The following is a 72,089-nucleotide window of genomic DNA, read 5'->3' as shown; positions in this document are numbered from 1 at the left end:
CCATCGCACGATGGGCGGGATGGGGGTTTGCCGATAGTCGGTTTGCTCAACTGTGGTCCCACTTGTAAGTGAAAATGCAACACCGCACGCATTCCCGCTTGAGCGGCGTGCCGGACCAACCGTGTGGGGGTGTGACGCGAACACGGCAGACTTTTCCTTTTGAACTCGTAACTTGTAAAATTTGGTTTTGCTCCATGGTGCGACCGATAGATAGAAAATAAGGATTTTTCCTAGAGTAATGAGAAGTTTGGTTCTGGCGCCGCTCATGCATGGAGTACATATGAAAATTATGAAGTTGATGCAAAAGGTAATATAATTACTATAGTATCATATACTACTACATGGATTTGACGGAAAGATAAAAATACATACGGATCCATCAACGACATCCTCACGCCCTAGTGCGCGGGGTCACCAACCGACGTGTGAGGAGCAGCGGCGTTGGTGGCGAGCTCAACGTGCTTCTGAACAGTGCCGTCCAAGGTTGCCTTGCGGTGCAAGAAGGCCAGCGTCGTATCGTCCTCCTCTTGCATGTAGTAGTCCTTGTGGACGATTTGCGCGTAGACGTGGGTGATTAGGTCGATGGTGTCTTGCTGTGCTAGGCGCTGCGCGGCGAGCGTGACCTCGAGGTGGACATTCTCCGGCGCGACGGCGGGCAGTCGTAGGGCCACCAGTGCGTCGAAGAGGTTGTCACCATAGTGGCCATTGAGGGTGGCGGGCATTGCAGAGCCTGGGCGCGTCGGCTGGAGGCTTACGTCAAAGTCGTCTGCAAGCTTCTTGACGACGGTGAACTTGTTGAGGAAACCGACGAGGACCTCGTTGAACAAGGAGATGAAGCTGTCGTCCAAGCGGCCCCTCGCCCTGGCGGCCTCAAGCAATACTACCTGGAGACATTCCTCGGTGCCGGGCCATAGGCGACCATCTGGCACAGCCGGCTGATGCTCGTGCTCATCGCCTCCATGGGTCTAGCTTAGCTTCTAGTCAACTGATCTTGCGATTCGAGTGATCACTCTTGCCCTTGGTTAGCATGTGTAGGTGTGTAGGATTTCGTACTACTCATCCGCCCTCTACTACACCTGCCTTTGGTTGTATGATAGGTGGGCCATCCACCCCCTAGGCCCACGTGTCATTCACCCAAAGGCAGTTGCCGTAAGTCAATGAAGTTGCGTCCCCCTCCGTGCCGGTGTAGTATAGTCATCTCACCGGACCTCTAGTTGGGGCCAAACGAGAGAAGTTTCATGTTTACTGGTTTATTGGTCCCCTTTGCATTTTGCGCCAAGTTTTGACCTTTGATTTAACTAATAAAATGTTAATGCATGTAAACAAAAATGTTGTGTAAGTCACCTTACGAAAACCAAATAATCCCAAAATACTTAGGCACGGTGCATTAACTCCCTCCTTGTTTCTTATTTCGTGACATATCAACCAATGAGAGATGTGGGCCGTGCATGCTTTCAATGACTTGAGACTACCAAACATGACATGCAGTGTTTAGTTCATTGCATGTAATCCTATTAGTACTCTAGTTAGCAAAAAACATTAACTTCTCTCGCCGATAGGAATAAAACACCATGTATTTATTTACAGAGGGAGTAGTACATTTTTTGTGACATGCATTACTAGATATTGCTAGTCAAATACTAAAATCCAGATGGACGTGGTAGTACTCCTAAATCCATACGGTGGTGCTACTAGTACTAGTAGTAGTACTACCAATGTAGTAGTAGGAGTACTAGCACTGTACTACCCGTTGGTCAAATTATTACGTGCTGCTCCTCACAGTGAAGTGACAAGACCCTGCGCCGGAGATGACACCTGAGTATAGGCGCCGTGTTCGGCATACCATAGTCAGCCTCACCGTCTGCAGTCACTATCATCATGGCTGTAGAGCTAGCCTGCTTACAACTATCCATGTTCGACATAATTTCCCGTGCGTAGATGCCCGTGCATTGCATGGAACACCAAGATTGGGGGTGGACGGCTCCGGCAGCGGCCATCGCGCCAGATTTTTCCACGGCCTTCTAGATGTGGTGGGGAGGAGATAAGGCTGATTGTGAGAGACAAGGAGTTGTTTGTAAATAGGGAATCAGTGTGGGCATCTTTTTGCAAAAATGGAGAAGCTTGGTTTGTATGCGTCAGATCTAGATCCAACAGCTATTGGTGAAAGATGGGAGGCACAACATCATCACCAACTCAGGACCTATTTGATTCACATGATTTTGAAAACGCAGGAATAGGACACGGCAATATTACAAATTTCAAACTGATATTACAGATGTTAGGAGTAATGATGCACCTACGAAGAGGGAATTACTAGGAAGTTTACGTAAGAACTTTCGTTACTTTAGTTGGATGCAGCATTATCGTACAAACTAAAATCCATCGCCCTGACAAGTCACTAATGGGCAAATAAGTTTTCGAGTCTCTGGCCACTTGATGTTTCAAAAACAAATTCATCTTCTGCGGAGACTTTGTCATTTAGGCTTAGACGCTTGCGGTGATCAGCACGCCATTCATTGTTGCGCCAGGGAACGCCAAACCTCATTACCTTGAGCACACTTGCCTCCAGAACAAAGAACCTGGCCAATTTAATCTCAGATGTGCTGCCTCGGTAGTCGATCAAATCAATTTACGTAAGATGGAGATCAAGGCATTCGATGAGATTGTTATAGTGCAGCACATTTTTCACTTTCGGGTCTTTTTTATCTGCAAAAGAAGAGAACATATTAGAGCAGCTGACTGCATAAGATTGCCGTGTCATCAAGAGGTACCAATATCATTCGCTCATACGATAGGGTTGGCTGGCTAGTGATATTTTTTCACTCTCTCTCTTTCTGTTTCCTCTCATTTAACTAGGAGCACGTGAAGAGCTTGGGCATTTGTTGCCTTCCACTATGTGGCCGATGCCATATTTCGCAAAAGTATGCCACATAATACGCATCGATGTCAAATCAAAAGATTTTGGCACCGCTCTCGTGATGTGAGAGAGTTGGCACCGCCGTGCACACAGACCCACATGTATAAACAAATCAATCAAACCAACTACACCAGCCTCTCACTCTCCCAAACAAGTGTTTTTATTGCCTCAGTCCTCTCTCTCTCCCACGCAGTGTTTTTTCATTGCGTGAGTTAATTTGACACCGGAGCAAAGTAGGTGATCCAGATTGGGGCACCAGGTGAGCAATGGAGGGGCATCGACGCCAAATGCATCACAAGTGAATTTAGCACATGTTTTGGCCTACATAGCCCACTTTTGTACTCCCTCCGTCCCAAAATTCTTGTCTTAAATTTGTCTAAATACGGATGTATCTAGTTACATTTTAGTGTTAGATACATCTATATCTAAACAAATGTAAAACAAGAATTTTGGGACGGAGGGAATACTACCTTGTATTTAGTATAAAATTTTGACCATAGATTTACCTAAGAAAATGCCAATGCGTGTCACTAAAAATTACACCATTTGAAATTATGTTCAAATACGAATCCAATGATATAGTTCTTAGTGACATGCATTAACATTTTTTCAGTTAAATCTATGGTCAAATTTTGATACTACAAAATTGGAAGAGTAAACCAGGACGGAGGTAGTACTTGCTCTTAGGGTAACCATAGAGTTACTGGAGTAGTCTAAGTTAATTTCCACTATGACTAGCCTAGGATACTATAGTAGTACAACATAAAAACGATGCAGGTGATCACGTGAGAAAAAATACTAAAAACATTTCTTTCAGTGCAATGTGTAGATGCAGTTTTGAACACTACACTTGTCATCGTAATTTGGGAAAATTACGAAAAAAATTGAGCTACGTTGTGATTACCGTTTACTTATAGGAAAGAAGTTTCACCTCGATGAGTAGCTTCTCCGTGCACTATGCTTATGGACGTGACAGAGTCCCTAACTAGAGAGAGAGTGAAAAAGTGTGTGTGCGTGTGTGAAAGAGACATGGACAACACACGATAAAAGTAGAGAAAAAGCGTGCATGTCTTATGCAAACATATTACACATGCATCTTCGACAACGGAGGCAAGGTGAGGAGATAGTGTGTGGTTGTTTGGAACCGAGAGAGCAAGACCCCTAGCATGTGGCCAAGAGGGGTCTGACAAACAAGGGAGAGAGGTCGAGAGAGACGTACGGAGAAAATGCAGACATGGGGAGGAGAGAGTGTATGTTTGTCATAGAGAGATCCCCTGGTGATCGTGATGGGACTACATGGGTGGGAGATCGAGTGACAAGGTGTGTGCGTGATAGAAGATGCCCCGAGAGATATCGAGATAGACGCATGGATGGAAGGAGACAATACGTGTGTTCCTGATGGCTAGTAAGAGATAATCATACTTAGGAGGGGGAGTGCTTGCGCCTATGATGGAGTGAGGGATTATGGTACTTAGGGGGGTGCGTGTCACATGGAGAGAGAACAAGGGCGGAGAATGTTGGATGGGTCTATATGTATAGCACGAGCGAGACATGTGTATGTGTGAACCAGGGAGATATAAGGCCAGTTTGGCTTGCGTCCTGAGCATTTTTGCCTGGCCTGGGGTTGTGGCTGGATTTCATGCACACTTGTTTGGTTGCTACCCTGTGAAAAAGAAAGCCCGCCTGGCCTGGGTTGCCTTGCACTTTAATTAGCCTGGCTGAACTCCAAACACTGCAAGTAGCCTGGCCCAAGCGAGCTATTTTGAACGCCTGGCCGTGCCTGGTCGTGTGGCCACGAGGCTAATAGCAACATGGATGGATATTAGCATTAAATAATTGATGCATGGATTGATTGATGGGACGTTGATGCTTTGCCTGGCCCAGGCATGAACCAAACGCTTCAGCACCACACAAGCCTGGCCAGGCAGAAATATTTTATATCTCACGTCCACACCAGGCAGTACCGGCCATCAAGGAATGAGGGTCAGGTCACGAACCAAACTGACCAATAAATTTTGAGAGAGATTGAGGAGCCCCGATAAGGCTGAGTGGTGCGTCAGATAGCTGAGAGGGGGAAAGAGATATTCCATCCGCTCGATAATGCAGTGCATGTAAATTTTTTAGAAGTCAAACTTTGGAAACTTTGATCAGGTTTACGCAAATGTTATTTATATCTACAATATCAAAGATACATCATACAAAACTACATCTCATGGTGAATCTAATGGTATATGTTTGCCGTACTAGATGTAATTCTTTTTCTCCACGTACATGGTCAAACTTTGTGATGTTTGACTTTTTCAATAAATCTATATGCTATGGACTGAGGAGAGTGCCTCAGTTGAGACAGATCAAGTGCGTGTGAAGGAGAATGAGTAAGTGTGCAAAAAGAGTATGTGTGTGAAAGAGAAAGTGACAACAAACGATAAATTAGAGAGAGTGTGTTTTTTTTGTTTCTTATGCGAACATATCACGCATGCATCCCCGAGATGGAAAAGCGAGGCGAGGAGATACACGAAGATAACTAGTGTGTGATCGTTTGCAACAGAGAGAGACACCCCTGTAGCACATGTCCAATAGAGGTCTGGCCAACAAGGAACAAAGGTCGAGAGGGACACGTGGATGGTATGGATGCATGGGGAGGGAGAGAGGGTGTGTTTGTGATAGAGACATCCTGTCGAGATCGTGAGGGGACTATATGGGTGAGAGATCGAGGGAGTGCGTGCGCGATAGAAAGATGCCCCGAGAGAAATCGAGATAGACCATGCACATGTTTGTGATGGAGACTAATATTAGCTAGTCATATACATATAGGGGGACTGCGTGTGCCTACAATTGAGTGAGAGACCATCATACTTGGCTAGCTGGGCATGAGATTGTGTGTGCGCGCGTGTGAGATGGAGAGAGAACGAGGGGGAGAGATAGAGTTTTAGATGGGCCTATCGAGTGCGAGTGAGATATGCATGTGTATGTGTGACCCAGGTGGATGGAGAGTTTGAGAGAGGGGGGAAGAGCTCCGAGACGACATAGTGGTGCGTGAGAGAGTTACGGGCAAAGAGCCAAGGAATTTGTGTGCGTACGATGAGTGCACCCAAGATATCTAGCTTGGACTAGCTAGAGTATCATACATAGTGTGCGAGAGAGACCTATAGATGGTGTATATATGCATGCGAACTAGAAAGACCCCCCCCACACACACACACACAGAGAGAGAGAGAGAGATGGAGAGAAAGGTAGAGGGACCAACAAGGTTTTTGTGTCGTATGCGTGCGACAGAATTGAAGATTGTCGGTGAGAGAGAGAAGAGGAGTCCGGGAGAGGGGGAGGTCGCGTTTTATGCATCAAAGACTGATATAAACCATGTTTTGATATAAACTTGCATTCAAATATTTAAATTGGAGAACATGTTGTCTGCAATTCACACATGAACGGATATATGCGTATATCAAACAAGTTCATTAATTTGACTTTCAACATGTTCATGGAGTACTATAATACTATACAACATGCTACTCGATTGAGGTGTTCAATTTTGGATTTAGTTCACTATTTTGACCTACTGAACGAGCTATTTCATTGAATCGAGATATTTCATTTTGGGTTTGATTCGCGTTTTTGAGTGGGTCAACTATTTGTCATATAGTAAATCGCTAGCAACGAGCATGTAAAAACACATTACTCCCAAGCATCATCTCTCCATCTAAAAAAGAAGTGGCAAACTAATATTTCAAAATTTGATCCGAATCGACTTGGTAAGGTAGACGTGGATGCTCGTTCTCCCAAAATTTGAACGAACCGTTAAACATCCTCTCTGCTCGGTGGAATTCGCCCGAGCAAATAAATGGGAGACGTGAAATTACCGTCCTATGTGGGACACGCATCAATTGGCCTGTTGTACATCAAGGGTATGTTCGTAACTTCATCCAAGCGCGCCTTCTCCTCGGCCAAAATGACATGTGCCGAATAATTCATAAACCATGGTCGGCAAAACACGCTCTCCTCGCCCGAAATAGCTCGCGCCCACTATTTCAAAACACGCTCTCCTCGCCCGAAATCGCTCGCGCCCACTATAGTTCAAAACACGCCCTCCTCGCCCGAAATCGCTCCCGCCCACTATTTGGGGAGAAGAAAAGTTACTCTACTATCCCCAACCCTTGGTACACAGACCCAAGCCGAGAAGCCTATAGGCAAGGGTAGAACTGTAACTCCCCCTCACATTTCAGACAAATGCGTCCGTAAGACATGGTTCCACTCCCCTCCCAATTTCCCCGGCCCACCCCCATTCATACCTCGTGGGCGCCAAATCACCTTCTCCCCGGGAAGCTCCCTTCTCCCGAGCCACGAAACCTCAGCCCCACCTCCATGGCGCCCCCCACCGCACCAATTTCGCAGTCTCCCTCCTCCCTAATGCCGAAGACGCTGTCCATTTGCCGTCGTGCACTGGGCCGTGTGCCTCTTACTCCGTGCTGCTGGTGCTGCCTCGACGACGGCAGTGTGAACCGTACCAGAGCCGATTCACCCCCGCTGTTGTTCATGGCGCCGGAGCGGCTCCAACTTCGGATTCGTCCAGAGTCCTGGCGCTGCTTCCGCGTAGCCGTCGACCGTCGCGACATCGCTCTTTCCCTGCCGCCGGTCGCCACCACAACCGCGCCGGCCTCACCGACTCGGCAGCTGGACCTGCCTACTTCACCATGCCGCCAGATAGGTCGCACCCTCATCTCAAATCACTTTATTTAGGCGTCAGTTGTCTGAATTTTTATTCTGGGCCAATCGATTTCCAATGGGAAGCAACACCCCTCGAGGCGGCGGAGCTCCTAGACTGTCGGTTGGCTAGTGTCTAATGTAAGGGTGCGGGGCCGCAAGTTCGCCGCGGAAGCAGTGCTTAGATGGCTATCTTTTAGAGTTGCATGGGTTGAAGGTACTGCCGCCGCCGGATCTAGATGACGGGGAGTCTTTGTGGATTGGCCCGGGGGCGGCGCAACCACGGCAGTGCGGTGGGGCGGGGAGCGGGGTTTTGGCTGGGGCCACAGACGGCGGAGGTAGGCTGCTCTGCCATTGGTCGCTGGCTCTTCGGGGAAGACTCCGAACAGTGTCAGCCGGGAGGCACAAGACGGCCAGCCATCCGGCGTAGATCGGACAGTACCAAAATAAAATAAAATCGTATGACCCCAATTTAGTCTTCAGTCAACAGACGTGTGACCACTCTCGTACCTTGTTGTTGATCTCTTAGTGTATTTCTTCAGATCAAAGAGATATGTCATTCTTAACATTATGCGTTATCTGCATCTTTAGACACACCGTCTTCCAACTCACCGCAGCTGCTCCAACAAGGGAAGCATACACCAGAAGGGAGCTATAGTCCCCACTCAACAGTTTCCTGCATCGAATGCGCGTGCCCGACATGGACAGCCACAACAACTGTAGGGCCATCGACAAGTTAGCACATGATGCTCACTCCTATGGATGGCAACCAGATAGGTTGTACCCTCATCTTACTTGTGTGCAACATTTATGGCTTTGTTATTCATCTAAGCATGGAAAATAGATCATCACATTTCACTGTATATTCATGCTGATCTCTTACGGGTCTTGTTCAAGAGTTAACATTGTTCCATAGTTCAGCTAAGATACTTGTTCTTTAGGTAACGATGTTCCATAGTTATCATCCATCAACCAATGCTATCCCACAGGCTGGTGATTATAGTATTATACCACTTCTAGTATTACCTATGTTGTTCTTTAATACTTTTGTGTGCCATCTAGTTAATCTCGAGTACAAATGATACATATTATGTAGCTTTCATCTGTGTTCTCCCTTTAGTTTATGAGACCTGTTGCTGCTAGTTAACCTCCTACTATTTATGTCGTCTCCTACAGGCACTCATTACATAAATCTAACAACTAGTTGTCTTCCGTGCATGTCAGATATAATTGCACACATTGATATATCCACAAGAACCTCACAGAACAATGTAAAGGCCAATAAACTTGATGTCAGTGATACCCAATATGATGGAACATGTAAAGGCAGTTCTTCAGAAGACTTGCAGAAAGATGATGAATCCTCTTCACCGCACAAGGTCCTTGATCTAACTTGGCCTGTGATATGGGTACAACATGCATATAATGTCCTGGGGTGTATCTACTCTGTTGCAATGCCATGTGCTTAGCATGTTGATCATGCATGTAAATATGTCATGCCTTCCTGTTTTTCAGTACCTATTCCATTCATGATAACATGTTTTCAAATTCAAGTACTGTCATTCTACTCTATCGCAATGTCATCTGCTTAATTTGGACATCATGCTTCTTAATATCTTATGCATTGTTATTCATCAGTATGTACTTCATCTGTCTACCATACCATGTTTTTTTACATTGAAGTGTTGTTCTAGTGCTCTGTTGCAATGCCATCTTATTTTCCCAATCATACACGTGTATGTTGCCTTAGTTATTTCTGTACGTATTTCGCTAGCATACAGTTTTACATTCAACTAGTGTTTTTTTTGCTGTGTTGTCCTGTCGTATCCCTAGCTCTTACACCATACTCCCTCCGTCTGGATCACATGTTGCCGAAATGGATAAAAAGGATGTATCTAGAACTGAAATACGCCTAGACCCATCCATTTTTTTCCGGATGGAGGGAATACATGTCAATATGTCATGCCTTTCTATTCTTTAGTACCTATTCCATCTCTCTGTTGTCACATGTTTTATAATTAAAGCACCATTCTTCTATACAAGGCCTGCAAGGGGAAGATGACTATGTTAGAATCTGAAGGGTTACAAACAAGGCCTTTGCAAAAGATCCAAACGCTAGGAGATAATAAACCAACTTTAGTTTTTATAGATACTGCTCCAGCACAGAGAAACCCAACTCCTACTGATAATAAGCAGATTCCAGTGGCCAAAGAACTAGTCCACTCCAGTCCAGCAAATATATGTCAACTCAATTCTAAGAAGCGTGTGCGTATCCTTGCATCATGAAATTTTATAGCATTCTGATCATATTTTCTACATGTTTCTTACCCATCTCTCTTTTAGAAAATAAGCTTAATAGATAGAAGAATTTCTACAATGGTATCGTTTATGAGGAATGATTCTTGCAGCAATTCTCTGTGCTCCAGTGTAGATGTAAGTACCTGTTGTATATCACTATATTTTTACATCAGCATGTATTTTGTTAATCGGCGTGAATCCAATCTTTATCTGATCTAAATTTAGTTGTAGCAAAATGTATGATTAAAGGCCACAATGTTGATTTTTGCAAGGAAAACTGCCTGGTAGTTTTGCATCCTGAGCTGCATGAGTGTACTATCTCATATGAGTGGGTTTGAATACTTTGGTTCTGCAGTGGGTTTTTCAGTGTTTTTTTACTATGTTGTCCTGTCGTATCCCTAGCTCTTACATCATACTCCCTCCGTCCGGATTAAATGTCGCAGAAATGGATAAAACTGGATGTATCTAGAACTGAAATACGCCTAGACCCATCCATTTATTTCCGGATGGAGGGAATACATGTCAATATGTCATGCCTTTCTATTCTTCAGTACCTATTCCATCTCTACTGTAGCATGTTTTATAACTGAATCACCATTCTTCTATATAAGGCATGCAAGGGGAAGACGGCTATGTTAGAATCTGAAGGGTTACAAACCAGGTCTTCGCAAAAGATCCAAACGCCAGGAGATAATAAACCAACTCCATTTTTCGTAGATACTGCTCCAGCACAGAGAAACCCAACTCCCACTGATAATAAGCAGATTCCAGTGGCCAAAGAACTAGTCCGCTCCAGTCCAGCAAAAGAATGTCAACTCCATTCTAAGAAGCGTGTGCGTATTCTCGCATCATGAAATTTTATAGCATTCTGATCATATTTTCTACATGTTTCTTACCCATCTCTCTTTTAGAAAATAAGGTTAAACGATACAAGACTTCCTCCATTGGGATCGTATTCGAGGAAAATATCTTGCGGGAATTCTCTATGCTCCAATGCTGATGTAAGTACTGAAGGAAATATGCCCTAGAGGCAATAATAAAGTTATTATTTATTTCCTTATAATCATGATAAATGTTTATTATTCATGCTAGAATTGTATTAACCGGAAACATAATACATGTGTGAATACATAGACAAACAAAGTGTCACTAGTATGCCTCTACTTGACTAGCTCGTTAATCAAAGATGGTTATGTTTCCTAACCATGAACAATGAGTTGTTATTTGATTAACGAGGTCACATCATTAGTTGAATGATCTGATTGACATGACCCATTCCATTAGCTTAGCACACGATCGTTTAGTATGTTGCTATTGCTTTCTTCATGACTTATACATGTTCCTATGACTATGAGATTATGCAACTCCCGTTTACTGGAGGAACACTTTGGGTGCTACCAAACGTCACAACGTAACTGGGTGATTATAAAGGAGCATTACAGGTGTCTCCAATGGTAGATGTTGGGTTGGCGTATTTTGAGATTAGGATTTGTCACTCCGATTGTCGGAGAGGTATCTCTGGGCCCTCTCGGTAATACACATCACATAAGCCTTGCAAGCATTGCAACTAATATGTTAGTTGTGAGATGATGTATTACGGAACGAGTAAAAGAGACTTGCCGGTAACGAGATTGAACTAGGTATTGGATACCGACGATCGAATCTCGGGCAAGTAACATACCGATGACAAAGGGAACAACGTATGTTGTTATGCGGTCTGACCGATAAAGATCTTCGTAGAATATGTAGGAGCCAATATGGGCATCCAGGTCCCACTATTGGTTATTGACCGGAGACGTGTCTCGGTCATGTCTACATTGTTCTCGAACCTGTAGGGTCCGCACGCTTAAGGTTACGATGACAGTTACATTATGAGTTTATGCATTTTGATGTACCGAAGGTTGTTCGGAGTCCCGGATGTGATCACGGACATGACGAGGAGTCTCGAAATGGTCGAGACGTAAAGATTGATATACTGGAAGCCTATGTTTGGACATCGGAAGTGTTCCGGGTGAAATCGGGATTTTACCGGAGTACCGGGAGGGTTACCGGAACCCCCCGGGAGCCATATGGGCCTTCATGGGCCTTAGTGGAAAGGAGAAAGGGGCAGCCCAAGGTGGCTGCGCCACTTCCCCCTCCCCTAGTCCTATTAGGACTAGGAGGAGGTGGCCGGCCCCCCTCTCTCCCTTCCCCTCCGAGGAATCCTAGTTGGACTAGGATTGGGGGGAGGAATCCTACTCCCAGAGGGAGTAGGACTCTCCTGCGCCTCCCTCCTTGGCCGGCCAGCCTCCCCTCCTCTCCTCCTTTATATACGGAGGCAGGGGACACCTCTAGACACACAAGTTGATCCACGTGATCTATTCCTTAGCCGTGTGCGGTGCCCCCTGCCACCATATACCTCGATAATACTGTAGCGGAGTTTAGGCGAAGCCCTGCTGCTGTAGTACATCAAGATCGTCACCACGCCATCGTGCTGACGGAACTCTTCCCCGACACTTTGCTGGATCGGAGTCCGGGGATCGTCATCGAGCTGAACGTGTGCTCGAACTCGGAGGTGCCGTAGTTTCGGTGCTTGATCGGTTAGATCGTGAAGACGTACGACTACTTCCTCTACGTCGTGTCATCGCTTCCGCAGTCGGTCTGCGTTGGGTACGTAGACAACACTCTCCCCCTCGTTGCTATGCATCACATGATCTTGCGTGAGCGTAGGAAATTTTTTGAAATTACTACGAAACCCAACAGTGGCATCCGAGCCTAGGTTATTTATGTTGATGTTATATGCACGAGTAGAACACAAGTGAGTTGTGGACGATACAAGTCATACTGCCTACCAGCATGTCATACTTTGGTTCGGCGGTATTGTTGGACGAGACGACCTGGACCAACCTTACGCGTACGCTTACGCGAGACCGGTTCCCTCGACGTGCTTTGCACATAGATGGCTTGCGGGCGACTGTCTCTCCAACTTTAGTTGAACCGAGTGTGGCTACGCCCGGTCCTTGCGAAGGTTAAAACGGAGTCTATTTGACAAACTATCGTTGTGGTTTTGATGCGTAGGTGAGATTGGTTCTTACTTAAGCCCGTAGCAGCCACGTAAAACATGCAACAACAAAGTAGAGGACGTCTAACTTGTTTTTGCAGGGCATGTTGTGATGTGATATGGTCAAGGCATGATGCTGAATTTTATTGTATGAGATGATCATGTTTTGTAACCGAGTTATCGGCAACTGGCAGGAGCCATATGGTTGTCGCTTTATTGTATGCAATGCAATCGCGATGTAATGCTTTACTTTATTACTAAACGGTAGTGATAGTCGTGGAAGCATAAGATTGGCGAGACGACAACGATGCTACGATGGAGATCAAGGTGTCGCGCCGGTGACGATGGTGATCATGACGGTGCTTCGTAGATGGAGATCACAAGTACAAGATGATGATGGCCATATCATATCACTTATATTGATTGCATGAGATGTTTATCTTTTTATGCATCTTATCTTGCTTTGATTGACGGTAGCATTATAAGATGATCTCTCACTAAATTATCAAGAAGTGTTCTCCCTGAGTATGCACCGTTGCGAAAGTTCTTCGTGCTGAGACACCACGTGATGATCGGGTGTGATAGGCTCTACGTTCAAATACAACGGGTGCAAAACAGTTGCGCACGCAGAATACTCAGGTTATACTTGACGAGCCAAGCATATACAGATATGGCCTCGGAACACAGAGACCGAAAGGTCGAGCGTGAATCATATAGTAGATATGATCAACATAAAGATGTTCACCGATGAAACTACTCCATCTCACGTGATGATCGGACATGGTTTAGTTGATTTGGATCACGTGATCACTTAGAGGATTAGAGGGATGTCTATCTAAGTGGGAGTTCTTAAGTAATATGATTAATTGAACTTAAATTTATCATGAACTTAGTACCTGAAAGTATCTTGCTTGATTATGTTGATTGTAGATAGATGGCTCATGCTGTTGTTCCGTTGAATTTTAATGCGTTCCTTGAGAAAGCAAAGTTGAAAGATGATGGTAGCAATTACACGGACTGGGTCCGTAACTTGAGGATTATCCTCATTGCTGCACAGAAGAATTACGTCCTGGAAGCACCGCTGGGTGCCAGGCCTGCTGCTGGAGCAACGCCAGATGTTATGAACGTCTGGCAGAGCAAAGCTGATGACTACTCGATAGTTCAGTGTGCCATGCTTTACGGCTTAGAATCGGGACTTCAACGACGTTTTGAACGTCATGGAGCATATGAGATGTTCCAGGAGTTGAAGTTAATATTTCAAGCAAATGCCCGGATTGAGAGATATGAAGTCTCCAATAAATTCTATAGCTGCAAGATGGAGGAGAACAGTTCTGTCAGTGAGCATATACTCAAAATGTCTGGGTATAATAATCACTTGATTCAATTGGGAGTTAATCTTCCAGATGATTGCGTCATTGACAGAATTCTCCAATCACTGCCACCAAGCTACAAGAGCTTCGTGATGAACTATAATATGCAAGGGATGAACAAGACAATTCCCGAGCTCTTCGCGATGCTGAAAGCCGCGGAGGTAGAAATCAAGAAAGAGCATCAAGTGTTGATGGTCAACAAGACCACTAGTTTCAAGAAAAAGGGCAAAGGAAAGAAGAAGGGGAACTTCAAGAAGAACAGCAAGCCAGTTGCTGCTCAAGAGAAGAAACCCAAGTCTGGACCTAAGCCTGAAACTGAGTGCTTCTACTGCAAGCAGACTGGTCACTGGAAGCGGAACTGCCCCAAGTATTTGGCGGATAAGAAGGATGGCAAAGTGAACAAAGGTATATGTGATATACATGTTATTGATGTGTACCTTACTAATGCTCGCAGTAGCACCTGGGTATTTGATACTGGTTCTGTTGCTAATATTTGCAACTCGAAACAGGGGCTACGGATTAAGCGAAGATTGGCTAAGGACGAGGTGACGATGCGCGTGGGAAACGGTTCCAAAGTCGATGTGATCGCGGTCGGCACGCTACCTCTACATCTACCTTCGGGATTAATATTAGACCTAAATAATTGTTATTTGGTGCCAGCGTTGAGCATGAACATTATATCTGGATCTTGTTTAATGCGAGACGGTTATTCATTTAAATCAGAATATAATGGTTGTTCTATTTATATGAGTAATATCTTTTATGGTCATGCACCCTTGAAGAGTGGTCTATTCTTATTGAATCTCGATAGTAGTAATACACATATTCATAATGTTGAAGCCAAAAGATGCAGAGTTGATAACGAAAGTGCAACTTATTTGTGGCACTGTCGTTTAGGTCATATCGGTATAAAGCGCATGAAGAAACTCCATACTGATGGACTTTTGGAACCACTTGATTATGAATCACTTGGTACTTGCGAACCGTGCCTCATGGGCAAGATGACTAAAACACCGTTCTCCGGTACTATGGAGAGAGCAACAGATTTGTTGGAAATCATACATACCGATGTATGTGGTCCGATGAATATTGAGGCTCGTGGCGGATATCGTTATTTTCTCACCTTCACAGATGATTTAAGCAGATATGGGTATATCTACTTAATGAAACATAAGTCTGAAACATTTGAAAAGTTCAAAGAATTTCAGAGTGAAGTTGAAAATCATCGTAACAAGAAAATAAAGTTTCTACGATCTGATCGTGGAGGAGAATATTTGAGTTACGAGTTTGGTGTACATATGAAAAACTGTGGAATAGTTTTGCAACTCACGCCACCCGGAACACCACAACGTAATGGTGTGTCTGAACGTCGTAATTGTACTTTACTAGATATGGTACGATCTATGATGTCTCTTACTGATTTACCGCTATCATTTTGGGGTTATGCTCTAGAGACGGCCGCATTCACGTTAAATAGGGCACCATCAAAATCCGTTGAGACGACGCCTTATGAACTGTGGTTTGGCAAGAAACCAAAAGTTGTCGTTTCTTAAAGTTTGGGGCTGCGATGCTTATGTAAAAAAGCTTCAACCTGATAAGCTCGAACCCAAATCGGAGAAATGTGTCTTCATAGGATATCCAAAGGAAACTATTGGATACACCTTCTATCACAGATCCGAAGGCAAGACTTTTGTTGCTAAATTCGGAAACTTTCTTGAGAAGGAGTTTCTCTCGAAAGAAGTGAGTGGGAGGAAAGTAGAACTTGACGAGGTAACTGTACCTACTCCCTTATTGGAAAGTAGTACATCACAGAAAATTGTTTCTGCGACACCTACACCAATAAGTGAGGAAGTTAATGATAATGATCATGAAACTTCAAAACAAGATACTACTGAACCTCGTAGATCAACCAGAGTAAGATCCGCACCAGAGTGGTACGGTAATCCAGTTCTGGAAGTCATGCTACTAGATCATGATGAACCTACGAACTATGAAGAAGCGATGGTGAGCCCAGATTCCACAAAGTGGCTTGAAGCCATGAAATCTAAGATGGGATCCATGTATGAGAACAAAGTATGGACTTTGGTTGACTTGCCCGATGATCGGCAAGCAATTGAGAATAAATGGATCTTCAAGAAGAAGACTGACGCTGATGGTAATGTTACTGTCTACAAAGCTCGACTTGTCGCGAAAGGTTTTCGACAAGTTCAAGGGATTGACTACGATGAGACCTTCTCACCCGTAGCGATGCTTAAGTCCGTCCGAATCATGTTAGCGATTGCCGCATTTTATGATTATGAAATTTGGCAGATGGATGTCAAAACTGCATTCCTGAATGGATTTCTGGAAGAAGAGTTGTATATGATGCAACCTGAAGGTTTTGTCGATCCAAAGGGAGCTAACAAAGTGTGCAAGCTCCAGCGATCCATTTATGGATTGGTGCAAGCCTCTCGGAGTTGGAATAAACGTTTTGATAGTGTGATCAAAGCATTTGGTTTTATACAGACTTTCGGAGAAGCCTGTATTTACAAGAAAGTGAGTGGGAGCTCTGTAGCATTTCTGATATTATATGTGGATGACATATTGCTAATTGGAAATGATATAGAATTTCTGGATAGCATAAAGGGATACTTGAATAAAAGTTTTTCAATGAAAGACCTCGGTGAAGCTGCTTACATATTAGGCATTAAGATCTATAGAGATAGATCAAGACGCTTAATTGGACTTTCACAAAGCACATACCTTGACAAAATTTTGAAGAAGTTAAAAATGGATCAAGCAAAGAAAGGGTTCTTGCCTGTGTTACAAGGTGTGAAATTGAGTAAGACTCAATGCCCGACCACTGCAGAAGGTAGAGAGAATATGAAAGATGTTCCCTATGCATCAGCCATAGGATCTATCATGTATGCAATGCTGTGTACCAGACCTGATGTGTGCCTTGCTATAAGTTTAGCAGGGAGGTACCAAAGTAATCCAGGAATGGATCACTGGACAGCGGTCAAGAACATCCTGAAATACCTGAAAAGGACTAAGGATATGTTTCTCGTATATGGAGGTGACAAAGAGCTCACCGTAAAAGGTTACGTTGATGCAAGCTTTGACACTGATCCGGACGATTCTAAATCGCAAACCGGATACGTGTTTACATTAAACGGTGGAGCTGTCAGTTGGTGCAGTTCTAAACAAAGCGTCGTAGCGGGATCTACATGTGAAGCGGAGTACATAGCTGCTTCGGAAGCAGCAAACGAAGGAGTCTGGATGAAGGAGTTCATATCCGATCTAGGTGTCATACCTAATGCATCGGGTCCAATGAAAATCTTTTGTGACAATACTGGTGCAATTGCCTTGGCAAAGGAATCCAGATTTCACAAAAGGACCAAACACATCAAGAGACGCTTCAACTCCATCCGGGATTTAGTCCAGGTGGGAGATATAGAGATTTGCAAGATACATACGGATCTGAATGTTGCAGACCCGTTGACTAAGCCTCTTCCACGAGCAAAACATGATCAGCACCAAAGCTCCATGGGTGTTAGAATCATTACAGTGTAATCTAGATTATTGACTCTAGTGCAAGTGGGAGACTGAAGGAAATATGCCCTAGAGGCAATAATAAAGTTATTATTTATTTCCTTATAATCATGATAAATGTTTATTATTCATGCTAGAATTGTATTAACCGGAAACATAATACATGTGTGAATACATAGACAAACAAAGTGTCACTAGTATGCCTCTACTTGACTAGCTCGTTAATCAAAGATGGTTATGTTTCCTAACCATGAACAATGAGTTGTTATTTGATTAACGAGGTCACATCATTAGTTGAATGATCTGATTGACATGACCCATTCCATTAGCTTAGCACACAATCGTTTAGTATGTTGCTATTGCTTTCTTCATGACTTATACATGTTCCTATGACTATGAGATTATGCAACTCCCGTTTACCGGAGGAACACTTTGGGTGCTACCAAACGTCACAACGTAACTGGGTGATTATAAAGGAGCATTACAGGTGTCTCCAATGGTAGATGTTGGGTTGGCGTATTTTGAGATTAGGATTTGTCACTCCGATTGTCGGAGAGGTATCTCTGGGCCCTCTCGGTAATACACATCACATAAGCCTTGCAAGCATTGCAACTAATATGTTAGTTGTGAGATGATGTATTACGGAACGAGTAAAAGAGACTTGCCGGTAACGAGATTGAACTAGGTATTGGATACCGACGATCGAATCTCGGGCAAGTAACATACCGATGACAAAGGGAACAACGTATGTTGTTATGCGGTCTGACCGATAAAGATCTTCGTAGAATATGTAGGAGCCAATATGGGCATCCAGGTCCCGCTATTGGTTATTGACCGGAGACGTGTCTCGGTCATGTCTACATTGTTCTCGAACCCGTAGGGTCCGCACGCTTAAGGTTACGATGACAGTTACATTATGAGTTTATGCATTTTGATGTACCGAAGGTTGTTCGGAGTCCCGGATGTGATCACGGACATGACGAGGAGTCTCGAAATGGTCGAGACGTAAAGATTGATATACTGGAAGCCTATGTTTGGACATCGGAAGTGTTCCGGGTGAAATCGGGATTTTACCGGAGTACCGGGAGGGTTACCGGAACCCCCCGGGAGCCATATGGGCCTTCATGGGCCTTAGTGGAAAGGAGAAAGGGGCAGCCCAAGGTGGCTGCGCCACTTCCCCCTCCCCTAGTCCTATTAGGACTAGGAGGAGGTGGCCGGCCCCCCTCTCTCCCTTCCCCTCCGAGGAATCCTAGTTGGACTAGGATTGGGGGGAGGAATCCTACTCCCAGAGGGAGTAGGACTCTCCTGCGCCTCCCTCCTTGGCCGGCCAGCCTCCCCTCCTCTCCTCCTTTATATACGGAGGCAGGGGACACCTCTAGACACACAAGTTGATCCACGTGATCTATTCCTTAGCCGTGTGCGGTGCCCCCTGCCACCATATACCTCGATAATACTGTAGCGGAGTTTAGGCGAAGCCCTGCTGCTGTAGTACATCAAGATCGTCACCACGCCGTCGTGCTGACGGAACTCTTCCCCGACACTTTGCTGGATCGGAGTCCGGGGATCGTCATCGAGCTGAACGTGTGCTCGAACTCGGAGGTGCCGTAGTTTCGGTGCTTGATCGGTTAGATCATGAAGACGTACGACTACTTCCTCTACGTCGTGTCATCGCTTCCGCAGTCGGTCTGCGTTGGGTACGTAGACAACACTCTCCCCCTCGTTGCTATGCATCACATGATCTTGCGTGAGCGTAGGAAATTTTTTGAAATTACTACGAAACCCAACAAGTACATGTTGTATATCACTATATTTTTACATCAGCATGTATTTTCTTAATCGGCGTGAATCTAACCTTTATCTGATCTAAAATTAGTTGTAGAAAAATGTTAAAGGCCCCAATGTTGATTTTTGTAAGGAAAACCGGCTGGTAGTTTTGCATACAGAGCTGCATGAATGTACTATCTCATATCACGCACATTACTGAATTGTAGTGCTTCTTTGGTTGCCCATTCATTCATTGTGTCAATGTTGCTTTCGTATTACCTTACCTGGCTGATGATAGCTGTGCCATATTGTGTTAATTTGGTGTAGGCTAGTTGCCCAAACGTTCGTTGTGTCAATGTTGCTTTCCTATTATCTGACTTGGCCAATGATAGCAATGCTAGTGTGTTAATTTTGTGTAGGCTGCTGAAGATAAGAAGACAAACTCTGAAAACAGCAAGGCAACCCCATTATTTCTTTCCAGTAAATCTAGGCCAGGTAATATGGCAATAACTCATGATTAATCTGTTTGGTTCCCGTCCTAATTTATGTTATGATGCAGTGGTCGAGACACTCTCCACTATCAATAATACAAGCCTGCCAAAATCATCATCTGAATCTGTTCAGTATCCTCTATCTCGGATGCAACGGAATAAATGTATGTTTGTGAACCAATTAATGACTGAAGCAATGATGGAAATGGTGGATGAATCAGAGGTGCAGAGTCGTGCGGCACAACAACTGATCAATGTTTTCAGAGACAGTGTAGCAAAGCAGCAAGAACTTGCCCACATGCTTATGGGCGTCATCTGTGCTGAGGTTGCAGATTGTGACGTTGTAGATGGTTAGGTCCTGCTCATTTATTTGCACTGGCATCAATCTTTGATTGCCCAGTGGATGTAATTTCCTGTAATATATGCTGGATGTGCAACGTTATTCCCTGTATGCCGTACCTTTGCTTGATCGGTTTTGGTCCTATGCATGATTTGTTGGAAATATGCCCTAGAGGCAATAATAAATTAGTTATTATTATATTTCCTTGTTCATGATAATCGTTTATTATCCATGCTAGAATTGTATTGATAGGAAACTCACATACATGTGTGGATGCATAGACAACACCATGTCCCTAGTAAGCCTCTAGTTGACTAGCTCGTTGATCAATAGATGGTTACGGTTTCCTGACCATGGACATTGGATGTCGTTGATAACGGGATCACATCATTAGGAGAATGATGTGATGGACAAGACCCAATCCTAAGCCTAGCACAAAGATCGTGTAGTTCGTATGCTAAAGCTTTTCTAAATGTCAAGTTTCATTTCCTTAGACCATGACATTGTGCAACTCCCGGATACCGTAGGAGTGCTTTGGGTGTGCCAAACGTCACAACGTAACTGGGTGGCTATAAAGGTACACTACAGGTATCTCCGAAAGTGTCTGTTGGGTTGGCACGAATCGATACTGGGATTTGTCTCTCCGTGTAAACGGAGAGGTATCTCTGGGCCCACTCGGTAGGACATCATCACAATGTGCACAATTTGATCAAGGAGTTGATCACGGGATGATGTGTTACGGAACGAGTAAAGAGACTTGCCGGTAACGAGATTGAACAAGGTATCGGGATACCCACGATCGAATCTTGGGCAAGTATCGTACCGATGGACAAAGGGAATTGAATACGGGATTGATTGAATCCTCGACATCGTGGTTCATCCGATGAGATCATCGTGGAACATGTGGGAGCCAACATGGGTATCCAGATCCCGCTGTTGGTTATTGACCGGAGAGTTGTCTCGGTCATGTCTGCATGGTTCCCGAACCCGTAGGGTCTACACACTTAAGGTTCGATGACGCTAGGGTTATAGGGAATAGATATACGTGGTTACCGAATGTTGTTCGGAGTCCCGGATGAGATCCCGGACATCACGAGGAGTTCCGAAATGGTCCGGAGGTAAAGATTTATATATGGGAAGTCCTGTTTTGGTCACCGGCGGGTGCTATCGGTAACGTACCGGGACCACCGGGAGGGTCCCGGTGGTCCACCAAGTGGGGCCACCAGCCCCGGAGGGCTGCATGGGCCAAGTGTGGGAGGGGACCAGCCCCAGGTGGGCTGGTGCGCCCCCCCCCCCCCCCCCACCAGGGCCCAAGGCGAAGAGAGAAGGGAAAAAGGGGAAACCCTAGGCTCAGATGGGCCTAAGGCCCACCTTGTGGTGCGCCCCCCTCTTTCCCCCCTTGGCCGCCCCCTAGATGGGATCTAGGGCTAGCCGCCACCCCTAGGGGTGGAAACCTAGGTGGGGGCGCAGCCCCTCCGCCCCCCCCCCCTATATATACTTGAGGTTTTGGGCTGCCATAGACATGAGAACATCTCCTTCTTGGCGCAGCCCTACCCCTCTCCCTCCTCGTCTCTTGCGGTGCTTGGCGAAGCCCTGCTGGAGTACCGCGCTCCTCCACCACCACCACGCCGTCGTGCTGCTGCTGGATGGAGTCTTCCCCAACCTCTCCTTCTCCCCTTGCTGGATCAAGGCGTAGGAGACGTCACCGGGCTATATGTGTGTTGAACACGGAGGTGCCGTCCGTTCGGCACTAGGATCATCGGTGATTTGGATCACGACGAGTACGACTCCATCAACCCCATTCACTTGAACGCTTCCTCTTAGCGATCTACAAGGGTATGTAGATGCACTCTCCTTCCCCTCGTTGCTAGATTACTCCATAGATTGATCTTGGTGATGCATAGAAAATTTTGAATTTCTGCTACGTTCCCCAACAGTGGTATCAGAGCTAGGTCTATGCGTAGTTTCTATGCACAAGTAGAACACAAAGTAGTTGTGGGCGTCGATATTGTCAATTTACTTGCCGTTACTAGTCTTATCTTGATTCGGCGGCATCGTGGGATGAAGCGGCCGGGACCGACCTTACACGTATGCTTACGTGAGACTGGTTCCACCGACTGACATGCACTAGTTGCATAAGGTGGCTAGCGGGTGTCTGTCTCTGCCACTTTAGTCGGATCGGATTCGATGAAAAGGGTCCTTATGAAGGGTAAATAGAAATTGGCATATCACGTTGTGGTTTTCGTGTAGGTAAGAAACGTTCTTGCTAGAAACCTATAGCAGCTACGTAAAAACTTGCAACAACAATTAGAGGACGTCTAACTTGTTTTTGCAGCATATGCCTTGTGATGTGATATGGCCAAAAGGATGTGATGAATGATATATATGATGTATGAGATTGATCATGTTCTTGTAATAGGAATCACGACTTGCATGTCGATGAGTATGACAACCGGCAGGAGCCATAGGAGTTGTCTTAATTTATTTATGACCTGCGTGTCAACATAAACGTCATGTAATTACTTTACTTTATTGCTAAAGCGTTAGCCATAGTAGTAGAAGTAATAGATGACGAGACAACTTCAAGAAGACACGATGATGGAGATCATGATGATGGAGATCATGGTGTCATGCTGGTGACAATGATGATCATGGAGCCCCGAAGATGGAGATCAAAAGGAGCAAATGATATTGGGCATATCATGTCACTATCTGATTGCATGTGATGTTTATCATGTTTTACATCTTATTTTCTTAGAACGACGGTAGCTTAAATAAGATGATCCCTCGCAATAATTTCAAGAAAGTGTTCCCCCTAACTGTGCACCGTTGCGAAGGTTCGTTGTTTCGAAGCACCACGTGATGATCGGGTGTGATAGATTCTAACGTTCGAATACAATGGGTGTAAGGCAGATTTACACACGCGATACACTTAGGTTGACTTGACGAGCCTAGCATGTACAGACATGGCCTCGGAACACGGAAGACCGAAAGGTCGAGCATGAGTCGTATAGAAGATATGATCAACATGAAGATGTTCACCGATGTTGACTAGTCCGTCTCATGTGATGATCGGACACGGCCTAGTTGACTCGGATCATGTTTCACTTAGATGACTAGAGGGATGTCTATGTGAGTGGGAGTTCATTAGATGAACTCAATTATCATGAACATAGTCTGAATTGTCTTCGCAAATATGTTGTAGATAAATAGCTCACGTTGTAGCTCCCTGTTTCAGTACGTTCCTAGAGAAAGATTAAGTTGAAAGATATTGTAAGCAATGATGCGGACTAGGTCCGTAGTCCGAGGAGTGTCCTCACTGCTACACAGAAGGCGTACGTCTTTGATGCACCGCTCGATGTGCAAACCCCTACAACGTCGTCTGTGGATGTTGTGAACACCTGACAGACACATCCTGATGACTACTTGATAGTTTAGTGCACCATACTTTACGGCTTAGAATCGGGATTCCAATGACGTTTTGAACGTCATAGAACATATGAGATGTTCCAAGAGCTGAAATTGGGATTTCAGGCTCATGCCCGTGTTGAGAGGTGTGAGACCTCTGACAAGTTCTTTTGCCAACAAGATGGAGGAGAATAGCTCAGCTAGTGAGCATGTGCTCAGAATGTCTGGGTGCTACAATCACTTAAATCAAGTGGGAGTTGAACTTCCAAATAAGATAGTGATTGATAGAGTTCTCTAGACACTATCACTAAGCTACTAGATCTTCGTGATGAACTATGACATGCAAGGGATGGAGTTGATCCCGGAGCTGTTCGTGGTGCTTAAGACCGCAAAAAGTAGAAATCAAGCAGGAGCATCAAGTGTTCATGGTTTAACAAGACCACTGGTTTCAATAAGGGCAAGGGCTAGAAGGGAAACTTCATATGGATGGCAAACCAGTTGTTGAACCCAAACCCGAGACTAAGTGCTTCTATTGTAAGGGGAACGGTCACTGGTAGCGGAATTACCCCAAATGCATGGTAGATAAGAAGGCTGGAAACTTCAACAAAGTATATACGTGTTATTAATGTGTACCTCACTGGTACTCCTGGTAGCACCTGGGTATTGGATACCGGTTCAGTTACTATTATTGGTGACTTGAAGCAAAAGCTACGACTAAATGGAGACTGGCTGAGGGCGAGGTGACGATGTGTGTTGGAAGTGTTTCCAAAGTTGATGAGATCACCTGTAACATCCCAAAATTCTAAATTTTGGAATGTTATAATAAATAGATAGATTTGATTGATTGTTTGATTGATTGACTGAAAGTGAGTGAATTCGAAAGTTAAATGAGAGGGAATAAAAGGACTTTCCCAAACTTTCATATTTGTTTTATGATCTTTGTGAATTCAAATTCTTTTCAAATACAAAACCCTAGAGAGAAGATGACATGACTTCTTCCATTTAAATTAAATGAAAGGGGTATTTGAAAATACTTGAATTTCATGGAAATATTTCAATTTTGAAACTTTATGCAACTCAATGAGAGAAGATAAAATGACGTCTTCAAATTATATGAAATATGAATTGGGAGTTTCAAAGAAATTAAATTCAAAGTTCTTTTGAATTTATTTTCAATTTGGAGTTAGTTGAGTTTATTCAAATTATTTTTCTCCAAAAACAAAATACATGGAAAATAGGGTAACATGATTCCCTACAATAGAAAATTGGAGAAAAATTAATTTGAAATCATTTTGGTATTTTTAAAAAAAATGTTTTTGTTGGATTTTAATAGACCAGTAGCACTCTTTGATTTATCTGATTTTGTGAGGATTTTATTTGGCATATTAAAAATGTCCATGTTGTAGAAAATCTTTTTCTGCAAATTTTGGTATATTACATGCCTATATAATATTTTTAGTTATTTTGTTTTTATTATTTTATTTGTCAGGAAAATGTTTTTTAAAAAAAAATCTTTTCCGCCGACTGGGCCGGCCCAGCACCCAACTGGGCCAGGCCAAGCCAGCCCAGCCGAGCCGTCCCTGAGCTCCCGCAGGACTCCCGCCGCCGCACGACTCGCCGGTCACCGCCGTGGCCGAGTCGGCCTCTTCGCGCTGCCTTTGCCCCTGCCGCACGCCTCCCGAGGCCCCTCCTCCTATAAATCTGCCCCAGCTCTCTCCCTCTCCTCGTTCCGTTGCCGCCGCCGCCGCACATCTAGCCCGGCGTCACTGCCGGAGCTCGCCGCTGCCGCCTCGACCCGCCGCTTGCAGCGCCGCTCCTCGCCGCGTGGAGCCGCCGCCCACCGCTGCCCGCATCGCCGCTAGCCCGCACCACGCTGCGCGCCGCCTCCGCCGGTCCTCTGCTGCGCCGCCGCGCTGCCAGCTGCCGCGCCACCGCTCGCTGCCGCTCGATCCGGCGTCGCCGCCGATCTGCTAACCGCCGCCGGTTGTCTTTTCGACGAAAACCGCCCGAACCGGTAATTAACCGCCCGGTCCGGTTTATTTTATTTTGGTTTTCTCTGGGTTTTTCTAAAGCCAGTTTTATTTAATAGTTAGGTTAATTAGTGGACGTTCGCTAGTTTAGGATTTGTAGAGAACAGTTTTCGTCTTATAGGCTTCTGCAGCGAACGTTCGCTATTTAGTCTTTTTCTTTTTCTGTTTTAATTCCGGCCAGGGACTTACCTGTGATGATTTTCTTTACAGTTTAGTCCCTGAAATTCAAACAATCATTACTTTTTACCCGTTTGTCCAAATCCAACGAAACTAACGCCCACTTCTTCGTTATGATTCCCTCTATCCATTAATCCAACTCAAACATGTTTTTGAAAAGTTTAAAATTTGAATTAGATCAGAATTGAATTCAAACTTCGTTTGATCATAACTTGAGTTTCGTAGCTCCGATTTAGTTGATTCTTTTTGCAAATCGAAGCTCTTGACCTAAATTTTCTGATAAGGCCAAATTCATATAATTTTGGTACTGTTAGAAATTGTTTTATGTTGCAAGAGTTATTTGCTTGGTTTTGATGTTTTCTGAATCGTCTTCTTCGTTCTTTCTGATCTTTTGAGTGATTGCTTATGTGTGGTTACTATTGCTTGCTTACGATAGATTGACCGGAGTGTGACGAGTAGAACGATCAAGAGTTTTGAGTGCGAATCATCTTCATCAACATTGCAGGCAAGTTCACACTTTGATCATATCCCCTTCATACCCATTTTTCATTGCATTAGATCAATCCTCAAACATTGCATGATTAGGATCTAATTAAATATTGGGATGGGAAGTAGTTGAGGTAGTACCTATTACCTGTTTATTATCAAACCCTTGGGAGTTACTTCTACGTTTGCTTATTATGCCATGCTATGCTAGTAGACGTGGATTGGGTTTGAGAGTATCCATGACAGATGTGAGATTGTTAATTAATGGTTTACTTAAGGTGGCAACTTAAATACACATCTGGGTGGATTGAGGCACCTGGGTATTCCAGGACTTGCCTGTTTTTCTTTTGGACCGCCACCCAGGCTCAAAGGGATCATGAGATTATTCATACTAGAAACTTCCGTGTGCAGCCACAAGCCATTATGGGCTCTTGCATAGTTGATTAAGCCGTGCAAACTCTTACAGGGTAGACTAGCAGATGTAGGGGAAAGTAGGTGTACCGGTCTATCCAACGTAAGGTGCTAGCGCTTCTGAAAGACTATGTCTCGGTCATCCGTTTCTCAAACATCCTGTAGTGCGAGAAATCCAACGGAGGCGATCGAGTCTTGTGGGGAAAAGTGCGCAAACCTCTACAGAGTGTAGAAACTAATCATGATTAGCCGTGTCCCCGGTTATGGACGTCTTGAGTATCTAGTTCTTGGATTATCCTGTTGATCTCATCATGTTACTTTAAATTACTTTTGTTGGGTTTAATGATGTTACTTAATTGGGATTGAGAATGCTGTCAACCATTCTCAATGTTCAACAACCACCATGATAGTTAAATAATTTATTCCTTTGCAGTAGGGAAAAATTGGCTTTTCGCAAAAACCATGTAACCATAGAGCTTTTCCACCAGCCAAATATGCATGTAGTGATAGCCTTTATTCAACATTCTCTATGGTGTGAATTTGCCAGTACATTCAATGTACTGACCCGTTTTCGGGCTGCAACGTCTCATGTTGCAGGTTTCTTACGACGAGTAAGGGATACATTAGGGTTACGATTTCTACACTCAACTTTGCCGTTGGTGTTGATGGGAATCCACAACCTTGTTGCTTCCGCTATATGGATTGAGGTAATAGTATTTACGTTACTTTATACATGTGATTTACCTCTGTTATAAATCCTTCGAGTACTGTGTGTGTCAGCATACCGATCCAGGGATGACACTTAAGCACAGAGACTTGATCCATTCGGGTCAGGTCGCTACAAGATGGTATCAGAGCACATGTTGACTGTAGGACGTGACCTTAGAAACTGGCAAGCTCATAGCAAAGATTTTTCTCTACAACTTTCCCTTTCAAAAAGACCTTTTACCTCTCTTCTCTTCTGAGCTTATTCAAAAATTCCCTTTAGTGAGACCATACCCCTTTCCCCTTTTGACCACACAAAGAATTCGACTGATGAGACCACTCCAAGAAGTACGAGATATTAGACAACTAAGGCCACTTCGGAATGAAGAGTATTTTCCGTGCATCTGAATAATGGAAACTACAACGGTTGAAGATCGAAGACAAGTAGAATTTGAAGGCTCTGAAGAATTCCCAGATTTGTATGACCTAGGAAGGCTACCCTTATGGAACTTGGCAGACTATGGAAGTTGTCAATACCCGAGATCAAGGTGTATCGGAGAAAGACCAGGAGCATTTCGTGGAGAACTCAGGATCTAGAAGCTGAAAGTAGCCAAGCTGGAGGAGCAAAACTTTGAGATATAGCAGATCTGTCAGGAACTGAAGGATAGTAGGACCGTGGTTCATGCCAAGGATGTTGAAACCCAGAAGTTTGGAATGCAACTCCATAAATATTAAAGGACGTCACGAGAGACTTTGCTACAGCAAAGATGAGCTGGCAAAAGGACTTGAGAAAGACAAGTATGACCGGAAGAAGCCATTGGAGACATGAACAAGACTCGTAGAGTTAGACGACCTTGAAGATTTATTCACCTTTAGAAGACCAAACCCCTGTCCTATACCTACGTTAGATGCGACGATTGTGAGCTGTCATTTGTTTGATGTTTTTTCGGCAACCACAACAAAAATCTGTTTTTTCAAAACTTTTGTTTGTATTGTGTGTATCCCTCTCCCTCTCTCTTATCTTACCCCAAACCCACATGGACCCAATAGAGGATGAATGAAGATGAGCTTATATTTTCTGGACCGATGAGTCAATTGGAGACGGACCAATGGATTCAGAACATGGAGGATCACATGGAGAATAACCCTATAGTTGGACATGATATGACCCAGCATGCTCTTCAGTGCTTTGAAAGAGGTGCTGCTACTTGGTGGAGGATGTACCAAACCATGAATGGATGGCAAGGAGTAACCACTTGGAAAGAATTTAAGTTGACTCTGCCAAAGTCTCGGCTTGTGTCCCAGAAGTTAAAGCCTTATGGAAAGGATATGAAGAAACCTTGTGCATGCAAGATTTGTGGAGAAATAGGACACACCCATAAAGAACACAAAGATGAATGCCCAAATTGTGAAGGAAGTCACCTAGTTGAAGAATGCCCAACTAGGCAGATTACTTGTTTCTTGTGTGAAGGGACTACCCACTATCCTGCTCAGTGTCACATTTACCCCATGGTACAACGAACCATCCAACAGAAGAAAGAAGTAATGAAAGGAGCCCTCATGAAAATTTTAGAAGAAGGTGTGATGAAAGAAGAGATGGGGGACACATCTAAAGAAGACCCGAGTAAACCCTATACTAAGTCATGCTATTCATGTGGAGAAGAAGGACACATCTCCCAGAATTGTATGAATGGGGATCTAGTAGAATTCCCGACAGAGGAAGTAGAATATGACCCACAGGAAATAGAAGGCATGATTGGCATGGAAAGGTCCAGGAAGAGAAGCAGATTGGATTCGAGGAAGGATCTAAGTCATATCACATGTTATAGGTGCAAGGAGTCAGGGCACTACCTCAACAGTTGCCCAAAAAGGAAACCTCGATACTTGTCAGAAGTGATACGTTTTCGTTGTAATGGAGCAGGGCACTTTGCCAGAGAATGCCCCAAGGAGAAGGAAACTTGTGCTAGATAGTTGAGTTTGCAACAAAAGAAATGGAGTAGTAGAAGTGAGAACATTTTATTTTCTATTGAGGTGTTGAGTGGAGACATGTAATGGAAAAGCGAGAGATTGCAATCATTGGAGAATGAATAAAGATAGCATCGTTGGTGCTGATATGGATTTTATAAGTTGTTACCCTATGAAGAAGAATTTTGGCCATTCTGAGGATATGAGAAATATGGTCTATGGAAGATTTGTACATTTTAAGGGTGGTAGTACCCTGTAAGAACCGTTGACCCTGGAAAAGATAAGGATACTCCCCTGAGTGGATTTCGGACAAAATGAATACGATTTTTGTCTCGATATGTGTGATACCCCAAGAGCATGTGGGATGAAGTTGGAGACCGTCAGTTGTTTGGACCAAATGTGATCAAAGAGTCAGAAGAGAAGGTTAAGATGATTCGAGATAGACTGAAGGTAGCTCGGTCCAGGCAGAAGAGTTATGCAGACTCAAAAATGCAAGGAGATAGTCTATGAAAGTGGAGACAGAGCATGTCTTCGTGTGTCCCCTATGCGAGGAGTTAAATGGATTGGAGTTAAGGGAAAGTTAGCCCCGAGATTTGTAGGACCATACCGAGTTTTGGAGCGTATGGGAGAAGTGGCCAACAAGTTGGAGTTACCCGAAGGACTGTCAGGAGTTCATGATGTGTTTCACGTTTCCCAGTTGAAGAAGTGCCATGCAGATATGGCCAATATTCCCGTGTAAGGACGCTTGACCCTGGAAAGGATAATGATGTTCCACGAAGTGAATATGGACTTCATAAGTATAAGTTTTTATCTCGATATGAGGGATATCCCACGTGGATGAAGAGATAAATTACTATTGGATATAAAGGAGGTATGATGTTGGAAATATGGATCAATGGAAATTCCATGATGAATCTGAGTAATCATGTCCTAGTTTGGTGCCAATAGAAGGAATGAAGACAATACAATTGGATGGATTTAAGAATACTAGGAAGTTGGAAGTTAGAATAATGATAAGTTGCCCGATGATAAGTTCAAGGACTACAAGTGATGAGATGGGCCATAACCCACAGGCTCCAGGACCTGCCAAGAAGCAAGCACATTCTTGCTGAAGGAAAAACCCTGGAAGAAGTTATGATTTTATCGACATACGATCTTATAGGAGTTACGCAAAACCTGAGAGTTGTGAAGGAACGATAGATGTTTGTTTGGCTTGCAGAATCAATGGATTTTCTGAACCCAGTTCGTTGACAAGAGAAATTCTGCAATGCTTGTGAGGATGACTGAGTGTTAGAATGCGAGATTCGCTAAACCATATATCAGGTAATGATTTGGGTGCGGGATGGATTGATCACCATACCGACTTACTCTTATTATTCGCCTTGCTATATGGGATGGTAAATCTGAGTGACTTACCTATAGTAGAGAGACGACGATCAAAACCCTGTTTAAACCTTAGAATGGTATAAGTATTTTTTCCCTTGTACACGGCAGTTGTTGCCAACCGTAGGTTATACGGTGAGGATCAACCTAGACCCATTTCCTGCAGGAGAAACCATAAATGGTTGACCACCATGAGTTATCGATTAGTTGTTTAGTACTGGCGCCAGACCCGTCAGCTAAGAAGACCCAAATCTCGGAATAACCTTACCAAGAGGAAAGGGCAGAAATTTTTTGAGGAAAAGGTTATGCCGCTGCCGATAGAGCTAGAGAAGGAATTATTCTTATGATCTGAAAAGACGGACACTGTCAAGAATAAGGATGGAGTATATGAGTTTTGATGGAACAATAACCATGCTTCTAAGGGTGGTAGCACCCCAGACCCCTGTGATGATCGATGGATTTTGAGAAGACCCCAAACCTAACCTATTTATTTCTAGCCTCTCCGAATCTCGAGGACGAGATTCATTTTAAGGGTGGTAGGTTTGTAACATTCCAAAATTCTAAATTTTGAAATGTTATAATAAATAGATAGATTTGATTGATTGTTTGATTGATTGACTGAAAGTGAGTGAATTCGAAAGTTAAATGAGAGGGAATAAAAGGACTTTCCCAAACTTTCATATTTGTTTTCTGATCTTCGTGAATTCAAATTCTTTTCAAATACAAAACCCTAGAGAGAAGATGACATGACTTCTTCCATTTAAATTAAATGAAAGGGGTATTTGAAAATATTTGAATTTCATGGAAATATTTCAATTCTGAAACTTTATGCAACTCAATGAGAGAAGATAAAATGACTTCTTCAAATTATATGAAATATGAGTTGGGAGTTTCAAAGAAATTAAATTCAAAGTTCTTTTGAATTTATTTTCAATTTGGAGTTAGTTGAGTTTATTCAAATTATTTTTCTCCAAAAACAAAATACATGGAAAATAGGGTAACATGATTCCCTACAATAGAAAATTGGAGAAAAATTAATTTGAAATCATTTTGGTATTTTAAAAAAATGATTTTTGTTGGATTTTAATAGACCAGTAGCACTCTTTGATTTATCTGATTTTGTGAGGATTTTATTTGGCATATTAAAAATGTCCATGTTGTAGAAAATCTTTTTCTGCAAATTTTGGTATATTACATGCCTATATAATATTTTTAGTTATTTCATTTTTATTATTTTATTTGTCTGGAAAATGTTCTTTTTAAATCTTTTCCGCCGACTGGGCCGGCCCAGCACCCAACTGGGCCAGGCCAAGCCAGCCCAACCGAGCCGTCCCTGAGCTCCCGCAGGACTCCCGCCGCCGCACGACTCGCCGGTCACCGCCGTGGCCGAGTCGGCCTCTTCGCGCCGCCTTTGCCCCTGCCGCACGCCTCCCGAGGCCCCTCCTCCTATAAATCCGCCCCGGCTCTCTCCCTCTCCTCGTTCCGTTGCCGCCGCCGCACATCTAGCCTGGGGTCACCGCCGGAGCTCGCCGCTGCCGACTCGACCCGCCGCCTACAGCGCCGCTCCTCGCCGCGTGAAGCCGCCGCCCACCGCTGCCCGCATCGCCGCTAGCCCGCACCGCGCTGCGCGCCGCCTCCGCCGGTCCTCTGCTGCGCAGCCGCACTGCCAGCTGCCGCGCCACCACTCGCTGCCGCTCGATCCGGCGTCGCCGCCAATCTGCTAACCGCCGCCGGTTGTCTTTTTGACGAAAACCGCCCGAACCGGTAATTAACCGCCCGGTCCGGTTTATTTTATTTTGGTTTTCTCTGGGTTTTTCTAAAGCCAGTTTTATTTAATAGTTAGGTTAATTAGTGGACATTCGCTAGTTTAGGATTTGTAGCGAACGGTTTTCGTCTTATAGGCTTCTGCAGCGAACGTTCGCTATTTAGTCTTTTTCTTTTTCTGTTTTAATTCCGGCCAGGGACTTATCTGTGATGATTTTCTTTACAGTTTAGTCGCTAAACTTCAAACAATCATTATGTTTTACCCGTTTGTCCAAATCCAACGAAACCAACGCCCACTTCTTCGTTATGATTCCCTCTATCCATTAATCCAACTCAAACATGTTTTTGAAAAGTTTAAAATTTGAATTAGATCAGAATTGAATTCAAACTTCGTTTGATCATAACTTGAGTTTCGTAGCTCCGATTTAGTTGATTCTTTTTCCAAATTGAAGCTCTTTACCTAAATTTTCTGATAAGGCCAAATTCATATAATTTTGGTACTGTTAGAAATTGTTTTATGTTGCAAGAGTTATTTGCTTGGTTTTGATGTTTTCTGAATCGTCTTCTTCGTTCTTTCTGATCTTTTGAGTGATTGCTTATGTGTGGTTACTATTGCTTGCTTACGATAGATTGACCGGAGTGTGACGAGTAGAACGATCAAGAGTTTTGAGTGAGAATCATCTTCATCAACATTGCAGGCAAGTTCACACTTTGATCATATCCCCTTCATACCCAGTTTTCATTGCATTAGATCAATCCTCAAACATTGCATGATTAGGATCTAATTAAATTGTGGGATGGGAAGTAGTTGAGGTAGTACCTATTACCTGTTTATTATCAAACCCTTGGGAGTTACTTCTACATTTGCTTATTATGTCATGCTATGCTAGTAGACGTGGATTGGGTTTGAGAGTATCCATGACAGATGTGAGATTGTTAATTAATGGTTTACTTAAGGTGGCAACTTAAATACACATCTGGGTGGATTGAGGCACCTGGGTATTCCAGGACTTGCCTGTTTTTCTTTTGGACCGCCACCCAGGCTCAAAGGGATCATGAGATTATTCATACTAGAAACTTCCATGTGCAGCCACAAGCCATTATGGGCTCTTGCATAGTTGATTAAGTCGTGCAAACTCTTATAGGGTGGACTAGCAGATGTAGGGGAAAGTAGGTGTACCGGTCTATCCAACGTAAGGTGCTAGCGCTTCTGAAAGACTATGTCTCGGTCATCCGTTTCTCAAACATCCTGTAGTGCAGAAATCCAACGGAGGCGATCGAGTCTTGTGGGGAAAAGTGCGCAAACCTCTACAGAGTGTACAAACTAATCATGATTAGCCGTGTCCCCGGTTATGGACGTCTTGAGTATCTAGTTCTTGGATTATCCTGTTGATCTCATCATGTTACTTTAAATTAATTTTGTTGGGTTTAATGATGTTACTTAATTGGGATTGAGAATGCTGTCAACCATTCTCAATGTTCAACAACCACCATGATAGTTAAATAATTTATTCCTTTGCAGTAGGGAAAAATTGGCTTTTCGCAAAAACCTTGTAACCATAGAGCTTTTCCACCAGCCAAATATGCATGTAGTGATAGCCTTTATTCAACATTCTCTATGGTGTGAATTTGCCAGTACATTCAATGTACTGACCCGTTTTCGGGCTGCAACGTCTCATGTTGCAGGTTTCTTACGACGAGTAAGGGATACATTAGGGTTACGATTTCTACACTCAACTTTGCCATTGGTGTTGATGGGAATCCACAACCTTGTTGCTTCCGCTATATGGATTGAGGTAATAGTATTTACATTACTTTATACATGTGATTTACCTCTGTTATAAATCCTTCGAGTACTGTGTGTGTCAGCATACTGATCCAGGGATGACACTTAAGCACAGAGACTTGATCCATTCGGGTCAGGTCGCTACATCACCATCACACGCTCCATCTGCCTTCGAGATTAGTATTGAACCTAGATAAATGTTATCAGGTGTCTACGTTGAGCATGAATATGATTTGATCATGTTCATTACAATACAGTCATTCATTTAAGTTAGAGAATAATGGTTATTCTGTTTACATGAATGATACCTTTCATGGTCATGCACCCTATGTGAATGGTTCATTGAATCTCGGTCGTGGTGATACACATGTTCACGCCAAAAGATGTAGAGTTAATAATGATAGTACCATTTTCTTGTGGCACTGCCGCTTAGGTCATATTGGCGTAAGATGCATGAAGAAACTCCATATTGATGGATGTTTGGAGTCACTTGCTTTTGAATCGCTTGACACATGCGAGCCATGCCTCATGGGCAGGATTACTAAGACCCCGTTTTCAGGTACAATGAAACGGGCAAGTGACTTGTTCGAAATCATACATGCTGATGCGTGTGATCCAATGAGAATTGAAGCGTGCGGTGGATATCGCTATTTTATCATCTTCACTGACGATTTGAGTAGATATAGGTATATTTACTTAATGAAGCACAAATCTAAAACGTTTGAAAAGTTCAAGCGATTTCAGAGTGAAGTTAAGAATCATCATAACAAATAAGATCATGTTCCTACGATCTGATCAAAAGGGGATTTTCTGAGTTATGAGTTTGGCAATCACTTAAGACATTGTGGAATTGTTTCACAGTTGAAGCCACCTGGAACACCACAAGGTAATGGTGTGTCCGGACGTCGTAATCGAACCCTATGAGATATGGTGCGGTCTATGATGTCTCTTACCAATCTACCGTTTTCATTTTGAGGTTATGCGTTAGAGACAGCTGCATTCACTTTAGATAGGACACCATTTAAGTCCGTTGAAACGACGTCGTGTGAACATTGGTTTGGCAAGAAACCAAAGTTGTCACTTCTTAATGTTTGGGGCTGCGATGCTTAAGGCTTCAGCCGGAGAAGCTCGAACCCAAAGCGGACAAACACATCTTCATAGGATACCCAAAGGTGACAGTTGGGTACACCTTCTATCTCCGATCCGAGGGAAAATTGTTTGTCGCCAAGAACGGGTCCTTTCTCGAGAAGGGTTTCTCTCGAAAGAATTGAGTGGGAGGAAGATAGAACTTGATGAGGTTGTCGAACCTTCACTTCAACCAGAGAGTGACGCAACACAGAAAGATGTTTTCTGTGGCGCCTACTTCTGTTGAATAGGAAGTTAATGATAGTGATCATGAAGCTTCGGATCAAGTTTCTATCAAACCTCGTAGGTCGACAAGGATATGTACTACTCCTAAGTGGTACGGTAATCCTGCCTTAGATATCATGTTGTTAGACAACAATGAACCTACGAGCTATGGAGAAGCGATGGTGGGCCCGTATTCCGACAAATGGTTAGAAGCCATGAAATCCGAGATAGGATCCATGTATCAGAACAAAGTATGGACTTTGGTGGACTTGCCCGTTGATCGGCAAGCCATTGAGATAAATGGATCTTTAAGAAGAAGACAGACGTGGGCGGTAATGTTACCGTCTATGAAGCTCGACTTGTGGGAAAGAGTCTTTTCACAAGTTCAAGGAGTTGACTACTATGAGAATTTCTCACCCGTAGCGATGCTTAAGTCCGTTGGAATCATGTTAGCATTAGCTGTATTTTTTGATTATGAAATCTTACAGATGGATGTCAAAACAAGTTTTCTTACCAGTTTTCGTAAGAAAAGTTGTATGTGATACAATAAAAGGTTTTGTCGATCCTAAGGATGCTAAAAGGTATGCTAGCTCCAGCAATCCTTCTATGGACTAGAGCAAGCATCTCGGAGTCAGAATACATGCTTTGATAGAGTGATCAAAGCTTTTAGGTTTATACAATGTTTACTAGAAACTTGTATTTACAAGAAAGTGAGTGGAAGCACTACAACATTTCTGATAAGTATATGTGGATGACATATTGTTGATCCGAAATGATGTAGAATTTCTGGAAAGCATAAACGGTTGTTTGAAGAGTGATTTTCAAAGGAAGACCTGGATAAAGCTGCTTACATATTGGGCATCAGGATCTATAGAAATAGATCAAGACGCCTGATGATACTTTCAAAGAACGCACACGTTGACATGTTTTTGAAGGAGTTCAAAATAGATCAGTCAAAGAAGGGGTTCTTACCTGAGTTGTAAGGTGTGAAGTTGAGTAAGACTCAAAGCTTGACCACGGCAGAAGAAAGAGGAAGGACGAAGGTCGTCCCCTATGCTTTTGTCATAGGCTCTATACGGTATGCCATGCTGAGTACCGCACCTGATGTGTGCCTTGCCACATGTCTGGAAAGAGGGTACAAAGGTGATCTAGGACTGGTTCACCAGATAGCGGTCAAAATTATTCTTAGAGGAATAAGGAAATGTTTCTCGGTTATGGAGGTGATAAAGAGTTCGACGTAAAGAGTTACATCGATGCAAGCTTAACACCTATCCGAATAGCTCTGAGTAGAGATACCGGATACGTATAATGGAGCAACAATTTGGAATGGCTCCAAATGTAGCGTAGTAGTTGCATCTACAAGATGACATAGAAATTTGCGAAGTACATACGGATCTGAATGTTGCAGACCCGTTGACTGAAACCTCTCTCACAACCATAACATAATCAAACCCAGAACTCTTTGGGTGTTAGTCACATGGGGATGTGACCTTGAGTGTTAATCACATAGCGATGTGAATTGGATTATTGACTCTAGTGCAAGTGGGAGACTGTTGGAAATATGCCCTAGAGGCAATAATAAATTAGTTATTATTATATTTCCTTGTTCATGATAATCGTTTATTATCCATGCTAGAATTGTATTGATAGGAAACTCACATACATGTGTGGATGCATAGACAACACCATGTCCCTAGTAAGCCTCTAGTTGACTAGCTCGTTGATCAATAGATGGTTACGGTTTCCTGATCATGGACATTGGATGTCGTTGATAACGGGATCACATCATTAGGAGAATGATGTGATGGACAAGACCCAATCCTAAGCCTAGCACAAAGATCATGTAGTTCGTATGCTAAAGCTTTTCTAAATGTCAAGTGTCATTTCCTTAGACCATGAGATTGTGCAACTCCCAGATACCGTAGGAGTACTTTGGGTGTGCCAAACGTCACAACGTAACTGGGTGGCTATAAAGGTACACTACAGGTATCTCCGAAAGTGTCTGTTGGGTTGGCACGAATCGATACTGGGATTTGTCACTCCGTGTAAACGGAGAGGTATCTCTGGGCCCACTCGGTAGGACATCATCACAATGTGCACAATGTGATCAAGGAGTTGACCACGGGATGATGTGTTACGGAACGAGTAAAGAGACTTGCCGGTAACGAGATTGAACAAGGTATCGGGATACCCACGATCGAATCTCGGGCAAGTATCGTACCGATGGACAAAGGGAATTGAATACGGGATTGATTGAATCCTCGACATCGTGGTTCATCCGATGAGATCGTCGTGGAACATGTGGGAGCCAACATGGGTATCCAGATCCCGCTGTTGGTTATTGACCGGAGAGTTGTCTCGGTCATGTCTGCATGGTTCCCGAACCCGTAGGGTCTACACACTTAAGGTTCGATGATGCTAGGGTTATAGGGAATAGATATACGTGGTTACCGAATGTTGTTCGGAGTCCCGGATGAGATTCCGGACATCACGAGGAGTTCCGGAATGGTCCGGAGGTAAAGATTTATATATGGGAAGTCCTGTTTTGGTCACTGGAAAAGTTTCGGGTGCTATCGGTAACGTACCGAGACCACCGGGAGGGTCCCGGTGGTCCACCAAGTGGGGCCACCAGCCCCGGAGGGCTGCATGGGCCAAGTGTGGGAGGGGACCAGCCCCAGGTGGGCTGGTGCGCACCCCCACCAGGGCCCAAGACGAAGAGAGAAGGGAAAAAGGGAAAACCCTAGGCTCAGATGGGCCTAAGGCCCACCTAGTGGTGCACCCCCCTCTCTCCCCCCTTGGTCGCCCCCTAGATGGGATCTAGGGCTAGCCGCCACCCCTAGGGGTGGAAACCTAGGTGGGGGCGCAGCCCCTCCCCTCCCCCTATATATACTTGAGGTTTTGGGCTGCCATAGACATGAGAACATCTCCTTCTTGGCGCAGCCCTACCCCTCTCCCTCCTCGTCTCTTGCAGTGCTTGGCGAAGCCCTGCTGGAGTACCGCGCTCCTCCACCACCACCACGCCGTCGTGCTGCTGCTGGATGGAGTCTTCCCCAACCTCTCCTTCTCCCCTTGCTGGATCAAGGCGTAGGAGACGTCACCAGGCTGTACGTGTGTTGAACGCAGAGGTGTCGTCCGTTCGGCACTAGGATCATCGGTGATTTGGATCACGACGAGTACGACTCCATCAACCCCGTTCACTTGAACGCTTCCGCTTAGCGATCTACAAGGGTATGTAGATGCACTCTCCTTCCCCTCGTTGCTAAATTACTCCATAGATTGATCTTGGTGATGCGTAGAAAATTTTGAATTTCTGCTACGTTCCCCAACATAATTGCTCATCGTAATGGGCTCAAATTATCTAATTTGGCCTAAAGACATGAACGAAGTTTAGTGGGCACATTAAGTTAATGGGCCATTACTAGGCCGAAAGTTAATGGCCGGCCCTCTTACCTCCCGGGTCGTTAACAGGACGACATCGAAGCGGGCAACAGGTGGCCCCAATTTATTTCACGGGCCGTTAATAGACCGTTACTAAGTTTGGGCTACATATGGCCCAACTATACTGTAGGCCTTTAGTAGGACGAAAGAGACAGCGGGTTTGTACTGGACCATGAAGAGCATGGGCCGCTAAGAGGCCGAAAGTCAGGTCGTATTGTAAACGGCCCAACTGTGTTGTGGGCCTTTAGCAGGCCGAAAGAGAAACCGGGCTGGTAATGGACCATGAAGGGCATGGGCCGTTAAAAGGCCAAAACTAAGGTCCGACTACAAATGGCCCAACTCATTTATGGTCCGTTAACAGGCCGAAAGGCACACAGGGCTGGGAATTGGCCCAACACTTAAATGGGTTGCTAAAAGGCCAAAACTCAGGTCCGACTACAAATGGCCCAACTAATTTATGGGCCGTCAACAGGCTGGAAGTGACACTGGACCAGAAATTGTCCCAACACTTAAATGGGCCGCTAAAAGGCCAAAACTCAAGTCCGACTACAAATGGCCAATCAGATTTATGGGCCGTCAACAGGCTAAAAGACACACCGGGCCGGAAATTAGCCCAACATTTAAATGGGTCGCTAAAAGGCCGAAAGATGTACATCCTGAAAATTGGCCCATTCATTAAATGGGCCGTTAACAGGCCGAAATCTCATCGGGCCGATATTGAGCCTAAATATATAGCGGGCTATTAACGGGCTCGAACAGACGATGGGCTACAATGGTGTCAAATCTTTAACGGGCCGTTGACGGGCCGAATTGGCACATCTCGTATGGGTCGTGGGCTTAAATGAACCTGACACAAGTAGGCCTTATATGGGCCGGCCTGCTAATTTTTACTGGACCGACCTTTTTCACCAGAATGAGCCACTGTTGGGTCGTGCCATGTGTCGACCTATCATAGGCACCTCCTGTCCAATGAGTGAATGACATCTGTCCCGATGGTGAGGCAACACGTGTTTCCTGCGGCCAATGATGATTTTACACGTGGAAAATCCGCATTGGTCCGGGCTGTTAACGGGCTATCGGATCCAAAACCGGACCCGATAACTTAACGGCGTTCCGTTACGGTGAATGCCACGTGTCGGTCACCCTTGACGAAAGCACTTATGTGACGCACGATTTATTGTCATGGAAGTGGACACTTCCGTGATGATAACTTTGGTAATGTCATGGAACACTTCTATGACAGCACAGGTATGACTATCTTGATTCTGTCATAAAATCGTCATGGATGTACATGCATGACAAAAAACGCGACCTATTGTGACAAACACGTATCATCACAGAAGTGTATTTTTTTTGTAGTGTATAGCGCAATGCACCGCATACCGGACAAGCGTTCAAATCCTCGTACTGATCAACGCGGTAGAGGATGCAGTCATTAGGGCATGCATGTATCTTCTGCACCTCTAAACCTAGAGGGCAGACAGCCTTCTTTGCTTCGTACGTACTCTCGGGCAATTCGTTGTCCTTTGGAAGCATATTCTTTATCATTACCAGCAACTTTCCAAATCCCTTGTCAGATACACCATTCTCTGCCTTCCATTGCAGCAATTCCAGTATGGTGCCCAACTTTTTCTTGTCAGCTTCGCAATTCGAGTACAACAATTTCTTGTGATCCTCTAACATGCGCTGCAACTTCTTCTTCTCCAAATCACTTGTGCAGTTTCTCTTTGCATCGGCAATGGCCCGACCTAGATCATCAGCGGGCTAATCTGATGCCTCTTCTTCAGCTTCTTCCCGCATTGCCGGCTCAGCTTCTTCCCCCATTGTTGTATCATCGTATTCAGGGAACCCATCATGGCCAGGATAGTTGTCGCTGTCCTCTTCTTCTTCATTGTCTTCCATCATAACCCCTCTTTCTCCGTGCTTGGTCCAAACATTATAGTGGGGCATGAAACCGGACTTAAACAGGTGGACGTGAATGGTTCTTGACTTAGAGTAATTGTTATCATTCTTACAGCCAGCACATGGACAAGGCATAAAACCATCCGCCCGCTTGTTTGCCTCAGCGGCAAGCAGAAAAGTTTGCACGCCATTAATGAACTCAGAAGAGCATCGGTCATCGTACATCCATTGTCGGCTCATCTTCATAACACAACACTGAAAAGACCAAATTAATACAAGTTCATACATAAAGTTCATACAACACTTAAATACAACAAGCAAATAACTCTCTAGCTAAAGAATTTAAATGCAACAACAAATGCGATCAAGATCGCAACTAAGGTAACAATTGATCCAACAACATAATGATACCAAGCCTCACTATGAATGACATATTTTCTAATCTTTCTAATCTTCAAGCGCATTTTCTCCATCTTAATCTTGTGATCATCGACGACATCGGCAACATGCAACTCCAATTCCATCTTCTCCCCTCAATTTTTTTCAATTTTTCCTTCAAATCCTCATTTTCACTTTCAACTAAATTTAACCTCTCGACAATAGGTCAGTTGGAATTTCCGGTTCAACTACCTCCTACATACAAATATCTATGTCAACTTGATGGGCATAATTTTTCATAAACACAAAATGCAACAAATAGTTTTAAAAGAGAATATACCACATCCGAATCATAACCCGGACGAGGGCCGACGGGGACGGATATCAAAACCATGGCACTATGTATAACAAACAACGTACGGGTAAGATAATTATACAAGTAACTATATATCCAAATCACGCAAACATCAATTTTTTATATAAAACATTCATGAACAAGAGGCTCACCACAAGGTGGTGCCGGCGATGGGACGTTGCGGGCGATCGACGGTGGTTACGACGGAGATTTAGAAGGCACTAAGTAAAGCACACCTACATATGCAAACTAAGTGTTATTTTTTACCTCAAATTGCATATAAATCAAATACTAGCACATATATATATAATTCCTCCCAAATTACTAAACTCACAAATCAATCACTGTATAAAGCATTGCAAGAGCTAATCTAGCAATGAGAGATGAAAGGACAAAGTTGCTAACCTTTGTGATCATTTGAATGGACGGGGGCCTTCAAATCTTGACAAATTTTGGGTAAAATGTGTGATGAGCTTGAGAGGAAGAGGGGAAGAACAGAGAGGAGAGGGGAAAGGGGAAGAACAGAACGAGCTGGTGGACGAAGGGTTTATGTAGGAGAACCTTTAGCACCGGTTCTTGCCACAAACCGGTACTAAAGTGAGTGGTGAACCGGTGCTAAAGGTTCGCCACGAACCGGTACTAATGAGAGCGGCCGGCTAGCCGTTGGAACCGGCACTAATGCACACATTAGTGCCGACTCAAAATCAAACCGGCACTAATGTGCTTCACATTTGACCCATTTTCTACTAGTGATTCCACCCCCTTGGCGCACCCTCTAGGGCCGGCCAGCCTCCTCCTCCTCTCCTTTATATACGGGGGAGGGACACCCCATAGTCACACAAGTTGATTGTTTTAGCCGTGTGCGGTGCCCCCCTCCACAGATTTCCACCTCGGTCATATCGTTGTAGAGCTTAGGCGAAGCCCTGCATCAGTAACTTCATCATCACCGTCATCACGCCGTCGTGCTGACGAAACTCTCCCTCGACCTTAGCTGGATCTAGAGTTCGTGGGACGTCAGCGAGCTGAACGTGTGCAGATCGTGGAGGTGTTGTACTTTCGGTGCTAGGATCGATTGGATCGTGAAGACGTACGACTACATCAACCGTGTTGTCATAATGCTTCCGCTTATAGTCTACGAGGGTACGTGGACAACACTCTCGCCTCTCGTTGCTATGCATCACCTAGATGGATCTTGCGTGTGTGTAGGAATTTTGAAATTACTGCATTCCCCAACAAGCCGGGTCCCACTGTGCCCGCTACTGATTCACAGTGGCGATGAGATCGCAGACACACTGCTGCTGCTGCTGCAAGTGTTTCGGTTCCACTGCGGCCACCTTCGTAACCCTCATGTTATTGACGGGGGTGCTTTATGTGGGCCACACCCAACATCTTGTCGATGGCTTTGCCGCGACATGGCACCCCCCCCCCGAGCCGACTGGACCCGTCGGTAGCCGGTGTGAAGTCGTGGGTCGTGTTGTACTCCACTGCATGGACTCCATCTGGCGCTACGCGACGGCGAGCTCCATGGCCAGGCGCTTGCGCGTTTCCTCGAGCTTGACCACGGTGGCGACAGGGTCGGCGATGGGCGCATTGGGGTCCGTAGGTTCTGCACCGTCATGCGCAGTGGGTTCGCCCGACCGACGTTGGCCGCGACCGTTGCAGCTGGATCCTTGATGCGGCCGGTGTTGTGGTGGAGGCTGTGGTCAGCACCTCCACGCGAATGTAGAGGTCTGTGACATCGTCGGGGATGCCGCAGCGGCGGGTTGGAGAAGGTGAGCACCTCACTAGGGTACTCGTCGGGAACGAGCGCAATGTAGATGTGCAGCTCGCCGAAGGGGATGACGGAGTTGCCTGCAGGGAAGGTGACGTCCGCATCGCGCGCTGCGCCGTCGCCGGCGCAAACAAACAAACCCAGCTTGCCGACCAAGGCGTGCACAATGCGCTCGCTGGAGGGAGTGAAGGGTCTCATGGGGAACGTGATTCCGGCCAATGCCATGTGTGGCCCTGTGGCGCCCCCGATTTGACCGTACACTAATCATACACGCAAACGTGTACGATCAAGATCAAGGACTCACGGGAAGATATCACAACACAACTCTACAAATAAAATAAGTCATACAAGCATCATATTACAAGCCAGGGGCCTCGAGGACTCGAATACAAGAGCTCAGTCATAGACGAGTCAGCGGAAGCAACAATATCTGAGTACAGACATAAGTTAAACAAGTTGCCATAAAATGGCTAGCACAAACTGGGATACATATTGAAAGAGACGCAGGCCTCCTGCCTGGAATCCTCCTAAACTACTCCTGGTCGTCCTCAGCGGCCTGCACGTAGTAGTAGGCACCTCCAGTGTAGTAAGAGTCGTCGTCGACGGTGGCATCTGGCTCCTAGACTCCATCGTATGGTCGCAACAATCGGGTATAGAAAGGGGAGAAAGGGGGAGCAAAGCAACCGTGAGTACTCATCCAAAGTACTCGCAAGCAAGGAGCTACACTACATATGTATGCATTGGTATCAAATGGAAAATGGTAGCATATGTGGACTGAACTGTAGAATGCTAGAATAAGAGGGGATAGCTAGTCCTGCCAAAGACTACGCTTCTGGCAACCTCCATCTTACAGCATGTAGAAGAGAGTAGATGGTAAGTTCAACAAGTATTATCGCATAACATAATCCTACCCGATGATCCTCCCCTCGTCGCCCTGTGAGAGAGCGATTACTGGTTGTATCTAGCACTTGGAAGGGTGTGTTTTATTAAGTATCCGGTTCTAGTTGTCATAAGATCAAGGGACAACTCTGGGTCGTCCTTTTACCGAGGGACACGACTATTCGAATAGATAAACTTCCATGCAGGAGTGCACCACAGTTCCCAACACGCTTGATCCCCTTTGTCCGGCCACACTTTCCTGGGTAATGCCCAGCCTCGGAAGATCAACACGTCGCAGCCCCACCTAGGCACAACAGAGAGGTCAGCACGCCGGTCTAAATCCTATGGCGCAGGAGTCTGAGCCCATCGCCCATTGCACACCTGCACGTTGCATACGCGGCCGGTGAGCAGACCTAGCCTCCCTTATACAAGAGCAGGCGTTCCAGTCCAACCCAGCGCGCGCCGCTCAGTCGCTGACATCACGAAGGCTTCGTCTGATACCACAACATCGAGTGCCCATAACTGTTCCCGCGTAGTTGGTTAGTGCGTATAGGCCAGTGGCCAGACTCAGATCAAATACCAAGATCCCATTAAGCGTGTTATTTTGAAGTAACCACGAACGCCGACCAGGGCCAGGCCCACCTCTCTCCTAGGTGGCCTCAACCTGCCCTGTCGCTCCGCCACAAAGTAACAGTCAGGGGCCGTCGGGAACCTAGGCCCACCACTACCGGGATGGAACCACCTGTCCTTTCAGCCCCCACACCGGAATCACCCACGGGTACTCTACGAGCCGACCCGACTTTAGTCACCACATGTATCATGTGTAATATGTATAGTAAATACCCGTGATCACCTCCCGAGTGATCACGGCCCGATAGTATAGCATAGCAGACGAACTAGAATGTAGGGCCACTGATGTAGTACTAGCAGCCTATACTAAGCATGTAGGATTGCAGGTAAGGTCTCAACAGTTATAGCGACAATGACAGGCTATGCATCAGGATAGGATTAACGGAAAGCAGTAACATGCTACACTACTCTAATACAAGCACTATAGAAAAGAGTAGGCGATATCTGGTGATCAAGGGGGGGCTTGCCTGAAAGCTCTGCAAAAAGGAAGAAGTGTCATCGTCAACGTAGTCGATCACAGGGGCAGCATCAGTCTCGGGGTCTACTGAAGAGAAGAGGGGGAAGAAACAATAAATATAAAGCAAACATAGCATCACAAAGTATAACATGGCAATATGATGTGCCGGGTGTGACCTAACGTACCTACCGTATGGCTATATGATATAGGTGAAGGAGGAATTCATCCGGAAATGTTTTCTCGATACCGGACCTATGTCAGACAGATGACCGGAGGGGGAAGGTTTCATGTTCATATAGTTAGAGGCATTTGACAGAGAAACAGATCGCGTATCCGGATTTGTTGGATTTTTCTGAGCAACTTTCATGTAGAAAACATTTCCATCCGAGTTACAGTTTATTTATTATGATTTTCTAAAGTTTTAAACATTTCTGAATTTAATTTAATTCGAAAATAAAAATGAAATGCTAGGTGCACCCAACTCTGAGCTAGCCTCAGTGGATGACAGGTGGGCCACTGCCCAATCAGCAGCCTGGTCAACAGTCAACTGGGTTGACAGTTGACCTGGTCAAACTGATCTGTGGGGTCCAACTGTCAGTGTCTCACTATTTTAACAGTGTGTTTAAAATAAACTAATTAGTGGTGGGCCCCGGTTGTCAGTGGGACATAATTTTAACAATGTATTTAATTGATTAGGTTAGACTAATTAGCAAGTGGGGCTACTGTCAGCGAATAATTAGTGGGGGGTTATTTACTACCCTAATTAGGAGTTAGCTCCTAACTACACAGGGCCGGCTCTAGCGGCTGGGCTCACGCGCGAGCACGCACCAGGGGGGGCGACAGCGGCCACTAAGGGCACGCATGGGCGGCCAGCCAGGCAAGCGGGCGGCGCGAGTGGCGGCAGCCGCGCGGGAGGGCGCGGCCCGGCCGCGGGAGGCACACTCGCGTGGCGCCGCCAGGGGGAGCCGCAAGCAGGGGCGATGCAAGACCGGTACGGCGGGTGCGGCCGGCAGCCGACGAGTTGGGCGAGCGGCCAGGGGAGACGCAGCGGGCGGGGCTTCGACCGAGGCGGTGTCGGCGAGCATCGACGAGGCGCGAGCGGAGCGAGCGTGGGGGTGGCCGCGAGCAGCGAACGAGCGGTCAGGGGGTGCCCGGGGCTGGCCGGAGCGGACGCGAGGCGTGGTGGACAGGGCAGCGGCGCGATGCGCGACGGCAAGCGCAGCACTCGATGGGCGGGGTCGGCGAGGAAGCGGCAGCGGGCTCGTGCTCGCGGGCGCAGGACGGCGACAGGGAGCGGCGCCCCTACAGGCGGCAACGAAGGCGGGCGCCGGCGTGGGGCCGCTGCAGGCGGCAGTGGAGGTGGGCTGCAGCTTCAGGCAATAGCTAGGGGGAGCACGGCGGGAACACGACAGTGGCGAACGGGGCGGGGCACGCGGGATGCAGGCGACATCAGTAAGAAGCAGCAGCGGTAGACAGGCACGCAGGGAGGCAAAACGAACTACGGGAACGGGGTAAAGCTCACCGCGGTGCTCGCAGGCGAGTCGGTGAAGCTGGGGAAGGCCTGAGTGAAGCAGATCGACGAAAACGGCGGCGATGGCAGCAGGTGAAGTCGGGGTCGATCCCGGTGAGGCGAGGCCCTTCAGCCCGATTTCTCCTCACACTATACGAAGACGGCGTCGGGGGAGCTCCGGGACGTGGTAGCGCGGTGCGGGGATGTAGTTGGCCATGGGGACGACGATGACAAGGCGACGACCGCCCGGTGAGGTGGGGGTCGGGAAAAAGGGGGCGCAAGGGTCAGGGTGCAAGCGGCGCGGGACATCCCGCTCGGCCGCCACGCCGCCCCGCAAAAATAGCCCGCAAAATGCCGTTGGGCTGACCGCCTCGTGTGTGACGGGCCTAAGCGGTCACGCCGCTGAGTCCAGCGGGCTTGCCGCAATCCCGCATATCCCGCATAAATCTTAACCTAGCTTCGAACAAAAAACCTAGTGCCTACCCACGATGGCGGCGGCGGCGGCTGCTGCTTCGCCCACCTGACGCTTCTCCTTTGCCACCTCCTCGACGACGACCTGCTCCTCACCGCTGACGCCCTCCACCTCCCCGCCACCCTCGCCTTCGGCGCCACCGCCAAGTCCCCTCCCAATTTGTGTGCACGCCCTGACGGCCTGCTGCGGAACTTCGACGTCCTCGCCGGGTACGGGCTTCTCCCCCTTCCCCTTCCTCTTTCTTGCTCTGGTTCAAGGTTGCGTCCTCGCCCAGCGACTGGTCCACTAGTTGATTAGTTACGGGGGATTCATCGTTGCTACGGTTTCCTGATGTCACGAATCTTGGAGCGGTCGATTTGTAGGCTGCTGTCCCTTTGTTGACAGAATTTCAAGCCATATAAAGTGTTATCATCTTTGGTATTCTCATTAAGTTGATGTATATGATGCAGTGCTCATGTATGTTTTGCCTGGGTGTAGGTTCCTTGCGTTCCTGTAATATACGGTTAGAAGAACTCCTTGTTTATTGAGCAATCATGGTGGTGTCGACAGCGCCATCTCCACATCGGGACTGCCCTACTGAAATCCTCGATGGAGATGTTGTCCCTCCACTGCCTCCCTCACATGCTGAAGCTGTGGTTTCTCCGTCGCTTCCCTCCTTGATTGGAGCTGCTGTTTCGTCACCTTCCGCTTCAGCAAGGGCTCCTGCAACCTTGCCGCGCCCTTTCCTATCCTCCAAGAACAAAGGGCATGCATCCAAGAACAAAGGGCATGTGTCAGCTGATGAAGTCGATGCAGCTGCAACACTTTGTTCCCTTGTCCCAATGACCCAAGATCCTCACCAAGGTACATGTAGCTCCCTTGCCTTTTAATCTTGATGGTTCATCTACTCTCTGTTTGTATTAGTAGCTTGGACAGAGAGAGGGTGAACTGAGATAGTTCTTTCGAATAGTTCATATGTTTACATACATGAGAGCTCAAGAACTACTAGATGTAGAGATTGGAAATGCAAATGTTAACTTATATATTATTTGCAATTGGGCCCAGTATTGTTTGCAACCAGATACAAATTAATTGAAAATTGTGCTCTTACTTATGCATTATTTGTATGATTGAAAACAGGTTACTCAGGAGAAAAGCAAAGACTCGCAAAGAAGAGGCTAAGGTCACCGTTACTGGTGCCCATAGTGGGATCCCCAGGGGTTAATGTCGTGTTATCTCAGGCATCTCCAAGATTAGGTGTGAAACGATCATCGCCAACACTGCCTCAGATTCCTCGTAAGTTTTAATGTCTATTCTGCACACACGTTAAGTTTTAATGTCAATTGTGCGCATATCGCAAATGTCTTGGCATAAGTTATTTGTTCATCTCAAATTCCTTAGGTCTTTCACATAAAAGAAAAAGAAGGAAACTTAAATCTGAAATCTGGAATGATTATGATCCTGTGTATGATGGCAACAAAATCAAGGAAGCACACTGTAAATATTGCAAGAGAGTTTTTATTTGCACAAGAATAGCTGGTACTAGTCAATGCATCAGGCATTTGTTAGTTTGTGAGGAAAGAGCCAAGGTCAATGAGTTTATCGACTCGGTTAAATCAGCCATGCCACAACCTGATCCAAACAGTGTAGAAAAATGGAAATATGACCCCGACAGAGCACATTGGGAGTTGATGAGGATGATTGTCGTTCATGAATTGCCATTCTCCATAGTGGAATATGATGGGTTTAGGCGATTCGTGCATAGTCTGAATCCAACATTTGAGGTGGTGTCTAGGACGACAATAACACTTGATTGCCTCCTTCTATTTGATGAACAAAGGACAAAGCTTCGAGAGGCTATGCAGAACTTAACCTCCCGTGTCTCTTTAACCGCCGACATGTGGACTTCAAGTCAACTCAAGAGCTATATGTGTATAACATGCCATTTTGTTAGTGAGAACTGGAAATTGCAGAAAAGAGTGATTTGGTTTTCCGAGGCACAAACACCACACGATGGAACAAATTTATTTAATATCATGTTAGGATGCATACAACATTGGGGTTTGCAAAAGAAGATATTCTCTGTTATGCTAGACAATGCATCAAATAACAACTCGTGTGTGCGCTACATCAAATCCAATTTGCTAGGAAAGAATCTGCTACCTTGTAAAGGAGATCTTTTACATGGTCGATGTGCATCCCATGTGATCAACCTTATTGTCCAAGATGGATTGGAGATTACTTGCAAGGCCGTGGATAATATCAGGGAAAGCATCAAGTTCGTTAGAAGCTCCCCCACTCGGAAACAGAAATTTAAGGAAATAGTTGCACAAGAAGGCATTGCTTGCAAAAAGAGCCTATCTCTGGACGTCCTTACACGGTGAAATTCAACGCATTTGATGATCAAAATAGCCCTGGAGTATAGGAGAGCATTCGCCGCTATGAAGTTGCAGGACACCACATTTACATGTCAACCCACAAATGTTGAATGGGAAATGGCAGAATCTGTTTGCAGCTTGTTAGAGGTTTTCCTCGATGCAACTATGGTGGTGTCCGGTACATTATATCCAACATCTCATTTGTATTTCCACGAACTTTGGAAAATTCATCTAATATTGCAAAGAGAGACCAAACATAAGGATATTGTCATCAAATCCATGGTTGAAGCAATGCAAGAAAAGTTCATGAAGTATTGGAAGCTGTCATTCTTGACCATTTGTCTTCCGGTCATACTCGACCCCAGGTACAAGTTTAAATTCTTAGACTTCTGCTTAAAATCTGGACTTGAAAGTGATGCAACAAGGTATCTTGCTAAAGTGAAGAGAACATTCAAAGATTTATTTGTTGAATATTCTATGCATGAGGGTGAGTCAAATATGAGAAATGATCAAGGAACCAACAATGTTGGTACAAGTATTGATAACCCATGGGATCAATGGAACAAACAAGTTAAGCAAAATCAAGAAAATCGAGCAAAGCTGAGTGAACTTGATATTTACCTAAAAGATGATGTTTGCCCGCAAGAAGATGGCTTCGACATACTATGTTGGTGGTCCAATAATACACACAAGTACCCCATAGTATCTCGGATAGCAAAGGATGTATTGGCTGCACCTGCTTCTAGTGTAGCATCAGAGTCGGCCTTCTCCACTGGAGGAAGAATACTCAGTGACTATAGGACCAGATTGCTTCCTACCACTGTAGAGGCATTAATCTGTCTGCAAGACTGGATGCGACCTCGTGGTAACAAACTATGTTTTAGTGATACTTAGCATTTTTTGGTGTTATGATGATAAATCTTTAACATTTTTTTCTCTCATTACAGGAACTAATCATGTTGGCACGATAATAAATGATGTTATTTATAGAACAAATGGCGATGTTGATGCTCATTGATTGCAACATTAGGTAAGCCTAATCTTGAAATACATCTTAGTTTTTTATTCCAGGAACTGTATAATGGTAGTGAACATCAGTTTTTGTCAAGGTGAGATACATAAACATCAGTTTTTTCCCTGTTTACATTTTTTTGCTCTGTTTCAGTTTCAGGACCTGAAACTCTGCATGCTTGTTTCTTTTCCTTGAATAATCACAACAGCAGGTTAACTAGTAAAATGCATTTAATTTCCACAAAAGCTAGCTAACTTATATACATATTTTAATTGAAGTCAGAGCTTGCAAACTTTCTTATGAGTTTAGTTTGGCAGTGAAGTTCTTTTTTAGAAGATGAGATACATAGCGGTTGGAGACAACTTCCTGTTCTTCCCTCGAGTGTATTCTAATTTCATCCATTGGCTAAATATCGTATACCTTATTCATATGCAGAACCTCCGTTCAGTATATTTGGAGACCCTCGGCACCGGCATCCGCAGCAGTATTAAGCCCAGAAGATCAAGCTTTTTGTACAAGTGACGAAGCATCTGAAGCTTTTTGTATATTATCAGTCACTTTCATATCAGGAGTCTCCTGATTTAGCTATAGTAGTTAATTGAATTCTTGCTATCTTGTTGAATTTAGCTGTAGTAATTCATGGCACTTACCTTTTGCAGTAATATGTTTTAACACCGTTGAGTTTACTGAATGAGCATAATGTTTAAGAAATCAAAGGGTTCTCTTGCTGTTGTACATACTACTAGTTTGCTGAATGAGTACACTGATGTGCGCACATTGCTGTCTTGAAATGCTGAAACAAGCAGCTTACCGTGATACATGTGACTCTTGTAGTCTTGTGATGAATTTGTGACTGTACAACGTTGGGACGGAGCTGTACAGTACATGTGCCTGGCGGGTCTTTGCGGTCACATGCGGGCTGCCGCATCGTCCGCTAATAATCATGCGGCTTGAGGCGGGCAGCCGCGTTGGCCCGCTAAACCAGTTGGCTCCCGCTTTGGCGTCCTGCGGGCAGCCGCGACCCGCCCCGCTTGCACCTGACGCAAGGGGAGGGGAATGGAGATGTCTAGAGTTCGCCCGAGAGGGCTTATCCGCGTGAGGAGGCCGACGGATGGCCGACGCGTGTGGTCGCCGCGCTATGGACGTGCCTCGCGCGTCCAGGGCGACGTGGGTGAATAGGGGAAGAGGAAAAGCAGGGGTGTGGGCTAGGCCTCGCTGGGTGGGTTAAGGCCCAGGGAAACAAGGGGGTTTTCTTTCCTTTCTTTTAGTGTTTCTTTTACTTTTTGCTTTTATTTATTTTTTTCTTTTCTTTTTCACTTTAGTATCTAGTTATTTTAGTTTTAATAAAATACAAAAGTGGCACCTAAATTAGTGTTACAAAATGTGCCTCTGCCACAAATAATTTAGCACTTAAAATAAAATGGTTTGTAATTGTTTATTATTTTAAAAGCATTTAAATAATTGTTTAGCCCTTGTTTTACTTAATTTAATGCATCTAAATATTTTATAAAAAAGTGTTTTATCCACCATAATCATATATGATTTATTTTCTACATTTTGAACATTTTAGTTTCGACATTTGAAAACATTTATGGTTTGACTTGAGTTTGAATTTGAATTTTGAATTGATTTGAATCAACGTGGGACTTGACAATGGTAATCGTGGTGACGTGGCATCATTAGTAGAGGGTTACTGTAGCTTAATTATCCGGGCATCACAGACCCCACGGTACGCTCCAACTGTTATGGTGTTCTCACGGCAGATGGCATGGCATGACTTATCTCGAGTGTTTAGGGCCGATGAGCGCCGATGGCGTCTGGATGTGAGATTAGGTACAAACACTGAGAGACATGGAGACGTACCTAGGTTTAGGGCCCTCCGAGGGAGGTAACGCCCCTAATCCTGCCAAGATCACTATGAAGATCAGACATAGTACATGGTTGCTACTGGAGCTGTTTGGGTGAGGCGGAAGAGAGTGCCAGCCTGCTCTCTACTTCGCGTGAGTGTGTGTGGGTCTAAAATGAGCCGACCCCCTCCTCGGGTCCTCCTGGGAGGTCTTATACTCAAACCTCCTAGGTTACAAAATGTTAAAGAAAGAGGGGTGGGCCCATGTTGCCAGCATCTCTGGCCTACAATGGGGCTTGCCAGCTGCTCGTCATTATAGCCAGTTGGTTATCGCGTCACGGAGCGGTTGGCACTGTGCCTCTACAGTGCCGGGCCGCGCTGACGTCGGTCGCCCCAGTCAGCGGTACCGGTGGCATTGTAGCCACACTCTCCACAACATGAGAGAGGTCTTGTCGTACGACGGATTGGACAAGGCTGACCCCGCTGGTTGCCGGCTGCGGACAACCAGCCCGGGCGTGGCGTCTTGCCGAGCCGGCCTCCAACGGGAGGAGCCGGCTGGAGGGCCAGACGGTTTGATGGACTTAGGCTGGCCCAATGTTTTGAATTGTTGCCTTTCTTCCTCAAGCACACCGGGGGTCATCCCGCTGTCACCCTTTACTGATGGACATATATAAGATAAGGTTGGATGGTCGGCTCCCGCATCCGTGTTGCGCACTGGTTCCCCTGTCTGTAGATGGACGCGGGAGCAAATTTGCGGATCAGATGCCCTTACAAAGTTTTCCAGAAAACTTGAGTGAGAAAATGCTCCCCCTACAAAGTTTTCTAGAAAATTTGAGTCAGCCAATATCGTGAGATCGAAGCGGCATATGTCCGCTCTATCAGACATATCGTTCCTCTTTAATGTTGTCGAGGTTTCGCGGATATGCTGGTGGCAGCCCGGAGTGATAAGACGGTTTTGATGTGTACTCTGGTAGCGGCGAAGGCGCTCGAGTGCCCGGCCGGGCGTGTTGTGGGATGTTGGCCTTCCGGCGTTTTGTATGTCTCCGGTGCTTTAGGTCTTTTTCTAAAGGAGGATTAACCCCCGGCCTCTGCATCTGGGCGATGCATGCAACCACTTTATTAATTATTTACAAAGACCTTACAAAGTAATACATCAATAAGTCTGAAACCACCATCTCGGCAATATCTATCGCTACTCCTATCCATTTGATGAAGGGGTGCTAATAGTCCGAGCTGAATACCAAATAGACTTCGCACCAAAGCCTAACATAGCCGGAGGCCCCAACCAAGTCACTTGCCGGGTGTGGGGCACAGACCGGTCCCGACGCACTCTCTGATGCGGCCGCCGCCATCTTTCATCGATCCATCTTCAGAGCAGACACTAATGCATCGACCTTGCCAAGCATGTCGTCGACGCCACTGCGATGCCAGACAGCGCCTTCCTCCTGCCCGAGCCCGTCAACCCAAATCGGACGTCGAGTCTCCACTGCGCCACGCTGCCGAGATCCGTCGGCGTCGATGCGTATGATGAAACACCGCTCCACCTCCTAATCCAGATCGCTACCAACGCCCACCCAACGGCGTCCACAATCACACAACTCCCAAGGCGGCGCCTTCAAGAAGGGAATGACGCCGAAGGCGCCGTCGCGACCCACCGCAGTTAGGGCTTTCACCCGGGAGACAAATGACGCGGTGAAAGTAGAAGCAGATCTGGCAAGCGTCTCCATGAAGAAGAAAGCAGCATCCTCAAGCGTCGCCGCCGCCACGGCCGAAAGGTCGACTAGGGATTTCTCCCGATCTGAATCCTCATCTCCAGCTCCGTCCGCATCGAGGATCGGCAAGTCTTGTGACCCAGATCCATACGAAGAAGCACACCTAGCAGAGGACGAAGGCTACAAGGCGTCCCAATCCAGATCAGGCATCTCCGGGCGAGCCCAACCGCCAGCGTCCTGAATGGCCGGAAGGATCAGACGGAACAACCAAGTCTGATCATGGGCTTACCCCAGATCACCGCACCAGCTGACCACGTAGAGGCAAGCTCCTACGAACGGCCGGACGGATCAGGCGGATCCGATCCAGGTGTTGGGAAACGTAGTAATTTCAAAATTTTCCTACGCACACGCAAGATCATGGTGATGCATAGCAACGAGAGGGGAGAGTATGATCTACATACCCTTGTAGATCGCAACGGAAGCGTTAACACAATGTAGAGGAAGTAGTCGTACGTCTTCCCGATCCGACCGATCCAAGCACCGTTACTCCGGCACCTCCGAGTTCTTAGCACACGTACAGCTCGATGACGCTCCCCGGGCTCCGATCCAGCAAAGCTTCGGGGATGAGTTCCGTCAGCATGACGGTGTGGTGACGATGATGATGTTCTACCGACGCAGGGCTTCGCCTAAGCACTACAACGATATGATCGAGGTGCAATATGGTGGCAGGGGGCACCGCACACGGCTAAGGAAAGATCACGAGGATCAACTTGTGTGTCCTGGGGTGCCCCCCTGCCTCCGTATATAAAGGAGCCAAGGGGGACGGGGCGGCCGGCCAAGGAGGGCGCACCAGGGGAGTCCTACTCCCACCGGGAGTAGGATTCCCCCCCCCCCCCAATCCTAGTTGGAATAGGATTCGCTGAGGGGGAAAGGAGAGAGGGGGGCCGGCCACCTCTCCTTGTCCTAATAGGACTAGGGGAGGGGGAGGCGCGCGGCCCATCTTGGGCTGCCCCTTCTCTTTTCCACTAAAGCCCACTAAGGCCCATATAGCTCCCAGGGGGGTTCCGGTAACCTCCCGGTACTCCGGTAAAATCCCGATTTCACCTGGAACACTTCCGATATCCAAACATAGGCTTCCAATATATCAATCTTTATGTCTCGACCATTTCGAGACTCCTCGTCATGTCCGTGATCACATCTGGGACTCCGAACTAACTTCGGTACATCAAAATGCATAAACTCATAATAACTGTCATCGTAACATTAAGCGTGCGGACACTACGGTTCGAGAACAATGTAGACATGACTAAGATAAATCTCCGGTCAATAACCAACAGCAGGACCTGGATGCCCATATTGGCTCCTACATATTCTACGAAGATCTTTATCGGTCAGACCGCATAACAACATACGTTGTTCCCTTTGTCATCGGTATGTTACTTGCCCGAGATTCGATCGTCGGTATCCAATACCTAGTTCAATCTCGTTACCGGCAAGTCTCTTTACTCGTTCCGTAATACATCATCTCACAACTAACATATTAGTTGTAATGCTTGCAAGGCTTATGTGATGTGCATTACCGAGAGGGCCCAGAGATACCTCTCCGACAATCGGAGTGACAAATCCTAATCTCGAAATACGCCAACCCAACATCTACCTTTGGAGACACCTGTAGTACTCCTTTATAATCACCCAGTTACGTTGTGACGTTTGGTAGCACCCAAAGTGTTCCTCCGGTAAACGGGAGTTGCATAATCTCATAGTTATAGGAACATGTATAAGTCATGAAGAAAGCAATAGCAACATACTAAACGATCGGGTTCTAAGCTAATGGAATGGGTCATGTCAATCAGATCATTCAACTAATGATGTGATCCCATTAATCAAATAACAACTCTTTGTTCATGGTTAGGAAACATAACCATCTTTGATTAACGAGCTAGTCAAGTAGAGGCATACTAGTGACACTCTGTTTGTCTATGTACTCACACATGTATTATGTTTCCGGTTAATACAATTCTAGCATGAATAATAAACATTTATCATGAAATAAGGAAATAAATAATAACTTTATTATTGCCTCTAGGGCATATTTCCTTCAGTCTCCCACTTGCACTAGAGTCAATAATCTAGATTACACAGTAATGATTCTTACACCCATGGAGTCTTGGTGTTGATCATGTTTTGCTCGTGGAAGAGGCTTAGTCAACGGGTCTGCAACATTCAGATCCGTATGTATCTTGCAAATCTCTATGTCTCCCACCTGGACTAGATCCCGGATGGAATTGAAGCGTCTCTTGATGTGCTTGGTTCTCTTGTGAAATCTGGATTCCTTTGCCAAGGCAATTGCACCAATATTGTCACAAAAGATTTTCATTGGACCCGATGCACTAGGTATGACACCTAGATCGGTTATGAACTCCTTCATCCAGACTCCTTCATTTGCTGCTTCTGAAGGAGCTATGTACTCCGCTTCACATGTAGATCCCGCTACGACGCTTTGTTTAGAACTGCAGCAACTGACAGCTCCACCGTTTAATGTAAACACGTATCCGGTTTGCGATTTAGAATCGTCCGGATCAGTGTCACAGCTTGCATCAACGTAAACGTTTACGATGAGCTCTTTGTCACCTCCATATACGAGAAACATATCCTTAGTCCTTTTCAGGTACTTTAGGATATTCTTGACCGCTGTCCAGTGATCCACTCATGGATTACTTTGGTACCTCCCTGCTAAACTTATAGCAAGGCACACATCAGGTCTGGTACACAGCATTGCATACATGATAGAGCCTATGGCTGAAGCATAGGGAACATCTTTCATTTTCTCTCTATCTTCTGCAGTGGTCGGGCATTGAGTCTTACTCAACTTCACACCTTGTAACACAGGCAAGAACCCTTTCTTTGCTTGATCCATTTGAACTTTTTCAAAATCTTGTCAAGGTATGTGCTTTGTGAAAGTCCAATTAAGCGTCTTGATCTATCTCTATAGATATTAATGCCTAATATGTAAGCAGCTTCACCGAGCTCTTTCATTGAAAAACTCTTGTTCAAGTATCCCTTTATGCTATCTAGAAATTCTATATCATTTCCAATTATTAATATGTCATCCACATATAATATCAGAAATGCTACAGAGCTCCCACTCACTTTCTTGTAAATACAGGCTTCTCCAAAAGTCTGTATAAAACCAAATGCTTTGATCACACTATCAAAGCGTTTATTCCAACTCCGAGAGGCTTGCACCAGTCCATAAATGGATCGCTGGAGCATGCACACTTTATTAGCTCCCTTTGGATCGACAAAACCTTCTGGTTGCATCATATACAACTCTTTTTCCAGAAATCCATTCAGGAATGCAGTTTTGACATCCATCTGCCAAATTTCATAATCATAAAATGCGGCAATTGCTAACATGATTCGGACAGACTTAAGCATCGCTACGGGTGAGAAGGTCTCATCGTAGTCAATCCCTTGAACTTGCCGAAAACCTTTTGCGACAAGTCGAGCTTTGTAGACAGTAATATTACCGTCAGCGTCAGTCTTCTTCTTGAAGATCCATTTATTCTCAATTGCTTGCCGATCAGCGGGCAAGTCAACCAAAGTCCATACTTTGTTCTCATACATGGATCCCATCTCAGATTTCATGGCTTCAAGCCATTTTGCGGAATCTGGGCTCACCATCGCTTCTTCATAATTCGTAGGTTCATCATGATCTAGTAGCATGACTTCCAGAACAGGATTACCGTACCACTCTGGTGCGGATCTCACTCTGGTTGATCTACAAGGTTCAGTAGTATCTTGATCTAAAGTTTCATGATCATCATCATTAGCTTCCTCACTAGTTGGTGTAGGTGTCACTGAAACAGCTTTCTGTGATGTACTACTTTCCAATAAGGGAGCAGGTACAGTTACCTCGTCAAGTTCTACTTTCCTCCCACTCACTTCTTTCGAGAGAAACTCCTTCTCCAGAAAGTTTCCGAATTTAGCAACAAAAGTCTTGCCTTCGGATCTGTGATAGAAGGTGTATCCAATAGTTTCCTTTGGATATCCTATGAAGACACATTTCTCCGATTTGGGTTCGAGCTTATCAGGTTGAAGCTTTTTCACATAAGCATCGCAGCCCCAAACTTTCAGAAACGACAGCTTTGGTTTCTTGCCAAACCACAGTTCATAAGGTGTCGTCTCAACGGATTTTGATGGTGCCCTATTTAACGTGAATGCGGCCGTCTCTAGAGCGTATCCCCAAAACGATAGCGATAAATCAGTAAGAGACATCATAGATCGCACCATATCCAGTAAAGTACGATTACGACATTCGGACACACCATTACCTGTGGTGTTCCGGGTGGCGTGAGTTGCGAAACTATTCCGCATTGTTTCAAATGTACACCAAACTCGTAACTCACATATTCTCCTCCACGATCAGATCGTAGAAACTTTATTTTCTTGTTACGATGATTTTCCACTTCACTCTGAAATTCTTTGAACTTTTCAAATGTTTCAGACTTATGTTTCATTAAGTAGATATACCCATATCTGCTTAAATCATCTGTGAAGGTGAGAAAATAACGATATCCGCCACGAGCCTCAATATTCATCGGACCACATACATTTGTATGTATGATTTCCAGCAAATCTGTTGCTCTCTCCATAGTACCGGGGAACGGTGTTTTAGTCATCTTGCCCATGAGGCACGGTTCGCAAGTACCAAGTGATTCATAATCAAGTGGTTCCAAAAGTCCATCAGTATGGAGTTTCTTCATGCGCTTTACACCGATATGACCTAAACGGCAGTGCCACAAATAAGTTGCACCATCATTATCAACTCTGCATCTTTTGGCTTCAACATTATGAATATGTGTATCACTACTCTCGAGATTCAATAAGAATAAACCACTCTTCAAGGGCGCATGACCATAAAAGATATTACTCATATAAATAGAACAACCATTATTCTCTGATTTAAATGAATAACCTTCTCGCATTAAACAAGATCCAGATATAATGTTCATGCTCAACGCTGGCACCAAATAACAATTATTTAGGTCTAATATTAATCCCGAAGGTAGATGTAGAGGTAGCGTGCCGACGCGATCACATCAACTTTGGAACCGTTTCCCACGCGCATCGTCACCTCGTCCTTAGCTAATCTTCGCTTAATCCGTAGTCCCTGTTTCGAGTTGCAAATATTAACAACAGAACCAGTATCAAATACCCAGGTGCTACTGCGAGCATTAGTAAGGTACACATCAATAACATGTATATCGCATATACCTTTGTTCACCTTGCCATCCTTATCCGCCAAATACTTGGGGCAGTTCCGCTTCCAGTGACCAGTCTGCTTGCAGTAGAAGCACTCAGTTTCAGGCTTAGGTCCAGACTTGGGTTTCTTCTCTTGAGCAGCAACTTTCTTGCCGTTCTTCTTGAAGTTCCCCTTCTTCTTCCTTTTGCCCTTTTTCTTGAAACTAGTGGTCTTGTTGACCATCAACACTTGATGCTCCTTTTTGATTTCTACCTCCGCAGCTTTCAGCATTGCGAAGAGCTCGGGAATAGTCTTATTCATCCCTTGCATATTATAGTTCATCATGAAGCTCTTGTAGCTTGGTGGCAGTGATTGGAGAACTCTGTCAATGACGCAATCATCTGGAAGATTAACTCCCAATTGAATCAAGTGATTATTATACCCAGACATTTTGAGTATATGCTCACTGACAGAACTGTTCTCCTCCATCTTGCAGCTATAGAACTTATTGGAGACTTCATATCTCTCAATCCGGGCATTTGCTTGAAATATTAACTTCAACTCCTGGAACATCTCATATGCTCCATGACGTTCAAAACGTCGTTGAAGTCCCGATTCTAAGCCGTAAAGCATGGCACACTGAACTATCGAGTAGTCATCAGCTTTGCTCTGCCAGACGTTCATAACATCTGGTGTTGCTCCAGCAGCAGGCCTGGCACCCGGCGGTGCTTCCAGGACGTAATTCTTCTGTGCAGCAATGAGGATAATCCTCAAGTTACGGACCCAGTCCGTGTAATTGCTACCATCATCTTTCAACTTTGCTTTCTCAAGGAACGCATTAAAATTCAACGAAACAATAGCACGAGCCATCTATCTACAATCAATATAAACAAGCAAGATACTATCAGGGACTAAGTTCATGATAAATTTAAGTTCAATTAATCATATTACTTAAGAACTCCCACTTAGATAGACATCCCTCTAATCTTCTAAGTGATCACGTGATCCAAATCAACTAAACCATGTACGATCATCATGTGAGATGGAGTAGTTTCATCGGTGAACATTACTATGTTGATCATATCTACTATATGATTCACGCTTGACCTTTCGGTCTCCGTGTTCCGAGGCCATATCTGTATATGCTTGGCTCGTCAAGTATAACCTGAGTATTCCGCGTGTGCAACTGTTTTGCACCCGTTGTATTTGAACGTAGAGCCTATCACACCCGATCATCACGTGGTGTCTCAGCACGAAGAACTTTTGCAACGGTGCATACTCAGGGAGAACACTTCTTGATAATTTTAGTGAGAGATCATCTTATAATGCTACCGTCAATCAAAGCAAGATAAGATGCATAAAAGATAAACATCACATGCAATCAATATAAGTGATATGATATGGCCATCATCATCTTGTGCCTGTGATCTCCATCTCCGAAGCACCGTCATGATCACCATCGTCACCGGCGCGACACCTTGATCTCCATCGTAGCATCGTTGTCGTCTCGCCAATCTTATGCTTCCACGACTATCGCTACCGCTTAGTGATAAAGTAAAGCATTACATCGCGATTGCATTGCATACAATAAAGCGACAACCATATGGCTCCTGCCAGTTGCCGATAACTCGGTTACAAAACATGATCATCTCATACAATAAAATTTAGCATCATGTCTTGACCATATCACATCACAACATGCCATGCAAAAACAAGTTAGACGTCCTCTACTTTGTTGTTGCAAGTTTTACGTGGCTGCTACGGGCTTAAGCAAGAACCAATCTCACCTACGCATCAAAACCACAACGATAGTTTGTCAAGTTGATGCCGTTTTAACCTTCGCAAGGACCGGGCGTAGCCACACTCGGTTCAACTAAAGTTGGAGAGACTGTCGCCCGCAAGCCACCTATGTGCAAAGCACGTCGGGAGAATCGGTCTCGCGTAAGCGTACGCGTAATGTTGGTCCGGGTCGTCTCGTCCAACAATACCGCCGAACCGAAGTATGACATGCTGGTAGGCAGTATGACTTATATCGCCCACAACTCACTTGTGTTCTACTCGTGCAAATAACATCAAACCATAAAACCTAGGCTCTGATACCACTGTTGGGGAACGTAGTAATTTCAAAATTTTCCTACGCACACGCAAGATCATGGTGATGCATAGCAACGAGAGGGGAGAGTATGATCTACGTACCCTTGTAGATCGCAACGGAAGCGTTAACACAACGTAGAGGAAGTAGTCGTACGTCTTCCCGATCCGACCGATCCAAGCACCGTTACTCCGGCACCTCCGAGTTCTTAGCACACGTACAGCTCGATGACGCTCCCCGGGCTCCGATCCAGCAAAGCTTCGGGGATGAGTTCCATCAGCACGACGGCGTGGTGACGATGATGATGTTCTACCGACGCAGGGCTTCGCCTAAGCACTACAACGATATGATCGAGGTGCAATATTGTGGCAGGGGGCACCGCACACGGCTAAGGAAAGATCACGAGGATCAACTTGTGTGTCCTGGGGTGCCCCCCTGCCTCCGTATATAAAGAAGCCAAGGGGGAGGGGGCGGCCGGCCAAGGAGGGCGCGCCAGGGGAGTCCTACTCCCACCGGAAGTAGGATCCCCCCCCCCGAATCCTAGTTAGAATAGGATTCGCTGAGGGGGAAAGGAGAGAGGGGGGCCGGCCACCTCTCCTTGTCCTAATAGGACTAGGGGAGGGGGGAGGCGCGCGGCCCATCTTGGGCTGCCCCTTCTCTTTTCCACTAAGGCCCATATAGCTCCCGGGGGGTTCCGGTAACCTCCCGGTACTCCGGTAAAATCCCGATTTCACCCGGAACACTTCTGATATCCAAACATAGGCTTCCAATATATCAATCTTTATCTCTCGACCATTTCGAGACTCCTCGTCATGTCCGTGATCACATCCGGGACTCCGAACTAACTTCGGTACATCAAAATGCATAAACTCATAATAACTGTCATCGTAACGTTAAGCGTGCGGACCCTACGGTTCGAGAACAATGTAGACATGACTGAGACAAATCTCCGGTCAATAACCAACAGCGGGGCCTGGATGCCCATATTGGCTCCTACATATTCTACGAAGATCTTTATCGGTCAGACCGCATAACAACATATGTTGTTCCCTTTGTCATCGGTATGTTACTTGCCCGAGATTCGATCGTCGGTATCCAATACCTAGTTCAATCTCGTTACCGGCAAGTCTCTTTACTCGTTCCGTAATACATCATCTCACAACTAACATATTAGTTGTAATGCTTGCAAGGCTTATGTGATGTGCATTACCGAGAGGGCCCAGAGATATCTCTCCGACAATCGGAGTGACAAATCCTAATCTTGAAATACGCCAACCCAACATCTACCTTTGGAGACACCTGTAGTACTCCTTTATAATCACTCAGTTACGTTATGACGTTTGGTAGCACCCAAAGTGTTCCTCCGGTAAACGGGAGTTGCATAATCTCATAGTTATAGGAACATGTATAAGTCATGAAGAAAGCTATAGCAACATACTAAACGATCGGGTGCTAAGCTAATGGAATGGGTCATGTCAATCAGATCATTCAACTAATGATGTGATCCCATTAATCAAATAACAACTCTTTGTTCGTGGTTAGGAAACATAACCATCTTTGATTAACGAGCTAGTCAAGTAGAGGCATACTAGTGACACTCTGTTTGTCTATGTACTCACACATGTATTATGTTTCCGGTTAATACAATTCTAGCATGAATAATAAACATTTATCATGAAATAAGGAAATAAATAATAACTTTATTATTGCCTCTAGGGCATATTTCCTTCACCAGGCACCTGCCCGAGCGCGAGAAACTCCCTGCCGCCACCTTCCTTGGCTGTGTTCAAGGCCTGCCCGGCGCCAGCCTCTTGCAGCGCCGAGGAATGGATAGGACGCGGGGAAGCCTAGCGGTGGCGGCGCGAGATCGCCCCCGTGTCGCCCTACCGGGGCGGCGTGGGGGACCTTCCGTCACATGGCCGTTTAGCTAGGCAATCGTTTAGGTGTTTTCCTTGATAAACTCCAGCAGCTCCTTTTTCATTTCTTCTTTTCTTGCACTCATCTTTTTATGTGATGCATTCCTCTTTGAGGGTGTTCTTATAAGGCTAGTCATAGCGGGAGTAACATAGGTAGTAACATACTCCCTTCTTTCCGGTTTATAAGGCTCAATTCAAAAATCTCACCAATCAAGGTAGATGATGAGTGGTGGAATATTTTGTAGTTTGCAAAAGCACCTAATTAATGCTCTTATTTTCCTTAAAAAATTATGTTTACGAATGCATTAATTGCAATGCATGCATGCATAAAGTGCATGCATTGGTCAGTTTTCTCTTAATACTTGCATGCAATGATTTAATGCATTTTGAAGTCCGAACATGTGATAGGGAACAACCAAATTGAGCCTTATAAATGAAAAAACTAAAATTTTGAGATAAGCCTTATAAACCGGAAAGGAGGGAGTAGATGTCACGTAAGCAAAAACGGTGATATGGCAAGTAGTTAACGAGGAGAGTGGCAAATAAAGTAACATAATATGTTACCATCACATAGCGTTTTTCAATGCATAATGAGTCTACAAAATAATATGTATGTTGCTAGTCTAAGTTACACTCCACTATGACTAGCCTATGCCCTTTCTAATCAAATTCATTGATTTGGTAGCTCCCCTACCAACATTGATTTTTTTTTTTTTTTTTTTGCTCTCCTCCGATGGCAAGGCACCACGCCGCGCCATGTGTTCAACCCAGAGCCTCCCATATTCGGCCAGTGACACCCGGTGTCTGCTCTTAACCCCGGTTCGTCCTTTTCACCAAAGCAGTGGAACCCGTCGCACTTCCCAAAGAAAATGTGATGTGAGCTATACTATAGTAGTAGTGCTCCACTACCACTTGTGTGTAAGCGTGCTCGGCGTCTGTTTCGCTTCCCACTAGCAGTAACCTTCCTCGAGGCGCAAGGTGGAGCAGTACGACGGAGGAGCGATCAAAATCAAAAGCAAACATGACGAACAAGAAGCCTACTTGGTCCTCCTCGGCGTCCGCCTGCTCCGGGGGCTCCCGCATTGGGCTACCCTGCGCGGTGGCGAACCAGAAGAAGAAGAAGAGGGCCAGGAGCGACGCCGTCGTTGTCCCGGCGAGGGGGTCATCCGTGTACAGAGGCGTGAGCAGGTGAGCATGCACTTCTTTCTCCCCTTCTTGGTTTCATCCGGGTGGCGATCTTTGTGTTTGATTTCTGATCGAGATGTGCGCCATTGGTGGTGGTGTAGGCACTGCGCCTCGGGAAAGTACGAGGTGCACCTGTGGGACAGGCATTACCGGAGCACGGCTGAGAACAGGAGAGGCAGGCAAGGTGAGAGACACCCAGCCTTGGCTGGATCAAATCCCTTTCTTTCAGACCAGCTAGCTACCTCATTTTGCTCTATTTTGATCGTCACTTTAATTTATTCTTGCCACTTCGATGTTCTTTGATGTGCTAGCTAGCTGACGTTCTTGGTCTTTGACTAATTTGTGTTGCAATCTTGTGTTCGTCTGCCTCGGGACACGTGTGGTGAACTGGTGGTGATACGCATCCATGTCTCACCGCTTCTACTATTAGTTTATTTGGGTGAGTCAAGAAAGATCCTTTCGCTTCTTGAAAAGAAACGCTCACATACTTCTCAATGCCATGATTGACACCAACATCTAGATTGCATTGTCCCTCGCCGCTTAAGGCGCATGGTTTCGTTAAGATCACTGCTTACTCTTGTTTCTTGGCAGGAGCTTATGACACCGAAGAGGCTGCAGCTCGCACCTATGATCTCGCGGCGCTCAAGTACTGGGGTGCACAGTGCGGCGGCCTCCTCCTTAACTTCCCGGTAAGTTGTGTCTTGTCATATCATATGTCAGTACTAGTCAATACGAATACCTGTACTACTCAGCTGGCCGCTATAATTCTGTTCGACATGAGAGGACTGCCCTGCGATCGTTGCTGCAGGTGGACACGTACAAGGACGAGCTGGAGAGGATGCAACGCGTGACCAGAGAGGAGTACGTGGCCATACTCAGGCGCGACAGCAGTGGCTTCACCAGAGGCGCCTCCAAGTACAGGGGAGTAGCAAAGTATGTATGCACTCACGCCTTCCTCGAGGAGAGATTATCCTCGATCAGATCAACCACATTGACACTGCAATGACATGCCATGAGTGATCTTGCTGACATGAAGTAACTTATTGGCACTGCAGGCATCACAAGAAGGGCCGGTGGGAGGCGAGGATAGGCTGCGGTAGCGGCAGCGGCAGCGGCGGCGGCAAGAGATACCTCTACTTGGGGATATTCAGTGTGTTCTCTATCGTTCTGTCCTTGCAAGTTCGCTCTACTAGTAGTACGTTTCTGTGGCTCATCTCAAGAAACGGCACTCTGAATCTGCATGCAGTTACCCAGGAAGAGGCGGCCCGGGCCTACGACCTCGCGGCGATACAACTCCGGGGCCTCGCCGCGGTCACCAACTTCGACGTCGATTCCTACTACGTGGACCAGCAGCTGCAGCCGCCCCTCTGCAAGGTCGACCCAGACCCTGAACCGGCAGGGCAACTGCTGCTGCCCAAGGTCGAGCCCAAGGAGGAAGAGCCCGAGCCCGGGCCAGTGCTCCGGGACGACGTGGACGACGTCGACTGCGCCATCGCCGAGGTACTGCAGGCGCTCTGCATGGACCGCGCCGACTTCGAGGCCAGGTACCCGCCCCGCGGCGCGCCCGGATGGTGGCCGTCTGACGACGACTTGCGCGAGCTGCCGGCTGACGTGGGCTTCGAGGACGACATCGAGAGCGTGCTCTTCGACGCGCCGCCCGCCGCCTGAGTTTTGGTCTCCTGTCCTGCGCAGCCGCCAGCCCGCCATGCCCAGCTCGCAGGATGGTGATGGACGTGAGCTGTTTGTGCCGGTGCATTGCATGCGTGTCCGTGTCTCAGCCTCTCAGGCATGTAGGTAGGTAGTACACGCGGTAAATAGCTGTGGGCAATGGCGAAGTGTGGTTAATTTTGGGGTGGCAGCGGCGTCATGGCCGGCCGGTAACCGCCTTGTAGCATGTGAAAGTGGGACAACTGGTGAAGGCTCCAGCATTTGGCAGTGAAACTTTGGGAATGGCTAGGGGACAGTAGACTGAACTTAAATTTAGAATCCGAGTCACTCGAGTTGTTCCTAGCCGTTGGATGAAAAAGCAACCGTCAGATCTTCGTCTCTCTGAAAATATTGTTCATGGTCGTCCTCCTCGCGACCTTTATCTGAACCGCCCTCAACCGCCAGCCTAACCGCCTGTTTCCACTATTTGTGGCCGGCTGCACTTCCGTGACCGCCTTGTCTACCCGCCCTCCCCTCAAGTGTCGTGTTGCCGCCATTCATGGCCAGCGCTCTAACCCCGGCGATGAATCGTTTTTTTTTTCTTTTGACGAACTAGCACTGCCCTCTAACCCCGGCGATGAAGCTTTCTTTTTACGAACTAGCACCGCTCTCTAACCCTGGCGATGATCCTTTTGCACGTCAAGCATTATCGTTCAAATCCACATGGTATGTGCGTCCCCGTCCAAAGGAGAAATGAGAACAGGACAATTTCTTTTGAAATGCGGTCTGTCAGAGCCTGATTCATTAAAAAGATAGAATAAAGTTGCCCGGTTAATTAACAAAAATCCAAGCAAAAACCGTTACGACAAGCCCACACAGAAGGGCAAGCGGCCACCCTGGCACCAACAAGACCGCAAACACCGCTGAAAAGAGGACACCATCGAGGTAGCCTACAATGTCATTGTCATCACCTCTCCTCGAGCAGGTGACTCCGACTTCGCCGTTAACGACCCATCAAGACCCCTCTGAACGAACAACACACGAGGACCTCATCAGCCATAGCCAAACAATCGACTGTAGACGTCGAGGACAAGCAGCTTCGATTTTGCTGATGCGCTTCACTGGAGAAAGTTGCAAGCCTTGCACCGACTTGGTCCAGTTCAACCTCCGAAGAGCGCCGTCCAATGAAACCACCCTCATGGAGTCACTGTTAACGCATAGGCCCGCCACACGCAGGTCCAACTTCTCTGTCACATGGAGAAACAAACATATGCACACCCATTGGCAAACGAAACCGTCGACATTAGAAGGTCAAGCCGCGACCCAGCTCCACACACCATCATCGTCGTCGCCGCACAGTCGCAACGCCAACCACTCACATCACCTGTTGGGAACCTACCAACCATGATGTTGAGCGCGTCCAGCCCAAGAAAAGCGCGGAGAAGAATCACCGGTCTCCAAAGCAACGTCCCAAAGGGGGAAACGCTGCGGGGACGAGGTCGTTTCCCGACCCAGATGGGTCTAGACTTTCGTCCGAAGAACCAGATTCAGGAATGAAGCGTGTCCAAGAAGCTCCACGGCAACGCCTTCAATAAGGAAACGACGTCCGTAGACGCCGCCACCGCCGGCCGGCGAGAGCCGGGCAAACTTTCGCTCGAAGCAGACTTGACAAGCACATCCCCACGCCACCGATGAATAAGCACTGACGGCCCGCAAGCCCACTGGCCCACACACCTCCTGTCGATGACGGCGTCACCACCACGCAGGACAAATGCCGCATATGTAAGTTGGTATATGTATATATCCATGTGTGATCGGTGATATGAGAATCGAAAATGCTAAACCTACGTAAACTCCTATGGAGGGTTGCGTAACTTGCCAAATCCTAATTCTAATCGCCCCCCTGATTTTCAGTGGGGCGGGGCCCTTCACCCCCTCTTCCAATCCTAATCTTACAAGTCAGCCTGTATGTGAAACAATTACGTAACCCTTCGTGGCTCTAGCATTACTGTATGAGAATCCCACATTCTCACATAAGACGTGGACACAGAAATCTAATACTGGTAAGTTTCTTTCGTAACCAGAAAGGACACGGAAATAACACCAAGAAAGAAGAGAAGACTAGTTAGGCTGGTCATAGTGGGGAGTAACTTATACTAGTGTCATGCATATGATACTAGTCTAAATTACTACCTTCATAGTGCAAAGTAACATATTAGTAGTGTCATATGTGACTTTATTTAATGGCTTGTAGACTCATCTTGTCTTGGAAAGCGCTATGTTACAGTAACATATTATGTTACCACTTCTCATTAACTACATGTCACATAAGTAAAAATTTCTCGAAGTGCGCTATGTTACTAGTACCTAAGTTACTCCCACTATGACTAGCCTTAGTGCTTCTGTCACGTCATTTGACCTTGACCTTGTCTTTTCATAACATAGAGACGAGGAAACAAAGGGGATTTGAACAGCAGATTCCTCCATCGAATTCTATGGACTGACGAACGATATTGATTAATTTTGTAAATGCTACTCGTAACTGATTAGTGTTCAGTAGTTTTCTTGCGAGGCAGTTGAGAACCTGATTTTTCTCTCCCTTAATTAAGCTCTAGATAGCTACTACCATGTGGCTATGCCATGCCGTGCACACCACACCCAGCGCGTCGGCGCCGTCGATTGCTGTTTCACATCGCGGCGGTGCTGGCCGGCCGTTGACGTCCGCGTTGCCGAGCTTCATTATTCGCCATCTCATATCCATTCATCCACGTGCTGTCATTAATGTTGGGTTGTTTCGTGTTGCATGGGAGCATTTGACCCTTGGACATGATATCGTGGTGCTTAATTAATTGACTCAAGGAATTGAGGTCGACGCATGCACCATACTAGCACCTCCATGATCGATGATAAACTTCTGCAAGGGACCTGCACGCGTACAAAACACGGAGGATCCAAATGTGTGTGCTGCACAAAAATGACGCGGAAACTAAGGCGTCGTTGCTGACACACTTCTCCATCGCTGCCAACCTGTTGTCTTGTGTTCGCTCGCCGCGTATATATATATACACCCACCATATTATCCATCAACGGCATCAGGGCACACAAATCAAGCTCCCAGCTCCCAGCTCAGCTAGTTGACTACCTGCAAATTTGGTGACAAGGTTGCTAGGTGGATGAACAGTCACTCGATCATGGTGGTACCGTCGGTGTTCGCCGCCTTCGACAAGGACGGCGACCGCAAGGTGTCCGTGTCCGAGCTGCGCTGCTGCATGGCGGCGTCCTTGGGCGAGGACATATCCGAGGAGGAGGCGGCCGTGGTCCTCGCGGCGGCGGATGCCGACGGTGACGGGCTGCTAAACCAAGAAGAGTTCTCGAGGCTAGCCACCGGTGCCGATGAAGAGGACGACGTGAGGCGAAGATGCCTGAGGGAGGCGTTCGGGATGTACGCGTCGTCCTCCACGGAAGACACGACAACGACGATGATTACGCCAGCGAGCCTGAGGCGGACCCTGAGCAGACTGGGGTCGCACGAGCTGGGCGTGGAGGAGTGCAGGGCAATGATCTGCAGGTTCGACCTCGATGGCGACGGCAAACTCTCGTTCGACGAGTTCCGGGTCATGATGATGGCCTGATCATCGACTCTCTTCTTGGCATTTTTCTAGACAGATATAATGTTCAATTAATTCATCGATCACATATGTATGTACAATCATGTGTTCATTCATTCATTGTTTTGCCCGCAGATCGCTAGTAGGAGTATGTTATAGTAGTAGCTGTCCACATGAAAAGATAATATATATGCAATCTCCTTGAAATAGGCTTTTGCCCCGCTTTATAAATAAAGCAACTGTTCATACAACCAGCATTCGAATCTCTGATCAAGAACGACGGCTGGGGCAACAACATAATCATACCCAAAAAACATAAGAAAAATAATAAGAAAAAAAACACATAGTGGCTGCCGCCAAGCGGCCCTACGAAGACGACAGTCGACGCGTTGTAGTCAGAAGCGCATCCATCATGAGGCCGAAACGATCACGGTTACGCTACCTCAAGAGTGGGTGCCGATGTTGTAGAAAAGTCCATAACATCGCCGTAAAGATAAGACAGAATTAGTGAGAATATCTCATATAGTTTGTGGCCTTGATCTGGAGGAACTCCACGAGGTCCAGAGCCTCACAATCGGCCCCAGTGCCTCGCGAACAAACGTCCAGAGGACCTGCGTCGCTGTACAGGAGAATAGGATATGTGTCCCATTCTCCGGTATCACGCATAAGGGGCACAAGCCATCACCTGGGCCATGTCACTTAAGTACCACAGTCTCCGAAAGGATGCGGTCGCGTAATAGCTGCTACACAAAGATCTTAATCTTCAAGAGCAAAGGGCCTTTCCACAGGGGAGAAAGCCATGGGGTGGCAGCTGACTGGCATAAAGCATGGTATGTCATTCTCATCGAAAACTCCGCCGCGGAGATAGCCGCCAAGACACGGTGTCCGATAGCCTGGTAACACCAGTGGTAGGGCCGCTCGGAATCTAGTCCAATTGTCACTCTCTGCCTGCCCAAAAGTACGACGGAACCGAATATTGCATTGTCTAGAATGGAAGGCCCTGGACATAATTAATAGCGGGTCCGCACAGATCGAGAACAAGTCAGCGAAACTCACTTTGAGTGGCTCGTTATCCAACCAGGGGTCCGGCAAAAATTGGGTTCCATCCCCATTTCTTGTGGAGATGGAATCCCTAGATGGATGTCCTCCTTGATCCTTTGGATGGATCTCCAGAACTGTGACCCTCCCAAGCGGGAGCACACCTTGAGAGGCTCACCCCTAAAGTATTTTTCCTGAATGAGCTGTAACCATAGGCCGCCCTCACCATGTAGTATCCGCCAAACCCAGCGCAGCATTAGCATGACGTTCATGCGGCGGGAAGCCATAATGCCGAGGCCACCACGGTGCTTGGGCATACATATGTCCGCCCACTTGACCATGTGATACTTTTGGCGTCCATTAGCTGCCTGCCAGAAGAACCTAGCGAGCTCCTTATCGAAAGAGCTATGAATGCCCTCTGGCAATATATACAACCCCATGTACATGAGGAGGCTCGCTAGGTTAGCACTGATAAGGACCGATTTTCTCCCTGTGGAGGCAAACCGCCTACGCCAGGGCTCGGCCCAGGATGCTACTCGTCCCACCAAAGGGTCAAAGGCACTCATCAATATCTTCGAGTCAACCATCGGCATTCCTGTTGGGCAACGTAGCAGAAATTCAAAATTTTCCTACGTGTCACCAAGATCTATCCATGGAGAGACCAGCAACGAGGGGAAGGAGAGTGCATCTACATACCCTTGTAGATCGCTAAGCGGAAGCGT

General features: G+C 46.0%; 1 protein-coding gene, 1 long non-coding RNA gene and 2 pseudogenes across 4 annotated transcripts; 3 read left to right on the top strand and 1 right to left on the bottom strand.

Annotated features, from left to right (window-relative positions):
* Positions 1–41,527: 41,527 nt before the first annotated feature.
* LOC147975180 (uncharacterized) lies at positions 41,528–47,422 on the bottom strand. Of its 2 annotated transcripts, XR_015600571.1 has the most exons (4): positions 47,250–47,422; positions 42,143–45,811; positions 41,976–42,033; positions 41,531–41,890 (listed from the first exon to the last, which is right to left on the bottom strand). It is a non-coding gene; the product is annotated as an uncharacterized LOC147975180 (long non-coding RNA). The 2 variants fall into 2 exon arrangements; XR_015600570.1 differs by having other exon boundaries at positions 41,528–41,890; positions 42,143–47,422.
* Positions 47,423–47,683: 261 nt separating this feature from the next.
* On the top strand, positions 47,684–51,853 carry LOC147975179 (zinc finger BED domain-containing protein RICESLEEPER 2-like; annotated as a pseudogene). The gene is made up of 6 exons (XR_015600569.1): positions 47,684–47,918; positions 48,187–48,552; positions 48,829–48,984; positions 49,090–50,931; positions 51,014–51,096; positions 51,514–51,853. The product of XR_015600569.1 is annotated as a zinc finger BED domain-containing protein RICESLEEPER 2-like (transcript).
* A 12,882-nt stretch (positions 51,854–64,735) lies between these two features.
* Positions 64,736–67,186, top strand: LOC125553716 (AP2-like ethylene-responsive transcription factor At1g16060). Its single transcript, XM_048717450.2, has 5 exons — positions 64,736–65,077; positions 65,176–65,258; positions 65,666–65,763; positions 65,883–66,007; positions 66,130–67,186. The coding sequence occupies exons 1-5, from the start codon at positions 64,911–64,913 to the stop codon at positions 66,740–66,742; spliced, it is 1,086 nt and encodes a 361-aa protein (XP_048573407.1). The 5' UTR covers positions 64,736–64,910; the 3' UTR covers positions 66,743–67,186.
* A 2,609-nt stretch (positions 67,187–69,795) lies between these two features.
* Positions 69,796–70,569, top strand: LOC125553717 (putative calcium-binding protein CML25/26 pseudogene; annotated as a pseudogene).
* Positions 70,570–72,089: the final 1,520 nt, after the last annotated feature.

Source organism: Triticum urartu, chromosome 4A, assembly GCF_056163025.1.
Source record: "Triticum urartu cultivar PI428250 chromosome 4A, HENAU_Tu73, whole genome shotgun sequence".
In the NCBI taxonomy this organism is placed as follows: Eukaryota; Viridiplantae; Streptophyta; class Magnoliopsida; order Poales; family Poaceae; genus Triticum; species Triticum urartu.
Note: the sequence above shows the minus strand (reverse complement) of the source record. Positions and strands in the feature narration are given on the sequence as shown.

Excerpts from the sequence above, each read along its gene's own strand:
- LOC125553716 (XM_048717450.2), top strand. The coding sequence starts at position 64,911 with ATGACGAACAAGAAGCCTACTTGGTCCTCCTCGGCGTCCGCCTGCTCC. Across the intron at positions 65,078-65,175 it reads GTGTACAGAGGCGTGAGCAG|GCACTGCGCCTCGGGAAAGT; the intron begins GTGAGCATGCAC and ends GTGGTGGTGTAG. Across the intron at positions 66,008-66,129 it reads AAGTACAGGGGAGTAGCAAA|GCATCACAAGAAGGGCCGGT; the intron begins GTATGTATGCAC and ends TTGGCACTGCAG.